Raw genomic sequence first — 58,545 nt, 5'->3', positions numbered from 1 at the left:
CTTGTTAATTTTGCACGTATGTGGGATTGCCCTTTGAGCGACATACGATGGCCTTTTTTTATTCCTACATGTGTGTAATGAGTTTTTGTGTGAGTGTAGCGGTAGATATTGGTAAACAGCACAATTCACCTTCTTGTTTCCTTGTAAATCTGGTGCATGTGTGGTGGTTGACATACGGTCATTCCATAAATTAAATTTGCCTAATGATCTAAACGTTAACATTCATAGCTTTACTTATGATTGTTGTCATGAAGATAATAATCATAAAATATGCAGAATTTCTATCACCCCAAACTTTGCATGTTGGGTGAGCTTGCCCCAGCTTTAAGAATAACTGGTCGAGTAGATTTCAGTAAAATAACATTAAAGTAGAGGTAATTTATATGTGTTAAATCTAATGAAAAATCCATAGGTAAAAAAGTGTTTGATAATCGTTGTGCGAAATTGAGGATATATCCAGTAGTCCAGTAGACTACAGTAGAATTACCTTAAGGCAGTTGTGTTTTTATGAACATGTTGTTTGTAGATTCGTCTACCATCGTGGGAATGCTCGTTATAGGCCACTTGCCTCTCACCATTATGGTGTAAAGAGCTTTACATCACTCATGCTAAACCTCGTCAGTCACTTGCCAAAGCTGGTTTATCTCCTGCTCTTCTACTTTTCTCTAGGCATGACACTGACTAACATTGTATAAGTGAAAAATTCTCGAGTAAAGGCCTCCCTGGCCGAAGTGTTGGCGTGCATGCTCGACACAATGACCCATGAGCCTCTTACCAATGCGACTGCTGTGAATTTAAGTCCGGCTCACGTTGGAAGATCTAGCAGTAACCTGCGGATGGCAGGTGTTGTCCCGTGCTCTGCCTGGTTTACTCTCACCACTTTGCTTGCTGCCGTCTCAAAGGTGAAAAATCCCTTACTATGGCGTAAAACTCAAATAAAATACATTAACCAAGTTCGTGCCTAAGGCGTTAAACAATAATAAATAAATAGATGAATAAGAGCAAGTGTCATCAGAAGGGCTCCTGAAAGTTATGCGCAAAAGTGTCGTCGTTTTGAGATTTTTAAAGAAAGCAAGGTTGGATTTACATTTTGCACTTGATGGGCAACATTGCTAGTGGTTGTGTACGCCCATGCTAGATAACTTATTTTCTTAATACGTCTGGTGGGTAGATGAGAGTAAGCAGAATTCTCGAGAAATATTCAGGAATAGACTGGTTTCCAGTACGTGCCCCGTGAAGGCGTATGGCAGTGTACAGTCTAAGTAGTTTGTTCATATTTGCTGTAATGTATAAGTATCCTGATATGCTGTATTACATCTAACAGAAAACTAAATTAGCCGAGAACTTTTGACAATATGTATATTTGGTCTTCAGTTCCACCTGGCCCAGTAGAGTTATTAGAAAGTTTGTCACTGGAGATCTGGCTATAAACCCGGAGTTGTATCGTTCCGGAAGCATTTCTCATTCAGCGAAAAAGACGACTGGCTAAGTCCACTGCACAACATTACCCACTTAACTGGTCTGAATGGTAAGTGACATGATTCAATCAGCTATTTGGCTAGTGTTTGTTTTCATTCAGTAACACTACATATTAACAGCACACAAGTCTGTTCTAAGAGAAAGCTCTCTTTAAATCAAATTAATTAGCAAAGTGGATTAACAATTGGTGAATACATTGACAATACCAGATGATTTCGTTCAAACAAGGCATTTATGATTAACGAGACATTTGTGCAGTGGTAGTAAATACATACACAGGAACACGGGTTTACCAGTTTTATACAAAAACTATAGAGAAATGTATACAGCAAATAAACAAATCCTTATATAATAAAGCACTGGAAAAAAACAAAATATGTAACATTTAAACGCGTGATAAACATATTTGTGCAGCAGATGATAATACCGCTTTATAATGTTGAACATTTACACTGAAAATTTTACATCACTCCGTTTTTTGATTCGCTCGATATTCCACAAGTTTTCTAAGAAAAAAAATTGAGACTTCGTCGGTTCTTTACAGAAAAACCTAAGCAGTACCGAATATCAATCAGAAAGCGATTGCACACGTATTAAAAACAAGTGCAGATCAAGACAGTGGAAATTCCGCCAGGCTCAGTCGGTTAGCGCGCCAGCTCAGCGTAATGACCCGGAAACCTCTCACCAATTCGGTCGCTGTGAGTTCAAGTCCAGCCCCTGCTGGCTTCCTCTCCGGCCCTAAGTGGGAACGTCTTACAGCAACCTAAGCATAGTCGTGGGTTTCTCCCGGGATCTACCCGGTTTCCTCCCACCATATTGCTGGCCGCCGTCGTATAAGTGAAATATTCTTGAATACGGCGTAAAACACCAATCAAATAAATAACACAAATCACCAAAGAACTAAGAAAGAATATAAAGTACGAACATAGGACGGAATCACACAAAAAGAAAGAATCAACAGTTTCCAGTAAACAGTATTTAAATCACGTAAATGTGCCATGCTAGAATATAAGTTGTCAATAATAAAATACGTACAATATCTCGGCTGCACTTTGATTGCAACCGTTCATATTTCCAACGCAGGGATCTATTTCAACCCGATGAATACACAGACCCCAGGGATTTTGACTCAATCGTGAAATACAGAGGCCGAGATTTGGACGTTGTGTCCATATTTCCGTAGAATTATACTCATTGTAAAAGAAAGTTTCAGTGAAGGCGGTTGATGGCATAACTTTGACACACAAGTTTTGGCAGTCATAACGTTTGACGTTGATTGAAATCGTCACATAACACACAGGATCTGACAAGTGCTACAAGGCGGGATATGTATACACCAGGACACTTCGGTATATTGCTGCCCAAGTAAGGACAATTTATAATGTCAAAATTGAAGCTATCCCTCTTCTCGTGAAGTATGCGAGAGAAATCCGTTTTAGTCTTTCTGCAAAAATAAGTCCAGATAAGATATACTATAGGGGCAGCCTATGGTTTCATTTAAATTCAGTGAAGGCGGACATATATCTTTCACAGCCTTTGCTACATACGGATTACTTAAATCTAGTAGATCAACAATATAGCGTTTAGTGAATGAGAAAGGTCTAACCTGGTGAGGATTACTCCTTAAAAGTTTGTGCATAGTCACAGACGGGCACAGTCTATATACTTATACACTGTTAATGTGTAGTTTCCTCGAATTTCACATAAATGTTACTAATGAGAACCAGCTCATGCTGGCTTCCTCTCCAGCCGTGCGTGGGAAGGTCTGCCAGCAATCTGTGGATGGTCGGGAGATAATTTCCGCCATAATGCTGGCCGCCCTCGTACAGGTGAAATATTCTTGAGTACGGCGTAAAACTTCAATCAAATAAATAAATCAATCAATATTAATGAGAAACCCCAGCAATTCGATAAACAGCGAAACATCCAATGAGTAGTAACACTTGTATGTAGTCGGACAGACATTAATATAGCACTGACCAGTTTTATTAAACAGAGTTACAATTAGTGATGAAATTCTATCAATTAAATCTGAGTGAGGAAACCCCAAGTAGAGATGTCCTTATGTACTATGTGTATTTGAGCGTCTACACACGTGTATTGGAGACTATAAGAAGGCAGAAAACACACCATAATAACTTATATATCACACACTAGGTGTAAACCTGCAGTCTCCTTCTATACTGGTAGCTTTTAAATTATTATGTGATATCCCTTCACTATATTCCCTTCCTGGGATGTTAATTGATGAGTAACGCGAAACCATTATGTTACAGTCAAAATAAGGTAAACACACACATTCTATGTAAAATAAAGTTTGTATATTATCTTATCATACATTTTAACAGAAACATAGCTATATACGCTGTTCAATTTTGACTGAAAAAAGGTGCAGGTGAGCGTCACCCGATTAAGTAAAGTTGCACTGTACGTTTACTAATGTAATGTAAACGTAAACAGTTATCTTGGTGAACAGGCCGTGAGTAAATTTCCTTTACTGTAAGATTTACTCATAAAAATATAGCCTGGATTTGTAGTCTTCATTGCTGCATACAGTAGTCGGCTTATAGGCCTATTTGCTTTAGGGAAGTAGTAATTTGATATACATGGTTTTAAAAACACAAGCCTCTTACATAACCAAAGGTAAACATTCAGCTGCTTTCAGCTGTTTGCATGGAGTTTTGATTATGAAAGATTATACGGTTTCCGATTTACGATTACTCTTTCCCTCCATGGTTTATCTGATCTTAAAATATAAAGCATTCACAAGCTGTATAAAGTTGTGACAAGGTTTATATCACAGGTATAAAGATTATATATAATATTCTATGTGTGATGAGTACATGCAGGTCTATATGCTTTAATTATAAATCGGATTTTCTATAGACAATTTACTTGTTACGCTATCCAGTTTTTGTGTACTCAAAACAAAAAAGAAAATAAAAGCCCTGCAACTAATAAATGGTCCGTGTGAGTATATATATACTATCCAAAAAAAGAAACGCATAACCCGGTTTTTTGCGGAGGTGTTGCAGTCTTTTCAATTATGCATAACTAAATAAGAATTGCTATTCTGCAAATGTTTTTTACACAGATTAAGGAAGGGTCCATATCTAGACAACAAGGCCATCAACTTGAGGTAAGACACTCACAATGAGTCTCCCACTTGAGTGGAATGTCAGTATCTGTTGTGACCACCACGGGCACGAATAACAGTTCTGACACGCCTTGTCATGGACTGGATGAGACGCTGGATAGAGGCCTGGGGAATGTTCTGCCACTCCTCCTGCAAACATGCAACTTGCTTTTGAAGCGTTTGGGGTTGAGGTTGACGTTGGCGTAGACGTCGATCAAGTTCATCCCACAGATGCTCAATTGGGTTTAGATCCGGGGAACGGGACGGCCAGGGTAGCACATTTACATTGTTTTCGGCGAGGAAGTCCCTTGTGACACGTGCCGTGTGCGGTCTGGAGTTGTCCTGCTGGAACAACTCCCGCTGAACGTCAATGACAGGTAAGAGGTGTGGCTGCAGGATGGTGTCTCGGTAGCGTGCGGCCGTAAGATTTCCCTGAACGTGGACAAGATTTATACGACCACTATACGATATTGCTGCCCACATCATCACACTCCCTCCACCAAATCTGTCCACTGGGCGTACGCAGTTAGGGGCATAACGTTCGTGAGCACGTCTGTAAACCCGGTTTCTACCATCACGTCTCTGCAATAGGAATCTGGACTCATCACTGAACCAAATGCGTCACCAGTTGCGTAGATTCCATGCAGTCACGTTGTTACACCATCGGAGGCGATTGGCGCGATGGTGAGGACGCAGCACGATCCCAACATAGGGTCTCCTGGCTCTCAGTCCATGTTCCCTCAGCCTGTTCCGCACTGTCTGACCTGATATCCTCCTCAGTCCCGGAATGCTGGCTGCTGTGCTTTCAGCTGTAGCACAACGGTCACGCAAATGGAGGACCCTTATGTAGCCATCTTGGGCTGCTGTAGTGACTCGTGGTCGACCTGAACACCGACGGTCATTTGTTGTCCCAGTATTGTTGTAGTGGGCAGCAAGCCGTGAAATCGTGCTCTGGCTGACGTGTAGACGCCTAGAAATGGACGAAGTCTTCCAATGGCAATATTTCTTGTGACAGTGTCCAGACGTGGTATGTTGAATCAGCTTGAAAACACCACTTGAAAGACGCCGATTTCCCCCCCGAAGTATAAAAATATAACCACTTTTAATCTTTAATTTACCTGTGTAAACCAGAATGCCTCACTTATACGACAGCGGCCAGCAATATTGAGCAAGGAAATCTCTATAACACAGGTTAGGACTTCGGGCACATTTTAGTCACTTTTGTAGTGTTTACTGAGGAAGGCCAGCGTTTGGTGGCTGGTGATTTTCCTTCTACCTGATAAATTGATGAAGTCAATGTTTACCTTTCTCAATCCAAGTTGACCTATTTCGTGTGTATGGTTCGTATGGTAAACGGTAGTGTAGGAACATGAGAGCTGGCTTCTGTGTCTTTGTTGCAGGCGAATTTCAAAATGGTTGTGCTGGAATTTTTTTCACTACTTCAGCATGACCTAAAGCAGTAACAGATGGCATTAACACGGCCGATTGTACAGTTTTTCAAACACATAAGCCCTATCTTATTCTGACACAAAAGCTGGCTTGAGGTAACGAAAGTGGGACGGATCCTCGCCTCACTCACCCAGGGGGGCTTTTAAAACTACGTCCTGGTGTACACACTGGTGTACATGTGACTGGGGTCCCCACCCTTACAGCAATACAGCTGGGGAAACACAACACGGCCCTGTACTTAACAACACCTTGTTTTTATATGTAACTACACAATCGGCTGTAAATGTGTACTGTCAGACCAGAGCTGTAACAGTTTATCTATAAAAAATGCACCGTAGGTAAAATAGGCAGCAAGTTTTACAACAAAACATACAGGACTTTTTTAACAGTTTGGCAGCACCTGGAAAACGTTTAGATCCAAGCTTCTAATCATCTAGTTTCTGGTAAGGATCGAAGAAAAAAGTTCAAAACAAACAGAAGATGAACCCACGATGTACAGGGAGAGAGAACCAGGTATCAGGTTAAAATAACGACATTCCGAGTCTGTGATTAGGAATAGATGTTTTGACTACGAGGAATTTAAGCATAAAAGTGTCCTTACCGGTGACTTGAAAGCCAATGCCCCATATACATATGCTGTGTTTATCATTTGGTGTCTCAACTATAGCCTATGTCCGGTATATTGGTTTCATAACTCTCCTTCTGTCCAAATTATCACAGGTGTTTGGAAAAACCATAAACATCGTGATTAATAAGCTAAAATGTTTTTTTTCTGAATAACTGTAGCTACATTTCCTGCTATCTTACATATGTTCTTTTGTTGTCGGCAGATCTGGCATTTGCACACCAATCAGTCCCAAACTAGTCCCCATCGCTGATAATCACAAAACCTGTTTCCACACCCGTTAACTCATGCCAAGACAAGCTAATACATGCACGAATTTCTAGCTTCATGTAAATATTAAACTATGAAGCCCTCAGAATGGACAACCATGCAGTGAGTTAGCAATGTAAGTATATCGGAACCGTGAAGTCTAGCAAAAGGACTGTCAAAGGGGACGATGTACCCTAAACAAACACCTCAGAGTATAAGCTGGACACATTTTAGAATATCATCCGTGCGTTTTATGAAGTAGATGTATAACTCTGTTACCTGCCCCTGTTTAAGCAGACAGCAGTGTATAAATAAAGTGGAATGAATAAATGTCATTCTAAAGTCTAAGGCGGAGACAACGGTTAATAACATTTATTTCCTTATCTGTCAGCAGAATGACTGTGCCAGTTACACTTTCTAATTAGTTTTCTAATTAAGAGGCAAGCATTACACAAGACTAGTGTCTGTTTTCCGCAATGAAAAATGTTGAACAAACACGTTTTCCATGAAGTAGAATAGTTAGCAAATGTTATTCCCATCACAAAGCGAAGAGCACCGCTTATCTGTTTCCCATGATCCTCCATGTCTAAAAGGCAATCCCTCTTCAGTTATAAGGTCAGTGTATATCCCATAAGGAACCTCCGTGGCTCAGTTGGTTAGCGCAGCGTGATGGCCATGAGTTCTGTGAGTTTATGGTCCACCCCTTGCTGGTTTCCTATCCAGCCATAAGTGGGAAGGCCTGGCTTCAAACTGCGGATGGTCGTGGGTTTCCCCCTGGATGTGCCCGGTTTGACTACGGCGTAATCACCAATAAAATAAAATAAATAAATAAGTCTAATTCTCACCTGATGCAATTTACCACACAGAGGGAATTCTCACAAGATATAAAGTTTTCATTAAGCTGAACCCGTGAAGATGTAAAGTTCCTCCCTGATCAGCTACACATGTTCCTTCAGGTATCTCAACGATAACAAAAAGTTCTTCTCATAACTACTTGCCACAGATAGACTGAGGACGTCAGACGAGACAGAGTTGTGTATCAGTGTCATTGGTTATACATGCTTTCGTTGTTGTAAAACTTCTGTTCAAAGTCGAACCCGAGTTACACACTTAGGAGAATGGCAAATACGTAAATTATGAAAAGCGCCCTGCAATCGTATGTCAACCACCATTTGCTGTATGCTTCTGTGTGCATCGTCTGTGTTAAGTCCCTTGTGTGTGATATTTACCTTATATAACATCTACAGATAACCATGGTCACAAAACTTTTTTACAGTAAAATTTATACGTTTTGCTTAGCAAAATTGCAATCTCCCTTCTGTTGATTTCGCTCATCTGAGACTACCTTATTGACAGATAGGGAATTGGTGTTGAGCCACATAGTGGAGAAGGTCTGCCAGCAACCTGCGGATGGTCGTGGGTTTCCACCGGGCTCTTCCCTGTTTTCTCCGGCCATAATGCTGGCCGCCGTCGTATAAGTGAAATTATCTTGAGTAAAAACTCCAATCAAATAAATAAATAAAATAAAATATAGTGAAATATCGAAGGTGTAGGCTTTAGTAGGTGTAACCCGGCCGAAGTTGCTAGGAATGCTGTACAAATTTGAGGTGTGCTGACATCACTAACTTTGTTACATGTAAAGACGGTCCCAGGGGAAAGTGTCCATGGATTTAAGCGAGCTTTTACTTGGGTGTTGGTTCTGTAACTAACGACGTATTAGTAAACGAGACAAATAATCTCCATGTTTTCTCTAAATTTGGTGCATGCATATCGTGATCAATTGGTTTTCATCGATATCTATAATTCCGACTTTTAGCCCACTGATAATTATTACTCCTTCCAGACATCTCGTAATATTTTAACCGGAATTTTAAAACGATTAACGGAAGCGAGTAAAACGAATGAAATTTGCCAAGTGTTTACATGTCAGTTAGTAAATATACTGCCGTGTTCCCATTCTGAACCCAACACGGCCTACTGCATTAAATCACCAACTAAGGTGAGACGGACATGACCCTGTGGTAGATTTGCAAATACAGATCTTTTGCCTTATCCTTAAAAAGGAACAGTGATTTCAATTGAAGCCAACGAGTAACACTATTTATGGATACAACTAATTCATCTATCAAAATCAATAAAAGATTTATCAATATGAATAACAGGCAGCGACTTATCGATATCGGTAACTCATTTATCGATATCGAGAAATCATTTACATGTATTCATATCTATAATAAATTATAAATGTTGATGAATGAATTATCGATATCGGTAAATGGATTAGCAATATCGGAAAATAAGTAAGCAATATCGATAATTTTCGATTAAATGTTAATTTGGGACAGGAGGAATGCGCATGGGGTGTGTAAGGGTGTGGGTGATTAACAGCGTCCCCTCCTCCAATATACAGTAATTAATGCGGGGGAAGGGGAGGCACAATATATTTGATAATAAAACAATTCACGTCCAAAAATCATAAACAGAACGGGCCAATAGGACAATAATGTCTTAAATGCTGTATTATTCTGGTTTTGTAACTCCTCCATCTCCATACGTGCTGAGAATTGTGAGCATCGGTATAACCTCTCAGTTTCCTCCACAAAATTATAGTTACGATATAAAATGATTATACAACGCCAGTTAAGCGACGACAGTAAGGTGATAGTTCGCCGCAAACGGTAAATTCCAGTCTCTTGTCAATTTATTTCCGTTGGGATTATTATTCTGACTTGCTTAAAATGCTTAAATAGAAGTGACTGACAGTTTATGGCACCATCTGTTAGGCCTCATAGGCCTTCTTTGACTTCACTCTCACGTTTCAAAGGTGGTTTTAGGCGTAAGCTGTGGTCAGATGGAACCTCAGACAATGACAAATGGCAAGTTCCTGAGTTAAAGCGGCTTAAATCAGTTGTAGACCTAAATCAAGACAGGTTTTAGTTTTGTAAGCTTATCTGAAAAGCCAGAATAAACGTTCTGACTTTTTTAAAATCCACTTGGAGGAAATTAAACCACTTAGGTCGTAATTTAATACAACAGATGTCTGTGCACTGTGGAGAAATAACCCCCACACTGCATGCTTTAAAAGGCGATTAAGTGAGTGGTCAAGAATTCTTCAAATTGCTGTCTTGTCGTCACATTTAAAAAACAATTACACGAAATCAATGGAAAGGGAGCATGTCCGAGAATGCCTTGTTTATCTGTAGAAATCTGTTTTACGCAGGAATGAAAGAAAGGCAATATAGAATATCTGGGGTACAAAATCTGCGGGGATGGAAGCCGCCTAAGACACGGTTTCAGTTGTATGAAGGCTACATGTAAATCAGGTTTAAGCACATATAGTGTGTTTTGGTGGCAGGACGAGTCCATGCCGCCCAAGTGCTGCCTCCACAGAAGTATCATACCGAAAATACCAGACATGACACCCCACTCGTTATAGATGCCATTTAAACATGTTTCCTTGCCTAAACCTCTCAGCACTGAGCGTCAAGCGAGGCAGGCACATGTACTATTTTTAAAGTTATTTTGGGTCTTACACGACCCGGCTTTGATCCCACGTCTCCCGACTTCGAATAGGACGCCCTAACTATCGGGCCACCCAATTCGTCCGCCAACGCATGAGACGATGTCTTTATAGACATATCAGAAGACAGGTTTTAGAGGACGTATGTATATCGGGCCAAAGGATTTGATTTGACTCTAAACTATTCAAATAAACACACAGTTCGTAATCAAAGATTAAAACGAAAAAGTTCATGCAAAATAAAAGCTCCGTTGTATTACACGAGGTGATGTAACGTGACAGCCTCGTAAAGAAATACAGAAGGGTATAATATTGACAAAACAGTTCACACAGTTTGTAATTAAAAGGAAAAAACGAGAAGTTCATGTAAAACAAAAGCCCATCTGTATTGTATGAGGTGATGTAACGTGACAGTGTCTTGAAAAAAACACACGAGCTTATAATATTCGGAAAACAGTTCACAATTGTGTCAAAATAGTAAAGAAAACATTTACACATTAATGACTTGACTTCATGTTAAATATTTAAAGTAAAACAGTTTCTCCTATGATAATAATTCAAAGTCATGTGAAGATAGCGTCATCAATAACCTACGCCTGTGAATTCAGTTTTATAAGTTTGCACAAAAACTTTAGGACAGAGCCTCCCTATACTTGTCCCCGCACCCTTTTATTTCTAGTATTTAACAGTTCTTCTTTGTAGAAACTTGCATAGACCTGCATAAAGAAGGTTTACCTTTGGTGTTCACATACGGATATATGATGATCTTCTACGTTAGATGGATGCAATCTCTGTTTATACTTTGCTGGACCTCGGATCTTACTGATTCTACATGTTGCTGTTTACTATAGGTACATGTGTTCCACAACTCAGAAACATAGTCACACACACAAATCATTAAAAGGAACACAAAAATCGTCTGTAATACGTAGTAAAGAAAATATTATTGAGGCCGTAATTGCCTGCAGAACATACATATTTAAAGCAGTATATCACGCTCGTTTTATATAACACATTTTTTTATATGATCCAATGCGCATTTAAGCATTCTACAACGAAACGGCTGATTTGGAGCTATTTGAGGCATTGCCATTGGTGAACTAATGTTACGACGCGTTCTGGTCATGTCTTAGAACATCAGGAAAAACGAGAAAAAGTTTTAGGCCGATACCCGTGGAATTTGTATACACAAGCCAATAAACAAATGCATCCTATCAAGTCAGCGGTACTAAAACCATCCCATGACTGAATGATTCGCGTGTGAAAAATGATTTCCTACATTTCCTTGGGGTATTTTAATTACGCGTATTCTTATTTATAAACGAACGCGTTACGATGCAGTTTGGTCATGTTTTAGAGGAGAATAAAAAAGCGAAAATTTTCAGGTGAAAATCCAATGCAATTTGTGAATGCAAGCCGCGAAAATCGGTTGAAGCTGGCAGACAAAAGAATACTAAAAAGATTAACAGTACATATACATGTGGGCATAACCCTCTCCATTTAAACGTACTTCTTGAATTACATGTACTTCTGAATCTACACGTACAGCTGATATTATCTGTGCTTCTGGGTTTACATGCTTACATGCAATTACAATAGTTATCACACACCTTCAAGACAACAAAATCAACTGTATGCGATTTGGAGAGACTATGCTTATAGTATAAAATCTAGCCAGTCCTTTCAAAATGAACAAAGAGTCGGGATCTTCATTCGTGATTTCCAGAACTGGATCCTTAGATTCCCAGCGGATGGATATATATAAGTCACAGGCTATGTTGTTTCCACACACCACGGTAAGAACGGGACAGATGATTTCTACACGAAGTTAGCATAGGTGTGGGCTGTCTCCAGATACTTCAGAGCAACTTGATGCAGGAACTGGAACTGATTCTGTAAATTTAGGAAAAAATATAGGGAATATATTATTTGCACTGAAGGGATACAGGGTTTGCACCGTAAAGTTATCTTACATAATGTGGTGTACCGGACAAACTCTGCATATCATGTAATCAACAACTCAACAGATGAACTGGGGTCAAGTATACAAATCTTAGCTTAACTAATCAATATCAAAGTCTTTTACGTTTGTAGATACTGGACTACATGTACGTTCTTTAAACTTCGTAATTATGTCCGTAAGCGAGGTGTGTTGTGAATTTCCAGCGTAAATAGTGGATATATCTCTGCTTACAAAATTAAATATATGGGCTATTCTTCTTCGAAAATATTAATATTGACTGTCTTTATTCAGCTAGCATTATGACAATTGTGTGAACTACAAACAGTTATGTACTGAGAGTAGCACTAGAACAGCCACGACACAGTGATAGATGACAAAAGTTAACACGTGACCGGTGAAATACATCCTCTCTTAGTAGTAAGATCTTTATATTAATCATGGACTTACTCTACCTTTTATACTTAAATAGTAGCAACTTAGACACCCTTTGGCCTGAGAGTGTAATTATTAATAGCAAAAACGTTTTACATGTACATACAAATGTAGCAAAGACATATATGTCTAGAATTACTCAAAATGCCGTGATGTCATTTTCCAAAAAACTAGAGATTTACACCGCCATATGCGTGAAAATTTAGAATACAACTTATTAGCAAACAAATATAAGGGAGAGAGGTCGCATGTAATTTCGTAAGAATTGGTCTAGCAAAGACGTTGCACATATACACACATATCGACAATTTGACTATAGCCAGATACTGTGTGTTATTTACCAGATCTGTGATGATTTGTGGCCTGTTGGCCCTCATCTGTTTCACCGTGTGGATGATGTTCACTTCCTCGTCCATCTTCAGTCTCTCTATCACTGACTTTGCCACACAGTACAGACCACTTTTCGTCACGCCGTCTCTGAATATATAAAAACAATTAGAGCACTACATGATGTGCGACCTTTCTTTGCACCACTCAGTGGCCACATTACTTGAATATACACGACATAACGCACTGTCATTCTGGTACCATGTATATATGAGGAATCACTGGATATATTGAACACATTAAGAAGGACGATTTGTCATCCATTTGCATTATGCCACACTGTCGCATATATACACAGAAGCTCTCAGCACACAGAGTAAAACTTCAAAGGAGTAACCACATACTAAGATTGCAACTGCACCTACAATGCTTACCTACAATGTACCAAAACTGGTGCGTTGCCTGTCTTTTGTTGCCACTGCGTCGCCTCTTCTATGACGGACAGCAGTGAGGCTATCGAGCTGGGGGCTGGATCCCCGGTCCAAAAGTTACACCGGAACTGCTTGATAGGGTGCATTACTTTCTGCAAGCACACATAAGAAGAATATTATGTTTTCAAAGACTTGAAACACAGCAAAACTATTCACTGTGTAAAACACACACACACAGTGTAGAATGCTAAAATCATTGTGTGAACGTATCCAGATGGCACAAATATGACAAACTTTTACAAACAAATGTCGAGATCAACGCATTGTTTGAGGATTTATGTTCCTGCATGAGCTGCCTTCTCCATGAATACTTCTAAACATAAAACATTGCCTCCACCTGATCGGATTTGGTTGACAACTTCCATTGTCCCATGTCGCCATGACAGTACCTAAGGGTAATATTGTCTTAATATTGCAGGTCCTAGGAATTCTTACCGTATCCTTGTGAGACAAATGGTACGTCCACACCGAAAAGCCCTCGCACTCTTGTTTGTCCTTGACTTTCACCACAAATGGGTCAAAATGTTTTCCTTCCAATGGCCAGTATATCCCAAGGTCCTAGATACAAGGTGAGATTTAACATTTCATCATTAACCGTGTAGTCATTTATAGCTACATTGGCGCTGTTGTTTTTCTTTGGGGTCCCTAATAGCAGGATGCCACCGCAGCCCAATGACCCAGGAGACTGTCACCAATGTGGTCGCTCTGAGTTCCAGTTCATTCTGGCTTCCTTTCCGGCCGTACGTTTCCACTCATAATTATTTTGATCGCCGTCGTATGAGTGAATTATTCTTGATTCAGGGGTAAAACACCAATCAAATAAATAAATAAATTTGTTTGCCCCTTTTTCACAAGCCCAACATCTGCATTCTACATTATCAAACGTATCAGTGTGCTTTTTAATTTGATTGTCTGCAAGCAACCTGTGGATGGTCGTGGATTTCCCTTGGGCTCTGCCCTGTTTCCTCCCACCATAATGCTGGCTGCCGTCGTATAAGTGAAATATTCTTCAGTACGGCGTAAAACACAAATCAAAAAAAAATAAATAAATAAATATAATTTGAAAAAATCAATTTCTGTATATTTGTGGGTGCCATTATTAAACCTGACACAGTCTGTAGACTTTTCTGTTTGAATGATTAAAAACATAAACCACCCGCATGACGTTCTGGGATTTGTGTAAGGACAATGGCGATAATCATTGTATAAAAGCAGTCACATGTGAACTGAGCACAACTTTAGTATTCACTTTTGAGTAACACAAAAACGGTGGATTGCATATTGCAATTCGGTCTTTTACAAGGCTTACCTTATCATCTCGCTCTACCAAGTCTATCGTGACGATGACAGTTATGCCGTGGTCGTACACCAGGCGCCAGAAATCCAGAACTGTGCCTGGCAGAGGAGTCTGAGTGATAATTAGACCCCTCTTCGATTTGAACGTCTGTAATGCAGATTCGAAGATGTATAGTTCGTAAAGTCAAATTATTTTTCCATGAAACATGAAGCCGTGAACATAGAAATGTGGACTGAACAATTTCACTCACAACAGTGTAAGTTAAGTGGCAAAGACGTATTTAAATCCTCTATACAACTGACAAAAAACTGGTATATCAAAAAAGTTATCAGGTATTTGGTGACTGGCAGCAGTACTGTACTTACTGGCAGGTATACAGCGTTGATGTAGTTATTTCCGTCAGGTACAGGAGTTGACAGGTACGGTCTGCATGTGTCCGCTGTAATCATATAAACACACTACACGTATATACTGTTTTGGAAAAGTATACATTTTAAAATTGCTGTCCACAAAATACATCTCATCTGGTGATCTGAATTATTATAATCTAATTATCAAATATGACATACCTGCCAGGATTCTGTCTGATCTGTTTTTGGAGACGTTGTCCGGATGACGTGCCCCGGTGAGAACGGCTTTATCCAGGGGAGCTGTCAGCCTCTGGAGAGACTGTGACAGAAGCAAACTGATCATGATAAATATGCTTAATGTAACTACTAACAAGAGGGAAGCCGACATAAACATGATCTAATGAAACTCAAGGAATTTAATTACTAACAAGAGAAGCCAACTCAAACAAACAGATCAGATGAGACGTAGGAAATGTAACTATCAACAACTCTAAGGAAAACCAACTAAAAGAAACAAATCATGAAACGTGACGAATATAACTACCGGTAAGAGGGAAGGCAACTCGATAAAATAGATCATGTGAAACGTTGAGGATATAGGTAAGAGCAAGAGGGAAGTAAACTCAAACAAGCAGCTCATGAGAAACGTCGGCAATGTTACTACCGGTATGAGGAGTATTTTACTGCATGTCATTAAAGTCACCTATTAAATTAATAATGAAAAATGTAAAAGTGGTCTACTCGATGAGTTTATTTAATTACTATCATTTCTGTAACAAAACGCAAAACACTTAAATCAGGAGTTAAATATTTATCACTGTGTTTAATTTATGGCACGATAAATATGAAAGGGTCGTGCGACATGCAGTCAATTAATGGCGAGGACATCTCATTACACTTTTTGGATGTTGAGAATTGCGCGTCGCTGTGTTAATTTGTGTGCCACTTTCTTTGTTTCGTATCTTGATGGGGCGTGAGATATTCGACTTCTACGATCAAAATGGGGTTTATCCACCTGGAACTGTTCCGCCATCTTGGTCATACCGGTCTCTGGGTCTGGGGTGCACAACTCAGCAAAGACACGAGGGAATTCCACACTACGAACACTTCCACATCCAGGTTTTAACGCTTCTGCCAGCGCTTCGTGAAGGAATTTGTACTGCTCCTAAAGAATTATGTACACAAACAGCCTGATTGGAATAGATTATAACAATTTCATCACACTTATTCTTAACAGAACGCAAGGTAAAAAGGAATATTATTGCCCTTCTCGCGAAAACAGTTTATCATAGAGAAATATGAAAATAAAATAAGATAAAATATGAAACAAGATTCATCTTGAAGACAAATAAAAAATATGAGTAAAAATACTTTCAATTATTTCTTCTGATTTTTGAGAGTGTTGAAAAGTATTCAAATATTTGAAAATTATGGTAGGCATTATGAGCTATACTAACGGTATCTAGGGAGTCTGACGTCACCTTTTTTCCTCATGTTCACCAGAGGGTAGGAATTGTTGAAAACCTTATTGCAGTGATCTTTCACTCATGCGTAAAAGTGAGTTGAATAAACTCCTTGTGACGTTAGAGTTCCTAACCTCTGATATTATGGTTCATAAAGCCCACCTTAGAAGTCAAATGATTGAGCGTCTTTAACTCTTTCCACAAAAATCTAAAGATAAAAAATAAATAAATGTATATTTAGGCATAGTTTTAAGTGGCCCACTTGGTGATGCCTACTTCGGTTTTTAAAAATCTTTTCCTTTAAGCAAAGATGAAACAGACATCAAGGAAAACATGTCTCTTCGATGTTTGCTTAAAGCAGTCAAATAAATCAGACAAGGAGGTGTCCCAATTGGCCAAAGGCTAATTGCGTTGCGATACGAGGCAGTTTAGACCTGTTGACGGACGATGGTTTCGGTATGTAATATCTGTAATATTTACCAGAGTCTGAACCATGTTAACTCGCTGTTCCCGGAGTTGCCTGACACAGGCAGGCACATCCACCACCCCCTCGTCATGAGCCTGGGCGATCAGGTAATCCAGAGCTATGTATGTTCCCGTGCGACCGACACCGGCACTGTATGGAGGCAAAACAGCCTATGACAATACCGTATCCGATGCAGTGCTTTCACTGGTTTTTAATTGTGTATCGGTGGATCGGTAAATACATATGGGCTTACATGTACGTCACCAAAATGCTTTGTTGGTGTTTAGTATATGTTTACCATCTTTGGACTTGATAGGTAATTTTACGGTTGGTGTTCTTAGATAAAACACCTTTAAATGTAGATTATGCGAGTTGAAGGCAAAAATGACAAAAGTTTTAACCTCGATATGTCCTTTTAACTGTAATTTAAAAACTGGTTCACATTATGTAAATAAACGATGCGAAAACGAGTAACCAGTAAAACCAATACTTTGAAGTAAGAAAGTCGACAGTTTGTTTTACCATGGGTAGGTAAAACACTTGGCAAATAGTTAAAGGTTAACTGTATTACCTGCAGTGCACGACAACTGGTCCACTGAATTGCGTCTGACAATTGTTAACTTTATCCCGGAAGTCCAGTAACGCAGTAGCGTGCGCAGGTGCACCGTGATCAGGCCAGGCGGTAAAGTGGAACTGTTTTACAGTTTGACATTCCTGCTTTCTCTGAAAGAAAAAAAGCTGACATTAAGTACAGTAGAATGTATCCGTCAAAACAGACAATCGTATTACAGCCATCAACCATAAAGGACGTTCCAAATCAATAATACAAAGGTCAATTCCCAAACTGACGTGTAACACAAACCACAAAAAAAGCTAAGAAAGGATATAAACTATGAAAATACAGTGCTGCCCGATCCATAGAATCTACTCTACTCTAGGCGTATCACCCACCCATCACATGCGCAATTTGATCGGATGTGACGCGGATCTTAAGCGGATCATACGGCCATAATGTGCGGCCCATGCTCTACTGCTGGGACCATCCTGATCGCATCTCACAATGTTCTTGATTGGCCGGTGCATCTTGTCTCTTATAGACCGTTCTACGTCACTTTTCCTTTGCATATACACCAGTTATAAACATGACACAATGTATCTTTAGTTTGTTTATCTTCGCAGGCATGATGACGAGAATAGGGTTCATTCAAGCCAGTTAAAAGGTAAGCTATTCCAGTGAGGTCAGTGAACCAATTTTACTGTGTTGAGGTATATTTGCAAAAGCTAATTAACATTTTTTCAACACTGTGTCCCAGGTGTGTAATAGGTTAAATTTGAGTAATCCATTGCGGTTGAGAGTGGGATTTTTTTACTTTTACGAATTACGTTGTCCCAGGTAAAACTGTGAGCTGAACTACATATATGTTGGAACACAGCAGAATCATAGCCACTAGATTCTTGTTTTGGTGTTGTTTTAGACGGTTACTTAACAAGAATATGAATTTATATATTGGTGAAACACAGCAGCCACTAAGTACCGTGTTAAACAGCACTGTACAACGGAGTCATATATATACAAAGATAAGCAGTCAGCATGCCATTTATCATGGCATGTTTATCATGCTAAAATATAAGTTGTCGATAATAAAATATGCATTTCAGTTGCGCTTTGATTGCATCTGTTGTATATACAGATGCAATGTATATATATATATATATATATATATATATATATATATATATATATATATATATATATATATATATATATATATATATATATATATATATATATATATATATATATATATATATGTTTGTCTTAGGCTTGCCAGTGGGATGGATCTGTATTTTATACTGTATGTACTTTATTTCGTTACATTTTCCCACAAATATCTTGGCTTTATCTGATGACATCATTACATATTGGTATTGATTCAAAAAGGCACAGGTACTGAGAGGTTAATAGCTGTGTTTATTATGTTAAAATATTGGTTTATACAATCTGTAAAAACATTTGAATATTTTGCCAATTTTTCGTTATACTTGACACCTTGCTGACATCGAAAGATTGACCATGCCGGTATGTCCGTTTGCTTGATCACATTTCTGTTAAACATAATTGTCTGCCATCAGTATGGTGTGCTTGTGTGTACATCACACGTGAGAATGTTTATAGGTAATTTTCCACAGGTCGGTCGTTTTATACTCTGGTCACCCCGGTTTCTTTCACCCCGTGGAAACATGGAAAATCTTAAGAACGTGGAATATCTTGAGTCTGGCGTTAAGCATCAAGGAAATCAAGAGATAAATTGGGACCAGTCCAGTATTAGTGGGAGTACACTGATCGTTTAGGTTTAAATATAATACACACTTTTATGGCTGCAAGGACTTTAAACTGTCAGTTAAAGAACTGTTATATCGACCTGACATGACTACATGAACGTTATAAAAAGGGCGGAAAATCTTTTACCAATTTTCCAGTTGGCGATTTACCAATTCCAGATGTCTCCTGACACTGCATGGGGTTTATTGTTTTTGAAGACATGCTTCATGTAACCGGAAATTCACGCAGGTAAAACTATTAGTGTTAGTCTATTACATTGCATGCCTCCATAAAGCAGGATTCTGCTGGTGGACCTTTTAAAGTACATCCCCAACCCTGAGCGTTCCAAACTGCAGACAGATAGTTTGGTGTCCCTTAAACCGATTCCAGTCATTTAAAATTTAGTCATCAAATATCAGAAAATCTACTCGTCTACAACTGAGCCACGGTTGACCCCGTGACGTCACAGCAGTACATTCAAGGAATGCATCCGAGGCTTCTCTATGTGTACAACACAGATCATAGGAGACAGTCACTTTACTTTTGCAGATGATATCGGGGTTATTCCATGCCCAAGTGTGGCTCGCTACTGCAGTAAAACAGCACAGGATACTATAAAGTCACATACATGGCCTAAAAATGGCACAGATTTACAACGCCAATCGGAAAAGTGGTTCGGATTTTAGAAGTCGTTCAGAAGTTGTTTAGCTACTTGATTGTTTGAAACAGAAGGGTTTGACACGAACTGTCGGGAGATGCTAGCCTTCAGCTGATAATACAACTCTGGTAGTCCGTCTTTCAATCTATTTGTTGTAAAATTATTTCACTAAACTGATTTTCAGTGTGCTAAGTATAGATTATAGATTAAGTCACACGATAGCTTCTGGAAAACCACACTCGTTAGGACTAATGCATGGATTCGTGCATAGTCCCGGCAGGTATTCACGACATGTCATTCACCTCACCAAGGCCCCGCTGTCGAGAAGATTGACAGAGGGCCCAATTTTAATGGTTCTTTTTTAAACTGAGCTAGTTAACATAATAGTTTTTAATGCAGTTCACAGACTAACAGAGCATAAATATTGTGGTTAGGGGACATTTAGTTTGAAAATAAGATTGTTGGGGATCTGTTTGCAGGATTTACGTGAACAACTGGAATAAAACCCTAAACTGTATAGATAGACTAGAGGCCCTCTTTAACCCGTTAAGTGTGACTGTGTGCATAAGTAGTCTTTTTATCTTACCTTAATGTGAATCAGTTGCAGAGTTCTCACGGTGAAATCCGCGTAATTGTCCTCATCCAGTAATGTAACTGTGATCAAACCAAAACTCTTTGATCCTTCATCAGGCCAGTACTGAGAGCACTTGGTCTAAACACAGAAACAGCATATACACCGGCATATTGTCGGTAACATATTTAATCTGTCGATGACCCTCGTGCTCCCATATTATAGATCGCCTTTTAATTGTTTGAGCAGAGTGAACAATGGTAAATTTTCAAAAATCTTCCATAAAGGTCCCAGATACGTACAATATCGAAATAAGTTCGTTTAAAACTGTTTCCGAAAACGTTTGTCACATAACAAAACTACCTTGAAAGGGTTTCATTAAAAGAAAAGACAAAAAGTAATATAACCTCAATTATTTAGGAAGACAGACAAAACAATTCTAACAGGTCATTTTTCGTGACATCCTGGTACAGTTTCTCTATATCAGTCAACTTTTAATTAGGGAGTCTTACGAGACAATGTGCCGTGCTGGAGCAATATGTCAGAATACAAACTGTCGCCCCATTTGTACCCCACGTACATATGGTTAAACGGCTTAACGACGTTGGGGTGATGTAAGCGGAAAGAGATGCGTCCTCAGGTTATAGAAAAATCTCGGGTCTCGTTGGTTAAAACTGACAACTGGGTGGCGCTTGCGATTGTCTTAGTATGCGCAATTTTCTTTACTTTGAACCGAGATATCTCTTTTTCGCAACGTTACAAAGATAACGTTATATTTATGAAGCTTCCTGTAGGATTCTTTATTGACGCAAAACACATTTTTTTTGGTGTTGTCTTTTCTTCTAATTCATTTTCCAGGCTTTTTTCGGTGATGTCAAGGTTCTGCTTCAGTGTTTTACTGACATTGTCTGTGTGCCTTGTAACACAAATGTATACCTTTGTTGTCTCTACTAGGTTCGTCAGCATGATGACCTTCCCAGATTTTTGCTCCCAGATCATGCGCAGAAAATCGTTCAGGATGACGTCATTGGGCCCTGTACAGGAGTCATTCATAAAACGTTTATAAAATACATGACAATGGCGATTTGAACACTTGGGATCTTTTCCGATGATATAAATAAGATTAGAGGGGAATCTAAACACACTGTTTTGGTATTCAATCTTCAGTGCTTTTTGTTTAAATTAGAGTGCGCGTATTGTTTTTTTTTTATTTTAATACAAGTATTTACCATTTGCAATTGAGTATTTATCCTGTGGCGTTGTTTGATGAATCTGGTGAAGACAATTTCCTAATTCTCCCAAAGAGAAATGCTGCACAGGTGGTCCATAGTAATTACACCGGGTCCAGTTGTCCACTTGTGACCTAATGCCATTGTAAATGAGCTTAAGTTGCTTATCCCATGTTATTCAACGATGCGTTTCTGTTCTAGCACCGTATATATTCTAAACAATGATTACAAGTTCAATCAGTTCAAATATATTACTTACCCTGTGAAGCAATGTATTTCTTTGGTTCGTTGTAACCCTGTAAATACGAAAATGAATTAACCATCAGTCTGATTAGCCATAAGAAAACCTTATGTGGAAACACATGTATCCCATATTAATATACATTTGCGTTTAGCTATGCATGCATCATGCTAAATACTTTTGAGACTTCTCCAGAACACTAAAATCAATTCCAGTTAGTCTACCAGATTCAGTTTAAATGCTATAACCCACATTGATATAACAAGCGTTGATGTAGTCCGTGTCCTGGTCATCTGTCACGGACAATAACACCCTGGAATGGTCATCTGGAACACATATAAAATGGAGTATAGATTTAGGACAATACCTGACATTTGCATCTTTAGTTGAAGCCAAGTGACCAAGTATATTACGATGTTGCTATATACCATTCAAATGACTTCATTTGAAACAAATTATACGTCGCTCATATTATCTCTGTTGCCTATCACATCGTAACAAGCAAACAACGAAACAAAAAAACAAAACTCATTTTGGATCCCAATCTCTTATGAAAAGTTTGTTTAAGATATACCACGGCCCTCCGGCACACACTTGGAGACGAATGTCTTCAGTCCGATGCCTGGATACACCCTGCGATAATGGGGTTTTGAGATTGAACTCCTTTGGTGCTAAAGGTAAAATATCCTAATGTATCATGTCAGTTGGCAAATGTGTTAGACGTTAAACCTCCCATGACCTGTCGCGCTGTGTTTTAAAGGCACATACTATAGGGCCTTACTCTTTTCTTCAGGTGCGTCCGATGCTCATGAATGTCCCATTCTTCAATTTTCTCTATCGTTTGTCTCCTCTGAATTTCTTTGTCAGGAACTTCTATGGACTATTTTTGTGTAGTAAATGTAATAAAAATACTTGCCCTAAATTTCTGACAATTCCCATGAGACAGAGCGCTATTTTACCTTTAGTGATGACAAGAGTTCGGACTCGAAACCACCCTATTCTGTGATTCCAGCTAGTTTAGTACACTTTTCCGTCTTCATTTTTTTTGCCCTTACTTGGTTATGATTTTGTGTTGTCATTACTTGTAGAAATGTACACCCTTTGTAACGAAAGTAAATCTCCCTCGCCATTCCTGCTCAACTAACGCCTCCAACCCACTGTTAGGTTAAAGAGGCTCTAACTCAAAGTTTCTACGAACTTGAGCATTTCACCAGTAGGTTGGTCGACAGTGTGATATGGTTTGTTTTGGCAGAATGATTGTTCAACAACATTTGTCTATTGTTTTCAAAGATATCATTTTTAAAGCTGCCGATTTTTTTTATCCTAAAGCAGTTTGGGGAATTGTAAGTCCATGTCTGGTCAGGTTACATACCACGACTAAGGTAAAACACTCACACGCCACAAGACTCCGATAACGGCTTTTCGCTTTGTTGTTGGGTCTGTCCGCTGCAGTGTGTTTTGCCTGCAAGCCCACCAGGAATGTCTGGAAGACATTATAGACATACATAAAAAAGTTGTATATTCCTACATTTATACCTCTTCCTTTTGCATGTTTTCGTTCCTAGCTTTCACTGGATAAAATTCGAAATTTGTTGGGTATAATTCAGAAATTGCTGTATTAAAATAAACAGCAACCGTTGTCACAATGGCGCAGACATCTGGAACGAAGCTTGAAGCAGAACACGGTTGAAGACTAACAGCCTCACAGGGGCGTGGGGAAGCTCTTTCACGTCACAGTAATCTCTTTCACTATCATGTAATCTTGGGGCTATGGTAGAAGAGTGCATAAATGATATTTAAAATCTGTAATTACCTCAAATTCTTTCTTGAATCCTTTTCCGGCATTCCTTCTCACAAAGTAGTCTGGGAACTCCTCGACCGGCACTGTGGAGGGGACGACGTCAGCGTTAACATAAGGATTGACGTCATCCTGTGATTCGTCATCCTGATCATTGCTGTCGTCCTCAAACACTACGGAACGTGAAACGTGTAAAAGTGCACTTGAAATTTGTTTATGGCTTTCTTAACAGTGGTTTTTGAAGTATTACAAATTGGGCGTTCTCATCACAAACACTCGAAGACCCAAAAGAACGTACTCTTTCAATTTTGACCAAGATTTCGTGAAACACCTCTAAATTATTAATTGATCGGTTAAACAATTGCTAAAATCCCATGCTCAAGAAGTGTTCAAATACACCGTGGTGGCCAATTATAGGTGGAGTTGTGTCCGGGTAAACTGACGAACTTATTACTAATTAATCATCATTTGCCGACGAATTTCCCCACTTGGGACTTAAATACTCTCACAATGAATATAGTGGATCATCAAGCATAATAGGCGGAGAAAACATAAAAATCAAATCAAACAGGCTGAAAACTTTATTGCAAATGTGATCTTTAATATATTTTTCGACTTTTTTCTTTCAGGAGAAAAGTCAACTAGAAATCATTTTTGCACGGTGAGTATTTGGGATCTTAGTATACATCGTCTTTGCATAATAATGCTTTAAATATGGATGTAATGCATGTCTAATAAATTTGTGTAAATGCAATTTTGTTGTGTAAACCCAAACATATCCATTTAATCTGAATTATGGTAATATTTATGAACATATTGAATGTATTGACATCATCAAAATTCTGGACGAATACTTGCTAGCTGAAAGTCAATTCTAATGTAAATATATTTATTAAGCATGAGTTACATTCACATTCATGACATTTTACGCAAGGACAATATGTGCCAAGAGGTCCAAAATACCCACAATACAAAAATGATTTTCAAGTGTCTTTTTCTCTTTAAGGAAAAATAGAAAACTAAAAAATTAAAAACCATCTTTGCAAATAGATTTCTACATTCTTTCATTAGATTTTGACATGATTTTGCATGTTTTCTTCTCCTTTAATATACGACTGCACAGACGGCTGTGCAAGAACCGTTGACAGCGTATTGCCACCAAGGGCAGCAGGGGAATCTACTTCCCTGTTCACGAGTGTCCTGACCCTGATCCAGCTACCTGACAACCAAACACCTACAGCTAGATTCCTACTGTTGATCTCACTGGTCAGGAGACTGGTAGTCGCACGCAGCCAGCGCTGTAAGCCACTGAGCCACAAAAATGTACAATGTCATGCCAGTGTTAAATGAGTTTATTGGAAGAATAGGTTTAAATGTTGATGTCCATACCTATGTTATCCTGCGGTTCCCTGTTATCTGGTTGGAATATTCTACATTCCGTCTGAAGGCCATGATTATCAGACTTGTGGGCTTGTCTACGTCGTCTCCTGTAATATTCGCATAATCGAAAATAGGCTTGCAGTGGAAAAGGTCATCCACTGGGACACAATTTAATTAGTAAGTCGTGCAAAAATAATCTGTCACGGTAAACGAATAACAGATTTAAGAATTCGTACAGTTTTATCTTCTTTCAAAATCAAGACGTGTGCAAAGTTTTGTGAGAGCCAAAACATCCCATATCGACATAAGCTGTCAGAATAATAACCAAATACCGGAACAGCATGAAAACTTAGATTTTGTGTCAAATTGGTCTAATCTCAAGTTTGACTTGTATCTTATCATAGTAAAGTAATGTGCCATTTTGATCAAACGCCCGTAAGTGCCTCCCAACACGTATCCTTGTTCCGGTATGGAGCTGGTAATCAATAGAATCCAGTGACATACAGTTTTCTTGAACCTACATTCACCTATTACATGTATTTCTATGTACCAATGGGGAGCCTACAGTAGGAACACATATCAATTATACATACCTAATTGTGACAATGACAACAACAACAACTATAGCGATCAACACGACAGCTGCAGCCACTCCACCGCCTATGTATGCAGGGTCAACCTCACTTCCAGGTGATATTTGTGTTTCTGAAGTGAAAACAGGAAATACCAGAAAACCCTTAATACTTATCATCTCAAGGAGTTCTGTCTACTGCTAGTGTATCCTTACTTTGGCACGACCTTGACAACAGGCATACTATAGTCGAGATACGTTGGTATAACCCCGCTTGACAAATAAACCAATTACTTGTTGGTCCGGTGTCAGTATAATACCACTGAGCGAGGCCTTGTGTTTGGTGATTGTGGATTGTAACCTTACCATAACCACATTGATGGTATAGGTCAAGATGATTTGCCAAACATGTGTTCACTATGGTTACTCCTTTAAACTAAGCATATAACTATTTCTCAACGACTGACCTTTTCACTTGTCCTTAAACAGTTATGTTCACAAGTTGGTGTGGTCAATTGAAGTCATAGATTAGTTGAAATAATGAACTGGGTACCATACAGTCACACAACTGAGAGCCGACCAAAACAAAGTTCTCTTACGTCATACCTCTGAGGGACCCCACGAGATTGCTGTATGCATGCGTGAACCAGTGCTAAGAACGTGTTTGTCGTGGGCAGTTGTGTCCTGTGATATCCTCCGTGTTAAGGACAAAGTACGTGTTAGAACCAGCTATGGTTGGTGAAAATCCGAAACTTAGAACTACTAGGTCCGGCGAGGATAGTTCTACAGAAGCAGTAGTTAACCAAAATGTGCCAGATTCTGTAAAAGAAGATCTGAAACAAGGTTTTATGCTGGATGTTGAGTCACGCGGTGGGCCAACGAGTCAACATGGCATGCAGCCATTGCAAGACAAGAAAGTAGGTCAACACTGTCCTGAACCACGCGGTGGTTCAGTTTTAGTGCAAAAACATTGTAAAGGGAAATCTAAACCTCCCAAAGAAAAGAAAAAAATAACCTATAAAACAAAAAGAGGAGGGAAACTAGTAAAATGATGACTGAGACTTTGACTAGTCAGACTGAAATCGGCCGTAAAGTTGCCATCATGTGGTCTGACTATGATTATGAATATGCCGAGACTCAGAAACTCAGTGGATTATTTCAAAATGAAAAGGTGGATTAGCATTATAAAGACTTAACTAAATCCATCTTGAGACCAGAAAATTGTGTCCGTTTAAACCAACTAATATGGGACATTCTCAAAGCGCTACTCAAATAATGGATAGCAAGCTTTAAGTAACATAGACTTCTGCTAAAGCAGGGAATTGCCTTATTCAGAAATATGATAAGGTCGTAAAATTGAAATGAGAGTCTGCAAGCATCTTGCTGGACATGGGGACAAATGCAATTGCTTACTGGGACACGGATTTCATAATTTATGTCTTCCACGACGTGAGTTTATGAAGCTTGAACTGAGTCCAGTCTACCAGCGTTTATGTTCAGCCTCAGTTGCTAATTCCGAATTTTTTATTTGGGAGTGAATTGGAGAAAAGGGTAGAACGCATACAACATGTCAATCTGGTGGCTGTTAGCCTACGAAATCGTGGACGGGTTCGTGGAAGAGGAGGCATGGTGTTTAGAGGATGGTCTTCCATGGCCTGGTCAGAGGACAGTCTCGTTAACCACGTTGAACGAAGGTGTTGATCAATTTGTTGGAAATAAGCAATCTATTAAGGCAGGTCGTGTAACACATTATATCAGTAATTGGAGACAAATAATTTCAGATGAAAGTATCATGGAAACTGTCTGTCGTTTGACTACTGAATTTTGCTCTCCACCTTGTCAGTTACATATGCCTTCTGAAAAACTAGTAAATGCTGCTGAACAAAAGCAGGTGAGCATAGAAACTTGTGCAGAATGAAGTCCTAGAAAAAGCTGATGAGTGCACAGGCGAGTTTACTTCACCCATATTCTCCAAACCCAAGAAGAGTGGGCCTTTTTCAGCTAATACTTAATCTGATAAACTTAAATCACCATGTCGAATATCACCATTTTAAAATGGAAACGTTTGAAGTAATGGTTAAACGTTTAACACCAGTGTTATATGCCATCCATATATAAAAAAGAAGCTTAATGTAGTGTGCCAGTAAGAAATGGCTTTTAAAAATATTTGAGGTTTTCCTGGGAAAATCAGTTTCAGTGGTTTACCAATTGGCTTGCCCCAAGGAAGTATACTAAGCTCATGAACGCAAATTTTTTGCATATCTGGTTATATTGATGACAGCATGCTATGGGCAGTTTCGCTGGATAAGTTACGGCAAAATTTGAAAAGAAACCTGTTGATTTCCTTGAATTTCAATAATTTACTACCAATGTTGAAAAATCATGCTTAAAGCCGAGCTTACAAATTAACCATTTAGATTTCCATACTGATACAGTAAAATGGAAGCTACAATGACAAAAGGAAAGGCAGACATTTTGATGGATAGATGCCCTTCATTGCTCATCCATAAAAGAACAAAAATTCGAGATATAGCAAATCTCATCAGTACAATTGTGTCTTGTTGTTCTGGGGTTCAGTATGGTCCGTTACAGAAAAGATGTTTAGAAAGAAGCAAAATAAATACCCTCAATGTCATTTAGGATGATTATGACGTTTTGGTGGAAATTACAGGAGAGATGAAAAAGGAGCTCCTCTGGAGGGTTAAGGGACTGTATTTTAGGAAGCCAGAGATCAATTTGTTTCCATCTGGTCTCAATGCTAAAGTAGACAAGTATGTCTCTTGGCGAAGGGATTCTCATGCTGCCACCTTTCAGCCTCATTCCAGTGTGTCTTCAAAAGAGCAGGGAAGATGGAGCGATCGGTATCTTCATAACGCCGGCCTGGCGGACCCAAACCTGCTTTTCTCTCTTACTACGCATGCGGACAGCAGTGCCATTGCTACGTCATCAAAGGTCGGATCTACTGACTTTCCCTCACAGCTCAGCCCCGCAGCCTTTTTGGGGGAAACTGAAACTCTTAGCGTGCAGACTGTCAGGATATCTATTCAAAACTAGAACGTTGCGACACGCGCTGCCGATACCATCCTCCCCCTCCCTGGAAGCCAGGGACTCAGCTACGTGTACAACAGCTACGCGTACAGATGGGCTGGTAATTGCGATAGGCAACAAACAAGTTCGGTATCAGCAGATATCTCTGTAGTTTGGGATATTCTGACTGGTTTGTTTGATAAACGTTTGGGGTATAATACCGTAAATACTGCAAGGTGTTCATTATTGTATGTGACGCCGATTTGTAAAGTTCACACAGCCGGAGTACACCCTTCAGTAATAAAATCTATGAAGGCCATTTTCAATCTGCAGCCTCCTAGCCCAAGATATTCTGAAATATGGGATGTCAGTGAAGTGTTATTGCTCATTAAAACTTTATCGCCAGTTAAATTTATTTCACTAGAAGTTCTCACCATTAAGACGGCAATGTTAATTGTTCTGGTGACTGCGACTAGAGGTCAAACTCTTCATTTATTAGACATTAAAAATATGCACGTTTACTTTTAGTTTCACTGTTTCGGAAGCAGAGCAGACCTGGATATTATCCTCCAAATATAGGAGTTAAGGCCTATTCAGCAGATAGGCGACTTTGTGTACGTACGGTGTTGGCGGAATATACTGAGCTAACCAACAGTCCTAGAAAGAGTGAAACCAAACTATTCATCGGTTATGTTAAACCTCATTTGAATAAAGACGTTTTAAAGGCCAACTCTTGTGCAGCACCTATTAAAAGAATTATGGAAACAGCGGGCTGGTCGTCATTTCTATTATAACAAATCATTAAGAAGGACACCACAGAATAAGCAAATGCTATGTTAACGTAATTGTAAACCTGTACGTAAGAGAACAAACCTTGCTAGATTTAATACTCTGTCTAAATAAATACAAATGAAGGATGAAATTCTGAATCAGTTCTGATGTTTTTTCTTGGGTTTCAGTCGCAGAGGCCTTGAAGTTTAAGGGATCCCTCAATGGTATTACGTAATAGAATCTAAACATCATGCAAGCCTTATTGATAAGGTGAAGTTTGTCTTGTATTTTGTGTAGTCATACACCACTGAGGGATAACATACCCACCAATATACTTACCTTTTTGATACAGGGGGTTGACAAATGTATGCTATTAATATCTAGGAGGGCATAGGGCTTAGGTCGCCCGTTCAACAAATGGACTGTAAACAACTGCCTCACGCAAACGCATAGCAGTCTCGTTTTACCCTTCAGGGTTATATGACTAAATAGAATCAAAGTCAACGTACACCTTATAACCAAGGCTCGCTTAACTTTTGGTTTAACCTGCATGTTATAGTATCTGGCATGAGACAAATACTCTGCTTTTCATTGGACAGTAACGGCCACGCGGGGTACAGATATATTCTCGAATCCAGCAGACGAAGTCAAATGTCTTGTGAGTAGGCTATCTCCCTTTCTTGGGTTATCTTATGGTCACGCTGCTCAAGCCATTCAACTATACATCGGTCTTCTGCATTGAATTAATGGGTCTTTGCAGGATAAATTCGTTACCCTTGGCGTCTCCCCCCAATATGAGGATTATTGACACCATATATCTGCGTATCCTATCACTGAGTAACCACGTAACTAATAATATACAGTGCTCTAACACTGCAACCATTATTGAGCCCCGTGTCATTTAAAATGTACGTAGCATTCGTTTAAGAGGCACAGGCACGCTTTTAGTGTGAACGTAAATTGCAAGGCTGTAAGTCCTACAGGAAAAGTAACATGCAATCCACAAATCTTGTACCGTAGTTTTTCACGACACCGATTGATTCAATAATTCTTTCGTGGACACCTTCAAAACAAATACCAGGTAAGGTATCCCATGCCAGTCAGATGTAAGGGTTCCATATTGATAAGCCGAACTAAGGGAGGGCTAAAATCTATGTGTTTATTTCTGATGGATGTTTTCAACAACTTATCTAAAGGAAACAGGGAAATGTGTGGAACGCTACAAAACAACATACTCACCTTTTACACAATCACTTCCGGTATATCCAGGCTCACATCGGGGAATCCCGGTCGATACAGGGCATTCACCAGTGACAGCGTTACAGTAAGTTTTATTGTAACATTTTCCACATGTCTCTTGGCAATCTTTCCCCCACGTGTTGTTTTTACATTCTGCAAAACACGTCATTTCATATGTCGCACTAATATTTTGTGATAATATCAACTGATATTTTCCTATTTTTTTCCATGCACTTGTGGAGTTCATAGAAGGCTTCCATACAAGTTGTTTAAAGTTATGTAGTTTCGTCTTTCTGATATACAAAATAACACATACATTTGTTGTAAACCCAATTTCACCCAAGGCTAGGTGAAGCTGTATTAGTGTAAATTATTTTATATTGATTGCGTCTTTCAGGCATCACTAAAATGTTAAGTGTAACCATTTTGTCAGGTACCACATTGTGGTTGCTACCCTAGTTTTACTCTGTGGGTCTTTTGTGTTGTAATTATTTGCACGGAACGTCCATTTCGTTTGACACCTAATATACGTCTATTTCAACGCATGGATGCCTTGTATTTTGTCAATTTCTGTTCGCCGCGAGGTAAATTCACAAAGTTGAAATATATAAGTACTACAAGGAGAGAGAAAAAAAAATTGCTAAGGAAAGAGTATACAGGTAGTCTGAGAAATTTAAGTTAAAGTGAGTGTTGTATCAAGACGAAATCAAGCTGAACGTAATGCCTGATGCGCCATCAAACACATTTTATTGGACTATCTGTACTTTGCTGATATCCTTCGACATATAGTTCTACACCCTGATTCTTTAGTCCATTCAACTGGATGCATGTTGGTGATCCAAGCGATCCTGTCATTTCGTATTTGAAGAGTATTAGCCTTTACCATAACGTATATCTCCAGTAGATATAAAGGTATAGACTATTTAAAAGTATTTCATTGTATTTTTGTAACCAATAGGCTTTACAAATGACTGTAAACTTGTTGGTCTTTTTTCTTTAATTTTGAATGTTATTATTCTCACCTCGATGAGAACACAGTTTCCTGGTTCTAAAGTGTTCTTACCACGTTGTGACTTTCACATTCCGGTTCGCATGTTCTAAACTGTTATCGTTTAATTTATCATTTTAATTATTCATTAAATGTATAGTATAGTAGGGCTTAAAGATGTCACAATGGTAAAATCGACCTGTGTCACATGTCACACCATAGTATCCCGGCATGCATCTTGGTTTCAGACCAGGGCAATGGCCGGATGTAATTTCACAAACAGACTCCCTTTCAAAGCAATGTCCACATTTCATCTCACAATTTGATCCGTATGTCCCAGGGTTACAACCTGAAGGAAATATGAAACATCCCAGTCTGAAGTAAAGGTCATATTTTAATATATAAAGAAGGTTTATATGAATTGTTCACTATTTGACTGCCACTTTAACAGATAAAGACCTGTGATTTTATAAAATAAGATTATCATATGACACAACTGACAAATGACTTCGAGAAGATTTAATACGTCTGCGAAATGAAGAACACCAACATTATATACAACACGTTAAAGTGTTTAAGAAAGTAACACATAGTGAAAAATTTTGAAATTAATCTGTTTCACATGTCGGATTGGCGGTGGTAGTTTGTTTAATGGCGTCTCCATTCTAAGGAATGATGGACGGCACGATCAGTGCTCAAACCAAGCAGTGATCACATTAATGCATTATAACTTAGAGATGAGAATGAACTATACTCCGAATTTTCTCCTATAACATTGAAGCAGGGACCTTAGCGTAGCTTCGAAGGCTCTACCAGACTTCTTGCTACGCCTTACAACTTTGTCTGGGCGGGGGTCTGAAATGCCAGCACAGAGTAGTTCCGCGTAATAGCGATGTCTCTCGAAAGTATATTGTGGGCATCGGAACAACATATGCTCAATTGTTTCCTAAACCTGGCAATGATCACAAACACCCGTATCATTTAAATGAAATCTGTTTAAATAAGAATTCGTTTGAATGTGCCCGGTTCTCAATCGTTTGCATAGGATGTGTGCTCGCCTGGAAGACAGACTGACAAGGTGAGAATTAGACACTGTTATTAAAATAATAAAAATATCTCCCTTTGGTGGAGGTGTCCCAGTCTTCCTGCCAAATTGAAATAAATTTCCGCTTAAATATATACATTGCTTCTGAAACAGACACAGCCACATGTTGAGCAATATGTAAATGAGGCAGCGCCTGTTTCGCTTGCTTGTCCTTGGCGTAGAATCCGTGAAGATAATGGCTCTTTCTGGCTTAAAATCTGCTAAAAAATGCAACGCACACAGAATCCCAATCAGTTCAGCAGTAAATAGCAATACTACATCCGTAAGGTTAACCGCCTTACTGTGGTGAATTTCTGGGACACAAAATGCACAGTTTTGCCTGTATCCGGGCACTTTGAGGCATGTGTAAAAACCTGTAGATAGTGGCTCCGCGTTCTGATAATATAATCCCTAGAGAAAAGGGAGACATACTCTGAGTTATCTGACTTTTTTCCATTTCAGTGTGTAACCCTTGTGAAATATTCGGTAGACGTAACTTCCTTGGAGAAAAAGTAGGAATAAAATTGTACCAGATTTGAACGCCTGCGATCTGCATAGTGTCGTACATATAGTTCGCTCATAAAGAGATCTCTTTTTCTGCTAGTACCTTCAAACAGAATGTGATAATAGGATGGGCAATAGGATAATAGGATATGGTCCATATATCCCACTGGTACACACTTTTACACAGTCAAAAAGAAATTATGTTAAGATATCAGAGGGATAATCTTTAAAAATTATAATGTATCGGGTGGGAATAAAAAATGGGCCGCGCTTTGGCACTCAGTATCTCCGACGTCAGCTTCCCAATTTTATGCACACTAAAAAGCCATTATGTTCTAGGTATACAAACCAAATTTCAATTTCTTCCTTTAAGATTTATGATCATGGGACCACACTCAAAACACAGTCAAAAACGCATGTTCCGGCCATTTCAAACGGATGTCCTACCTTGTTTTACTTGTAAAGGTGATAAATTAGTCCTCCATCTTCTCGGTAGACTGCGCGTAAATGTTTCTTCCTTGAACTGATTGTGTCCCCAATCTCCTTAATAGTATTTTTCCCCAGCAGTCCTTAATACGTGCGTTTAGTTCACCCTCAGTGAATTTTTCCGTGCGACCGTCATGAAACCTGACAATGCATTGTGGGTCACCGGAATGTGCCTTTTTGAGGCTATGTTTTTATTTTATCCCTGTGTATAGATTACTCAAGCTTTGACTTTGTCAGTATATTAACAAAATCATGCCATTTGAATGTCTAAAGTTTGAAAGGTTTTGAACAAAGGATTATGGAGCCCACCCGATATATTTGTTAACAGCACTTCCACATAATAGTGGTTACCGTACTACCAGTACAGAACTTGTGTAATTTTCACTGTTACATAAATTATGTACCTCTGACACACATGCTATTTTGCAATATGTTTACACCGTGGTTTTAGAGAGTACTTCCTTCTGTTGTACGACAACAAAGTGTGACAGTAAAACACGAGTGCACAATTATTGTTCGATAGGCAAATTCCACCTGTCGCAGGGTTTCCAAATAGTAAAGTTACAACTCTAAAGCAAAAAGCCATATCCAAATTCCAGGCAGGTCCTTGGATGGGGCTTAAATGTACTTTCTAAAGGAATCTATAGACAATGTTTTGTATAGGTATTTATATATACATGAACAGTTTTGATTCCATATTAGCAAAGGTCTGTAATAAAATAAGCCAAAACATCCGCGCCTTGTTCCACCTGTAGTTTTGAGATTGTACTCGACTGTACTTTTTATATAAAACTTTTTTTATAGATGTGCTTACTTTTCTCACATCTCGGACCAGAATATCCCGCCATGCACCTGGGTGTTCTCTGAGGACAGTGCCCGGATGTTGTGTTACATACAGACGGTCCCTCAACACATTTCCCACATCTCTTCTCACAGTCTGGTCCATACGTCCCGGGCATACATACTGATACATACACAATCAACAACTTTCACAATAGGCCTACACATAGACATTTGTGTTATGACGGCGACACATATCTAAGGCTATAAAGAAAATAATTAGCAATTACAGTGAAAAAGAAACGATTCTCAGGAAAGTAATTCACCGAAGCATCACAGCGATGATAATATGATAATAAGAAAACGTTACCTTTTAAATATGAGTAATGTATGAGAGTAACGTTAGGAGTGAGTGAGTGAGTGCTTGGGGTTTAACGTCTTACTTAACAAATTTTCAGTCATTTGGCGACAAAGGAATCCTTAGCGTGCATGTAATATGCCTCCTTCTTGCAGGAAGGATTACAACAGCTCTTTTATCTAGTGCTGCTTCACTGAGATGCCGAGCCATTGTACTGATTATATTCAACCAGTAGTTGCTGTATCCCCTTAATCCTGAAGCCGAAACGAGGAAGGTAGAACTTCCTTTTTTAAGGCCTTAGGTATGACTCCACGCAGGATTGACCCTGGATCTACTGCTCCAGTGTCCCGTTATGTGTGATACACGTAAAACTCTGATTTGGACATGACACCGCTTAGACCTGCAGCAATGACACCATGGTTATATTTGTCCCACAAAAACTGGCAACAGACAGGAACATAATGAAACAGTAACAAACTGAACGGTATTCCAATGACTTATTGCGCATAGCAGATTCCCGCCATTTGCAATAGAAGCTGTTTGTTTATTTACGCTATAGTTATGTCACGTGCGATCCAGATTATTTTATGTGTGTTTCTTTGTTTCCTTTGCTATTCATCACATGTCACATATATAGAAAAGTTCCCAATACAATGGGAGGTGGCATCTTTTAATCCCATGAGGTGGCGCTAACACCCCAGTCTGAAGTAAATTTCATATTTTAAAATACAGAGAAGATTCATATAAATTATTCACTATTTTACTGTCTCTTAAACAGATAAAGACCTGTGATTTCATGAAATAAGATTACCGTATGAAACAACTGACAAATGAGAAGATTTAATATGTCTGCGAGATGAAGAACACCAACATTATATACAACACGTTAAAGTGTTTTAGAAAGTAACACATAGTGGGAAAAAATACACCAGCTATAGATTTTTGAAATTAACCTGTTTCACATGTCGGAGGTGAGAATCCTGGTAAACAAATGGGTGATGTCTGCGGACAGTGCCCGGTTGTTGTATTACAGACAAGCGATCCCGCAGTACAGTTCCCACATTTCTTCTCGCAGTCTGGTCCATATGCCCCATTGGTACATACTTTCACACAGTCAAAGAAGAAATTATGTTTAGCTATCAGAGGGATAATCTTTAAAAACTGGGGTTCAATTAACTGTGCTAAACGCACTTCCACATAAGTTTGTGTACTGTACTACCAATTCAGAACTAAGGTAATTTTCAGTGTTACATAAATTCTGTACCACTGATATACATGTCATTATGCAATATGTTTACACCGTCGTTTTATAGAGTTCTGCCTTGTGCTGAACAAGATTATTATTTATTTAATTGATGTTTTACGCCATACTCAAGAATATTTCACTTATACGACGGCGGCCAGCATTAAGGTGGGAGGTAACCGGGCACAAATCTTGGGAACCCCAAAACCATCCGCAAAACGACCGAGCCACGGAGGCCCCGTGCTGTACTAAAAGCAAGTATGACAGTAAAACAGGATTGCCCGGCTATTGTTCAATAGGCAAATTCCACGTGTCGCCGGGTTTTCAAATAGTAAAGTTACAACAATAAACCGAATAGCCATATCCAACTTCCAGGTAGGTCCTTGGATGGGGTGTAAATGTACTTTGTATAGGAATCTATAGACAATGTTTTGTACAGGTATTTACATATATATATATATATATACATGAACAGTTTTGTTTCGATATTAGCAAAGGACTGTAACAAAATAAGCCAAAAACATCTCCGCCTTGGTTCACCTGTAGTTTTAACGTTGTACTCGACTTTTAGCCTAAAACTTACTTTTATCACATCTCAGACCAGAGTATCCCGCCATGCACCTGGGTGCTCTCTGTGGACAGTGCCCGGATGTTGTATTACAGACAGACGGTCCCTCAGCACAGTTCCCACACCTCTTCCCACAGTCTGCTTCATACGTCCCGGGGGTACATACTGATACATACACAATCAACAACTTGTAAGATAGGCCTACACATCGACAGTTTTGATACATGAAAAATGCGACACATATCTGGGAAAAGTGATTCGCCGAAGCACATTTGTGTATGTAGCAATTAGAACCCAATACCTTTTATATTAATATAATGTATCTAATACGTATGTACGTCTGTTTTTTAATCATTTTTTAGTCATCCCAGCTCATTTCATGTTCTGAAATATATAACACAGCCCACTAATAAAGATGGTCTTACTCACCGAAAATCTGTACCTCACACAGGGTAAGGGACCGGGAATTAGTTATCATAATCTTCACGGTGTCCCCAAATACGGGACCACCGACGTTACACACTTTGTTAATGATGGCCCCGGGGCCTTTTAGGTGTGTAGTGTTGTCTTTGTAACAAACTGTGTAATTCTGGGAGGAGTTACCCACAGACAGAGTGAATCCGTTAAGTCGGGCGCCACCTGAAACACAGATTTTGATGAACTAGGACTAGCTAACTAAATATAAAAAGTGAAGTATTCGAATTACAATTCAAGCCGTCAACAATTAAATCAAAATCTACTAAATTTCCCAAAATCCAGATTGATTACTCAGACTAGTATCATAGTCTTTTGAACTGAATTACACACACATATATAATTGTAACAGGAGAGAGTTACATGGATGTAGATGTAGTCAGTGGATTTATATAATGTCGGAAAGATATGCGTGTTTATATCTACTACACTGTGGAAATGCCATGCGTCTACTTGATACTATGCTTATTGTACAGGAAAGAAAATCACTGATGTGAAGATAAAACGTCAGCATCCTACGTCAACATTTTTAATATGCTTAATCAATAGGCAATACTTCGAGTACACAACATTTTTTTTCTTATGGGATTTCAGCACCAAAATGTGCAAGTGTGAAGAAGATCTAATGAAAAATATGAAGGATAACCAAGAACATATATGCATACAGTATGTTTGTACATACAAACAAACATACATACATACATACATACATACATACATAAATACATACATACATACATACATAAATACATAAATACACACAAACATAAATACACATACATACATACATACTCACATGTATACATCAATACATACATACATGCCTTCCTTTATATATATATATATATATATATATATATATATATATATATATATATATATATATATATATATATATATATATATAGGGAACATTTTAAAACTCACAAATGCGAAATTTAAAAAACAGCTTGTTGTGTTCCACGTGTTGTAAGGCACTTTGTTAAATAAGTTGGTGGTTACCTCGGCAATAATCTCATTGTGAAAACTGGTAACTTTACTTAGTAACATTATATGCAGTGTAGGTATCGCATATTCGTATATATATGTGTAAACCTCTAGTATTTGTTGTATATTAGGAAGTTAATATACTCTTATAGCCATGCAGACTATAGAATCTACACTGAAGTAATATTTGCGGTGCTTTAACGCCCTCTAGTCATACATTCTATTAGAACAGCGATACATGTGAGTATTTCGCAATCTTGGGAAATACGTAACTGCTGTAGGAATCAGCAGGGGAGTTTCTCTCGAGCAGTGTATAAAGTAGGACATTTTCTGGATAAAATATTTGGTGCCACATTTTTTGCTTTATTTACTCTTTTTGTTTTTGTTTGTTTGTTTGTTTTTGTTTTGTTTTTTTTGCTTATTTATTTTCCGTTTGATGTCATTTTCAATAATATATTTAAGGGTTTAATAGGGCTGTAGCGGTTTGTTGTGTAACCCTAACGCTGAACTTTGTTTGAGTGAAATCCCGTGAATGCGCATTTGAATCGGTACGAAAGATTCAGTAGAATCAAAACAAACACCACGACGAAGGTGTTAATGTCTATTCTAGCCTAAAGTTGAAGAAAATTGAAAAAACTACATATTTCATGTTGCTATTCTGTTTACTCCCTCTACAAAGGTCATAAATTTTAGACCAATCAATAGAAAGCTTAGGCAATGGCAGTTGACCTGGAGATGTCAAAGCTGCGTATGTATGACGTCGTGTCTTATTGTTGCGTGACGTAGAAATGTGAAAGTTTACTCTACATGCATCATGACGTCATACCCCTGAGATCAGATTGGAACATCTTGAAACAAATATTTCTTTTTCAACGACGTCAGGGAGTAAAATCTAAAAAATGTGAAAACAAAAGCGATATCTATTAACTGTGTGAAATAACACTTTTATCACAGAAGGAAATTCCGTTAGTTCACATTTATATATATCAGGAGGGTATTACCTACCACGTGTTGCGTGACACACTTGTTGTTTGAAAGGTCATCTCTACTTGATACGGATATTTACACACGGCCTGCAACTAACAGCGGGCTAGGACTGATATTACATAACGACGTTCTGTTATAGATCAAAGACAATTGACAAAAACCTAGGACAACCAACGGATCTTGTCAAGTACCTGACAAACGACCTGATTTATTGTTGTAATTGAATGGGCAAGCGATAGATTCGAGGCTGCAACATCACAGGCCATTGGTTAACGGTCTCCTGGATGAATGGCCGTGGCACAGACCCATCAGGTCTGGTTTTTTAAGGAGAATATAAAGCTAACTTACACGACCTGGTACAGGAAGAAGAATTCCTGTTATATATCCTGAACCTGTAGATGTTGTACTGTGCAGCCAGCGTCACCGTCCAGACCGCCGGTGGATCATTGATCGTGTGAGTACATGTGTACGGTTTGTTCAGTAAGTGATGTCCAGTCCTACCATCAACGGCGAGTCCGGAGGTGAAGCTGAACCCTTTCTCGCTATAATTCGAAGACTGCGTCGTGCTTTGGTTAAATGCCACATTTCCTGCCATCGGAAGCACAACAGTAGTATCAACATAATGTTGAATCTTATATTTAGCCGAATGTACGTGTTTTAGAAAAAATGCTGTTTTTAATTGTTAAAACGGCTGAAAATGCTGAATTTTTAATGCTGAAAAGAATGCCTCTGAAGGCGCATCTGATGGTTAAATACAAGTGTGAAAAAGCACACTAGATTTCATTTCGGATTAAACACACACCCACGCATATTTTACGAAGACGAGACTCATGTTTGACGGAAAAAAAAAGAAACTGTCGAATCTTGCGAGGCAATTCATAAACCTACAGACATAAAACCGTAGACAAACTGGCCGGAGCTGGAAGGGTCATATCAAATACTTTCAGACGGAACGACGGTTTCCACCACCACACGAGAGAAAGGTCAGAAATAGGAAAATTGTCCGTTGGCAAATCATTTATATTTGGTAAGTTTTTGTATTGTCGATATCTTTGAGCAAGTCGCCTTTGTTCTGCTCTCTGTAAAATCAATCATACTCTCCACCAAAACCGTAACAACACTAGCTGTACACAGGGATATGTTGGACGCCTATACTGTTGCGAGGAAAATGAAGTTTTTTCTATTGAACACTTTTCTAATTCATAATAAGTCCAAAGCCCGGTTTCGACGCCAAGAACCGATTGCCTCGGGTGACGTCATAATTACTAAAAAGTAGAGATTACCCTCTAAAAGAAATGTATTATAGTACAAGTAATACTATCAATAAGTTTCTTTTGTATTTTTTAAGAATAAAACTCCAACACAGTTGTGATTACTTCTAATATATTTAAATTTATAATTTCGCCTTTTTATCTTTACTAATGTAATAATATCTACGCATATCGGCGAGGAAACTTTTCCGAATGAAATGATATTTGTTATTGGGGCCTTTTCATGACGATTGTTTAATAACTACTGTTTAACATTTAGTGGTAAGGAGATCATTCAATGAACATTTTAAGCATTTCAATTATCATTAACGTGTTACTTACGTCTGGAGCAGGTAGGACCATCCCAGCCAAGAGTACAGTTTCCGGAACATACTCCGGTTTCGTTATTACACTGACCTGAACAGTTCTTGCATGGCTGTCCAAAAACTGAAATTCAGAGGGAACCAGAATCAAAGTTTAGCGTACCGGTGCATATTTTTGAGGCGAGAGTCTTGGAGAAATTTATAAATGGAAAAACTACCAAGGTTTTTAATTCAAGAAATATAAAAACACACTGAAAAAAGCTTGACTTAGCTCAGACCTTATGCTCAGGCGTATGCAAAAAATTTCCATTTGTGTACAAATATAAACACCTAAAGCTGCAGTCATTTTCGCTTCTGGCACTATGTGTTGTGAAATAAATAGTCAAAAATGCATCGTTTATTATCACTTTAACTCTTTTATTTTCCTGTGTGGATGTAGTAGAGTTTAATGACTGATTTATTGATTTGTTTATCTCTTTGGTCTTTTATGCCGTACTATTATACGACGGAGGCCAGCATTGTGGTAGGAAGAAACGGGGTAGACCTTGAGAGAATCCCACGACCATTTGCAGCTTGATGGCAGACCTTCCCACGGCGGGAGAGGAAACCAGCAAGAGCTGCATTTCTGGGAGGCTGCTGTGTCATTATGCCCTGCTGGCACGGTAAGCACCTCGGCCACGGATGCCCCAGGTGAAGCATTCCGGCGGATATGTAATGAAACCGTACTGAATCGTATATCTGTATCCTGTATCGTATCGAATCTTAGATTTTATAATTAACTATTGTCAACCGTTCCACATTGCACTCACGAGATTGGAGTTCACAGAGGCTTTTCTCTTATTTATTTATTGATCGGAAACGTATTCAAAGAACCGTATATAAGAATATTTCACAAATACGACAGCGGCCAGCATTATGGTGACAGGAAACCGGGAAAACCCACAGCCAATCAGCAGGACGTGAACTCACCGCACAGATAAGTGACGCTACAACCAACAGGCCAGAAAGGACTCACAATGGCTTTAAAATTACATCAAGCCGACTAAGTTACAGCAGTTCAAAATATATCTAAAGCATAACACGGCTATGAGTCTAACAAACTTTTACAGACAGCTCAGAAGTGTATAATGTTGAAGGCTGTTGATTGATCACTGCTGATTTCCCATCCACATGATGACATATACAATGTATTTTATGTCATTTCTACATATTTTCGTGTTGATGGTGATTAAGGAAACAGTCATGTATACGCATGGAAATTACCTTCTGTTTCCCCGTTGCAGACTGGTATTTTAACATGGGGATAAATGTGGTGGAAAATTTGACTACTTTAGCATGACCTGAGGCAGTAACTGTTGACGGTAACATAGCCGACTGCACAGTTCGTTAAACACATAGGTTGCCCGAGATATGACACAATATCGGTTGTAGCACGGATTCTCGCATTAGACACTCATTTACTGAGACTGTGTATAATACGTTTAAATGTATATGTATGCTCAACATTTTTCTGTAGTCTACAGCAGTACTGCAAACACTGTAGGGGAACAAATGCAGTAGAAGTATAAAACGTCCATGGCGCCGAAATACTGCCGCTACTAAAGGGAACACGCCAAAGACACCAGACATGACACCTCATCCAGCCACATTATACTGACAGCGGACTAACCAGTCCTGTTTCCATGCTCTAGCCTGGAAATTTCTTACCTTTGGCTGTGTTGGTTTTAAATTTTAATCATCAAACTTTCCTAATTCGTCCAGACGCCGTCACGGATTAGCGGGTAAACCAGTGTTGTCTGTGTTCACCCCTGTGGCAGTATGCATAACGAAATGATTGCAGAGCACCTGCAGTCGTTCTCTTAGCGCAAGCTGCATATCTGTAGTTACGGGGAAGGCAAACTCGTGAGCATATAACTTCCAAATTTGTTTTCGGTATCATACATGCCTTTGTAGCCATAAAACCGTTGTTGAAAGAGCGAACCTGAGTTGCCCACCGAGGAAAATAGCGTATACACAAATGATATGAAAATAACCTGCATATGTCTGTCACTTGCATTTATTGAGTGCCATTTTCCCTCTACCACACGAAAGTTCCGTGAAATGTTTACCTTTGGTCTGCATGATAATAATGCAACCCCCCTTCTGTTAATTTCGCACGCCATTTAGACTAAGATATCGATAGACCAACGATACCTTTTTCATTCCTATGTAACGATATAGTGAAATATCGCGTACGTCTCAGTGGATGTAATATGTACATAGGTTACTCATAAGTTTATCTGAGTTAGAGCTAGTGAAGATTAGGACGTTATGTTGTAAGGACAGGCCTACCCGGAAGAAATTACACAATGTTGTACGAATGACACAGATTTTCCTCCTCTCATTGGTTGTGTATAAACAGTCGTTTACCATCGCGTGGTCTTGTTGACTACAAACAGTTTTGTACCATCGTATGATCTCGGTACTAAAAACCGTCATCTACCATCGTGTGACCTTTGTGACTATAAGCCATCGTCTACCATCGTGTGATCCTTATATTAAAGACCGTCTTTCACCATGTGGTCTTCTACCATTGTGTGATCTCGTGACTATAAACCGTCATCTACAATCGTGTGGCCTTGGTGACTATAGACCTTCGTCTACCATCGTGTTGTCTTCGTGACTATAAATGGTCGTTTAAGAGCGTGTGGTCGTGGTGTCAATAAATCGTCGTCTACCACCGTATGCTGTTTGTGACTATAAACCGTCATCTACCATCGTGTCCTGTTGGTGACTACAAATCGTTGTCTACCATCGTTGATCTTCGTGACTTCAGATCATCGTCTTCTATTGTTTGGTCTTCGTGACTACAAATCGTCGTCCAGCATCATGTGGTCTTCCTGACTACAAACCGTCGTCTACCATCCTGTGGCCTTAGTGGCTACAAACAGAACGTTCCTTACAAACCACTTGTCTAAAGTGGTCGTGTGGTTAGCGTTACACCGCTGCACAGTGGTTCAGTGAACTCTCACCACTCTCATGCTGGCTAATGCTGTGAAATATTCGCGAGCAAGGCGTAAAACATCAATGATAAATAAGGAAGCGATCAAAAACCAAAGAAACGAAGAGCGGTTCATCAGAAAATCATCTCAAAGTTATGCACAAAAGTATCGTCATGAGAGTAAGCAGAGTTCTGGGGAGATGAGATGAAATATTATCCAATCTAAATTCATCAAGCACAATGACAGCACTGCATGCGACGTCTGCCATGGAAGTCACGGATTCAGCAATACGATGCAAGTAGTTTTATTTTAATCTGAGCTATCAAAGAATTAGGCCTTTTGATTAGGTCGATACCCTTCAAATACTGTAAGTGATATAACAATAGCATATTGAGTTAAACCAGAGCATCGACGCCAGTGTGATAATCGGCAAATGGCTCCTTGTTAATTTACATCAGTTAGGGTTTATTCCGAGTTTTCTTCACATTTAACGTACAATCACATTAAAACAGCACAAAGTGAGCAGGTGTCAGGGAGGTTCAGTCCACCGGGATAATCCCAGTTTATGCAAAACTACAATATAACAGTCTAAACATTGTTTTCAAGATCTGTGTGTTTTACTATAGATTGACGTATTGACGAATGGCTTCATAGGGGTGATCTTCACCAGCATTTCCATCACATATATTATTATTATACAGGCTTGACGGCTCAGACATTTCACTGCTATCCATGGCTTCTACGAGAACGGAGCTCTCCTCTGCTGGAGTGCTGTTTGGTCCAGAGCCTTTAGCACCACCTGCCTGTACACGTGGCGGTTTCCTCCAGCGAATGAACGACATTGGATGATCATGCGGCAATAAAGAAAACCACATTGAATACGTGTGTATTACAAATGTTATACATCTATTACCTACCATACTGTATACAGCAAATTTGAGACCTCATGCGTTCTATTCCTTTTCTGAAAACTCTGATAGTAGTAGCAGCACAGATATTACTCGTAAAGCGATTGTACACGGGTTTAAAACCAGTGCAGACTTACCACATAACTATAATAATGACTCCGGTAACCATGACAACAAGAGATATTCCCACAGCACTTCCAGCAATCATTCCCGTGTAATCCTTAGGTATCCGATAAGTCTGAAACTTTGTTATCAAAGTAAATTGGTGGATAATTATCCTGGATGGGATTAGGGCGGTGTGTTGTTAGCGCCTGGCAAAGAAGATACATTTATAGGGTCGTATGTTGTTACCTCTAGGTGTAGAGGATGTAGAGTAGTGTGTTGTGACCTCCAGGCGTAGAGTGTATAGGATCGTGTTAGCTATTGGCGTAGAGGATATAGGGTCGTGAGTCGTTAGCTCCTGGCATAGAAGATATAGGGCCGTATGTTGTTAGCTCCTGGCGTAGAAGATATACATGTAGACGGAGAAGATGTGGGGTCGTATGTTGTTAGCTCCTGGCGTGGAAGATATAGTGTCGTATGTTGTCAGCTCCTGGCGTGGAAGATATAGTGTCGTATGTTGTTAGCTCCTGACGTAGAAGATATAGAAGATATACATGTAGAGCCGTATGTTGTTAGCTCATGGTGTAGTAGATATGGGGTCGTATGTTGATAGCTTCTGGCGTAGAAGATACAAGATCGTATTTTTGTTAGCTCCTGGCGTAGAAGATATACATGTGGGGTTGTATGTTGTTACCTCCTGGCGAAAAGGATATTCGTGTAGAGTCGTATGTTGTTAGCTCCTGGCGTAGAAGATATACATGTAGAGTCGTATGTTGTTAGCTCATGGTGTAGAAGATATGGGGTCGTATGTTGATAGCTTCTGGGGTAGAAGATACAGGATCGTATTTTGTTAGCTCCTGGCGTAGAAGATATACATGTAAAGTCGTATGTTGTTACCTTCTGGCGAAGAGGATGTAGGGTCGTGAGTTGTTTGCTCCTGGCGTAGAAGATATGCATGTAGGGTCGTATGTTGCTAGCTCCTTGAGTAGAAGATAGAGGTTCGTATGTTGTTAGCTCTTGGCGTAGAGGACATAGAGTCGTATGCTCTTAGCTTCTGGGGTAGAGGATACAGTGTCGCATGTTTTTAGCCCGTGGAGTGGAGGATACCGGGCTGTATGTTGTTAGTTCCAGGTGTACAGGATATAGAGCTGTATCATGTTAGCTCCTATAAGGATATGGGGTCGTGTGTTGTTAGCTCTAGGAGCCATATGCTGTAATGCCCTATGTAAGATATAGGGTCGTATGTTGATAACTCCGGAAGTAGAGGATATGTGCTATGTTGATAGTTCGAAGAGTAGAGCTTATAGGGTCCTATGATGTTAGCTCTTTTTGTAGAGGATATAGGTTCTAAAGTACAGGATGCAGGGTCATATGCTGTTGCTGTTAGCTGCTGGAAAAGATTTTTTTTTTGATTGGTGTTTTACGCCGTACTCAAGAATATTTCACTCAAGAATATATGACGGCGGCCAACATTATGGTGGGTGGAAACCGGGCACAGCCTGGGTGAAACCCAAGACCATCCCACTCACGGCCGGAGAGGAAGCCAGTATGAGCTGGACTTGAACTCGCAGCGAACGCATTGGTCAGAGGCTCCTGGGTCATTACGCTGCGCTAGGGCGCTAACCGACTGAGCCACGGAGGCCCCTGCTGGAATAGAGGACATAGCGTCGTGTGTTGTTAGCGGCTGTTCTTTTTGATGTTCCGACATTGGTTGCAGACTTATTGCTCGCAAATATGAAGAGAAAAGAAGGTTTCTGGGCAATTACAGTTTATAATACAAGTCAAAATCATTTCTTTAAAATATGTTGTAAAAGATATGGACAGATGTATACGGTGATAACCAATTTCAAAAAAGCATATTTTTACGCATGTATCTTTCCAGCACATAAGATGAAGACACCTAAAACTACGTGTATAATGTTATAATGTTGTTGTTGTATCTTGGAATAAGCTGAATCGTCATAGTTTTGTTTTAGTACGTAAGCAGGGTTACATTTATTTGGACATTGAAGCTAAAGGTAATGTATATTGTATTGCTCATATTAGGTACAAGGCCTATTCCAGGCGCACGAATTACCTTCACCGATTTGTCTATAGCTTCGAAAAATAGTGTAATATAATACTGCATAATAATATATGCATAATACTGCATAATTAATATGAAATTATATATTCATTTTGGAAGGAAAAGCGAATGCCTTGGGTGACGTCCGAGCTATTCAAACCCCCCAGTGGCATGCTGGGGAATGGGCAAAGTCCGGTATGTCTTGAGCGAAAGTGACACCAGTTACCTAATCTCCTATCGACTCCACTCTAAAGCCTGTTTTTGACTGCCGTATTTGAAATTATTTACAGGTTTCAGTGTAATATAAAAATAGATGAAGCATATGTTATATTTTGTATTATTGGATAATAGAGGAATTTTATAGTTGTATGTCAGGAAATTCTGAAATGAAAAACAATGTAGTCGATTCACGGAGACAGCATTGAAGACTTGATGTGTTACTGGATGCAGTTTGTCCTTACCTCATTGTGGTGCACTTATTGTAAGACAAATTATCCTGAATCGGATTTTTTGTCATCTACTTTCTTGTGATATAAAGACAACGTTACAAAATAAACAGTAGCTGAATCTACCATGTACACGGACCAAAGCAAAATGGTAAAAGACTAAAATGATGGCATTCCTTATCCGTGACTTGGAGTGTTGATCACTAACTTCAAAGCTATTGCGTCATTTTGATGCTACATATACTGTGCGTATCTTTTGTTGTCTCAGCTAAAGCCTTTGTCCAGTTTATTGCCTTCATAACTTTCTCTCTGTCCAAGACACAGGTGTTTGAGGAAATGTTAAACGTCATTATTAGGAATTTAAGATGGCTCACTGCTGAAAAACTATAACTTCTTTTTTCATTTATCTTACAGGTGTTATTTAAATGGAGGGAAACCTGGCATGTGTACACAACTCCCAAACTGGTCTCCATAATTGATAATCAAAAGACCTGTTTCCAGACCTGTTTTCTATGTCTTGGACAAATTCATGAATAAATTAAGTAGTAAATTTTTCCAGTATGGTTACCATATGTCTGGTGTCTTCAGCATGGAGATTCAGGTAGGGAGTTGTGGAAACATATCGCATATTATTTATTTGATTGGTGTTTTACGCCTTACTCAGGAATATTTCACTTATGCGACGGCGGCCAGCATTATGTTGGGAGGTAACTGAGTGTAGCCGCATGGGGAACTCACGACCAACCGCAGGTTGCTGGAAGATTTTCCCACTTACAGCTTAGATAGAAAAAAAAATGTCATTCATAAGCCTGAAGCCGCGGCAACGAGATAAGAGATAGTCACATTTATTTCCTCATCTGTCAGCACAATGGCTGTACCGGTTTTAAATCTTAACGATAATTTCACTACGTAAGAGACGACCCTTACGTGTGAGACTGGTCTAATGTGCATTTTCCACAGTGACGCATGCTGAACATACGTTTTAACTCAATAAGTAATATACTTACCAAATGTTATACCCATCACAAGAAGAAGAGCTCTGCTAATACGTTTTTTGTGATCGCCCATGTTTAAGAGCAATCCCTGTTCAGTCCTAGGGGTAGTTTATATCACTGAACTCGAAGTCTGCCCTGAAGTAATTTGCCACACAGTAGGAATTCTCACAGTATATCACTTTCTGGAAGCTAAATCTGTTCAGTTGTAAAGTTCTTCCCACATCTACTGAACAAGTGAGGTGTGTGGACGATCACCAGAGCTTATTCTGATAACTACAAGCCATATATGGACTAAGGCAGACAACATACGAGACGCCCTCACAGTTGTGTATAAATCTACATGCAGCTGGTAAACCAGTGTCGCCAGTGTTCATCTCTGTGCCAGTATACGTAAGGAAACGCTTGGTGAGCTTATTCAGTACCACTGACCCTCTGATCCTCCCAGAGCAAACTCTGTCGTCTGTGTACGTGTGGTTACTCACTTTACGAGTATTTATACCAATGTTAAACTCCCCTGTGTGTGTTCACTATTACATATGCCTATGTAAAACCGTTTTCAAAAAAGCACCCACTTAAACGAAGACTAAATACATAAATGATATGAAAAGAACCGTGCACGTGACAATTAAATCACTGTCGTTCTATATATATGTGTATGTATGGGCTGTGACCCGACAATGGAAGATGTCCCTTATGTATGACAGTTTTCTTCTAATATATGTAACCATGGTAACACAATTTTGGGACAATGAAACGTATACATTTGGTTCGTAATAACGCAATCCCCCTTCGGTAAATTAAGGTGATTTTTTATATTACTGACATGCAGGCACTCCACACAAATTAGATTAAATTTACCTGATGATTTAAACGTTAATATATATTGTTTACATTAAACTCATATTTACGAAGATCAATAAGCATAAAATATGCAGAATTCCTGTATTCCCTCACTATGTATGTTAGATGAACTTGTACCAGCTTTAAGAATAACTGGGCGAGTACATTTGAGTGAAATAACGTCGAAGGGATTGGAATTGCTCCATAGGGTTAAAGAATATGTGTTAAATCTGGTGAAATATGCCCAACTCCTGAAATGTTTGATAAGGGTTATGCAACGGGCTTTGGACAGGGACATTGTAGCTTTCCAATCCCCCTCCCCTCCCCCCCACCCCACCCCACCCCCCTCTGCCTGTTAATTTTGCGCGTATGTAAGACTGCCTTTGTGAGCGACATACAATGGCTTTTTCCATTCCTACATGTGTGTAACGAGTTTTTGTGTGGGTGTAGCGGTAGATATTCATCTACGCCGGTAGATCTAAAGCATGTGTCGAGAAAAGTATTGGAATGATTTATAATAGCACGCAGACCCTCACTCATTTAGACCAGTAAAAAGGTGAGCTAGCCGGACGCATGGCTTTTGAGTTTCGCTTTCCTTTTTCTGAACATAGTTTATTATCGTAACCGGATTCCGGGAAACCGATGACGTAAGTTCTCGCCAAAAGCTGTAATATAACAAATTAGCCATTTCGTAGTGCCTAAATTATTATGTATAATCTCTGTTATAACTATACACTATATTTAGCATTTAATGGCAAGTAATTGTGAAAACTGTTAAAACTCGATCTGCATATATTATTACAACTATGTGCAAATTAGTTACCACGCCGGAACTAGACTGTTAGTGAATGTTCTATAACAATCTTGTTGTTGTGTAACGTGGGATTTGTTGTAAGATCGATGAGTTTATGTGTGAGTGTTAGTGCATGTCGTAACCGTACCCGGATGGTGGTCGAATCCTATACCCATCATATGCGGATCCTACGCCTATCTATTTGGTCGGCGTATGATGTAAACAACTTCTTGAGATTTTACGCCCTTTCTACGCGTGACAGATATATAGTTAGAATCAAGGGGTACTGTATATTTATTTGACATTGAAGGTAAAGTAAAGATGCTACAGAAATAGAGTAGCAATCGCATTTGCATCAGACCTTCAGGTCCACGGGTTACCTTTAGTGATTCATCAATGAATCGATCCTAAACAAATAGCCTGGGTTATTTAAAGGAAAACGATTTTTTATTATCAAATAATAAGCTAAAATAGTTTAACCTAATGTATTTGTTTCGGAAGTACGACGACTGGACAACATAGAAAGTGGCCCAAGTATAATATGCTCATGTACACCTATACAAAGCCGTGCGCAATTGTCAGATCTGAGATTTTTCCCAGCCTAGCTTTCGGAATTGTACACTTATTTCGAGATTGTACACTCCTGTACTCACTCACATAGGAAGTGCTGCCCTCATATTCAAAACACACAAAAAAAATTCCCATTACTTCTGTGGCAATAGTAACCTATCGTGCTTTTTTAGCCAACTACTAAACTCTGTGAAACAAAATTTTCAGTGAGGCATATCTTTCAGTAGGTGTGTTGTCAAACGGCTAAGAGAAAGCTATACGCACAACTACACTATGCATTTTGTTAACTGAGCTACACTTAGAGCATGCGAAGTATTTGACCAGGTTTTATTTGTGGCGTCTGAGAATATTGGCGATACTACGGTTGGAACTCTTTACCGGAAAGAGAAGGGAGGGCATAACCTGATGTTGGTGTATTCCATCATTTCTACAGTGGTGATGCTGTCAGTGAGGCTTTGAAAGCCATTGCCCGATATGATAAGAAAGAGTTTTCTAAAAATTTCTTAATTTACCGATACCCAAAAATGTGATGACAACACAGCATTTTGAGTAATTCTAGACCATTCACGTCTAATAAGTTGTGCTTGGGCCATAGTGTTGTGGGGCGTGTGAGTTCCTGCTATTTACGCATTTACATGATCAGAGTTGGAATAAAACCTTGACGGATGAAAACTGAAAAGAGGCGTATTTCGCCGTTTGCGCGTATCGGTTGGCCGGCCGACACACTGTCGTCATTGCTCTGGTTTTACTCTCCATGCTGTGCGTTTCTAATTACATTGTATTCCGGCATATTTCAGGATTCTGTTTGTGGGCTAAACATGCCCTAATTCTACTTAAGCCATGATGCTAGAATAAATAATTAATGGTAATTTGGCAAAGTTATGTTTTCTATGAGTGTGTTGCAGTGCTTTTATCGTGATAGTTTTCTGTGGCATTTTTGTTTGGCTTTAAGTTGATAGTGTACGTGGTGTACCAGAAAATGCCATGCATTGCAGTACACAGTGGTTCTTGCTTTCTGTATGCTGAACAGGCACGTGTTTCCAGATAATTCGGCTAGAATTCTTATTCTAAATAGTAGATAGTTTATCTCCGTGTTTTTTTTTAATGCCAGGTACCTTCTGAATCATGATCAAGATGATGTTAGGGAAACAAGATGTTGGCTGTTTTACATCGGGTACATGGGGTACATGCGGTACATCTGGTACGTGGATATAATTTGTACAGGTGTAAGCATAATACTTATTGTTCCTCGGCTGGATTAAAGATAGGCTGTCGTGTTTGTTCTCCAGCAATACGTTGTGCCATTCCTTATACATAAAAGAAAAGCAAAATGTTAGCCTGTTGTACCTTGATACACCAGCAGGTCCATTCTAACAACAACGACAACTTATATAAATCAGCATTGTACACGATTAGAATACTTATTTAATTCATTCACCTTAAAAATTTCACCGAAAACTGTTGACTACTTTTCTTTGCATCAATCTGCCCTATTTCCTGATATTTTGTTAGATTTTTACAGTACATTGCAGTTTGTATTGAACGTCGATTTGGGAAGTAATCTTGTGATTATTGATCCTGTACTAATATTTTGGTTAAGAGGTAGAATGCATGTATTGACGTCTAGATTCTCAGACTCCTACACATGCTGACAAATGAACAGGGGGCAGAATGTTCCTCAAAGCAGATATGAGAAGTCATTAATATTACAATACGGCACTTGTACCTTTCTCTTTGTAACTTTGAAAATGGCGCGTGCATACCAGGGAATGCAAAATGTAACATTTTGTTTGTAAACAGCAGTTAAAAACGTATCTTATCACATTTCTCACCAACATATCCCGGCATGCACCTGGGTGTTCTCTCCCAGAAGTACACACGGATACTTACATCATCAAAAAGTGCAAACACATTCTAACACCTTTTGTCTTCTTTTGTTTTTTGTTTTTTTTCTTCCGTTTTTTTTTTCCTATTTTTATTCCTAGATTTCGAAAAATCTGATCTGGTACATCGACTTGAAGAAAAACATGGTATGGATCGCACGACAAATGAACACCAAAACACCCGTCTTTCTTCTTTTAGGTGAATTTGCTTTGCATTTAACATCAAATTGAACGCGCTTATTTCGCTCGTATTGCTTATTATGTTATCTGAGTGGCTTTGTGCTGTCTAACGTTTGTTGAAGACCTGCGTCTACTAATATGGCTTCAAAGTTCACACGTCACGCGTGAAGAAGTTCATCAGTAATTTGCCAAATGTTATTGGTTTACCCCGGGCACTGTGGTTTCCTCATAAATAAAGCTGACCGCCATCATATAAGTGATAAATTCCTGAGGCAGCCATCAAATAACAACGTAATAAGATAAATAAATAATTTTTTTACTGAAAATCTGTACTTCACACAGAGTAAGGGGTTGGGAAGTGCTAATTATAACCTTCACAGTGCCTCCTAACACACGGTCACTGCGGTTACAAACAAACTCCGTGGATGGTGTCCCCGGGACCTGTTCGGGCTGTGGTGGTGCCCTAGTAACATGTTTTGTAATTTTTGGGAGAGTTCCCCACGGACAGAGTGAAGTTGTTAAGTCGGGCACAACCTGAAACACAAAACACAGAATTTTCTGAATATAATCAAATAATTGCAAATTGAAGTTGTGGACACTAGATTTTCTTAGTTATTTTATTTTGTATGATATATATGAGCAGTGCTGAAAACAAAAAGCTACATGTTTCTTCTAGCTTTATGAAAAAGTGAAGATATGAATATGTCGTTCATTAGATAAACGAACCGTGCGAAAAAAGAACCTGAAGATTGCTGCTACGGTTACATGTATGTTGGCCAAAAGGAGCAGATCAGGTGGGCCAAACATGTGCAGAATTACTGTAGAACTGACCAATGGAGCATTCAGTTCAGTTCAGGTCATTTTTACTTTATGGTTTGTTTTTAATCAAAGTATGTTAAAAACTCACGAGCGAAACAGAAAGGATGAAATTGGACTAATCAACAATAATCAAGTCAGAAACCACACTACAGACTTCAATAGCTACAAAAGCAACAGCCATGCTATAAGCGAAAAGTTCTGATGCACGGTGTTAAACAACGATCAAGTAAATAAAAAATATATTCTACAAATTTGCCTCGACGAAAAACACTAAGCGCTTAAGGTGATGAATAATTCGTCTAATTCGTGGATTAAAATGACTGTTTATTCAATTCCTTCATATATTAAAGGCAAGGAAAAACCCCTAAAATGAAGTGTATAGCACTCTTCATGAAAATATTTTCATTTTTTTTTAATTTTTCCAAAAGAGTAGAATGGTTTTAAAACGGTAGAATCTACTGTCGTCTGTTGTAATCCAGAGTGTGTCAGGGACGTCACATCCATATTTTTTCCTTGAAATAGTACTTTTCAAGATATGGCGAGTGCATCCATAGATCTACGTGTATGTGCAATTATAACGATGACAATAAGCAATGTATAAGTGCTAAGTGGGAGAAACCTGGCGTGACGTCGCTGGCCCAGCAGATATCGTCAGATGAGGTATCCACAGAATCCAAAGTTACAAATGCATTGTTCTGGGTTGAAACAATTCTAAAAATATAAATCCCGCTATCTCTTGGGGCAGCATTTAATGGACTTTTGTCTGTCATATACTTCATGTTAGGGTTTTCCTTGCCTGTAATCATTACTCTGATATATTTATTATAAATAAATTTGCTACATTGGCGGGTAAAGGTGCAACAATCATTTGCATTAAATGACTATTTTACCAGCCTTAACTTTTTGCATTTTGTCATCTGATGAATAAGCGATATTTTATCAAAAAAGTGTGATAAATTTACACAAAAACAACGCCGCACGCATAGTTTCTGCGTCTACTGTAACAACAGTAACAAATAATATATTTTTTTATTATTATAACTATTATTAATTTATTCTGCTAGAGAGATTAGGGACATCAATTACATAAATGTAACAAACAACAACGTATTCTCTGGAGGAAGTTTTCTGTATTTAAACATTATGGCCTGTGTACAGAATTCATCAAGCATAGGTATGTAGTAGATTTTAGAGCTGTGGTAGCAACATTTTCTCAGTGCATGTAGATCCGCATTAAGTTAAGAGGCTTACAGAAGACAAAGGAAATGTGCCATTAAGACAAAGTGCGCCATAATACCATCACTCAACACCATATATCCTCATCAGTGGTTTCCGTGTTGTCTAGAACTCGGCACATGCAAGCATGTAAATGCCAGATGTTAAAATCCCTCTCCAGATCAAATAAATGTACATAGTATATGTTCTGAGTGTTGCTTTTTTTTCCAACTTAGTCTGCATTTTGAGAAAATTGCAAATAGTTTGAAGTGGCCTAGAAATTTCTGGACTATGTTATTACAGAGTGTTCCTAGGGAAATTTATACTAAGTTAAGTAATGAACGATAATAAATTGGTGCCTAAAGCTTACTGCCAGAAATTTCGTAACTATGAAAAAGGTAGGGACCAGACTTACGTTGAGTTTGGTCGAGCTAAGGAGCAATTGTTTGATCGCTGGTGTACAGCCAAGAAAATCGGCAAAGATTTTGAAAGTTTGCGTCAGCTTGGTAGAAGAGTTTAAGCGTTGTATTCATAGTGATGTTAGGTGTTTATTGGTAAGCTTAGTTTTCGTACTAAGCTTAATAGAGTGTGTGAGTTAGTCAGGGAGAATCTTACAGCTTCTCAGAAAAGTATGATAACTAAGAATGATATAATGTAGGCTTATTGATTTCTTAACCTATAGTTCTTTTGAAATGATACTGTATAACTTAATTGTACCCTTCATTGGGCTACTTGTATTTTATACGGGTATATATGTGTAATATTGTATAACGTATAAATAATATTGGATTATTTCTAAATTGATACATTTATATATGTTTGTATGACATATCTCAACTATATCTCACCGGTTTTGGTGCGAAGGGGGACGATCCTAGTATCCCTTTGAAAACCGGTGTTGTCGAGTTCGCTGGGGCTAGGAAGCGGTCTCGTTCCCTTCACGCCGCTTGACTCCGCCAACCAGCCAGCCAGCCAGCACGGTCAGCACGGCCGCCAGAACGGCGGACACCACCGCACTCAGCAGGCTGGCTGCACCTTCATATACCGTAGGTGCGTTGGCTATGTACTATGTTATACTGCGCCACACCATAAAACGCCACATGCTATACTACACTACACTACATTATACTTACACGTATACATACACGATGTCATGCTATGCCTTGCTACCAGCCACGGGATTTCTGAAAGAAAAGATCTTAGGACGTTCGAGCAGGAGGATAAAAAGTTTACACGGTCCGTCACACGTCCCATTATTTCTGTTATATACCCTGAGCTCGGGTATGTTGTATTGTGCATCCAGTGTAACCGTCCAGAACGCAGGTTGTGGATTCACAGTGATGTCAGTACCTGTATATCGTGTCCTGAAAAGCTGATGTTCAGTCCTACCATCAAAGGTGAGTCTGGAGGCGAAGGGGAACCCTTTCTCGGTATAATCCGAAGACTGCGTCGTGCTTTGGTTAAATGTCACATTTCATGTCATCCGAAGCACAATAATAATATCAACATTTGGTTAAGTCTTATAGTTATCCGTGTATAGTTTGACATGATTTAGAATTAATATCATGTGACTGTTTTTTACTTTAACTGTGAAACGGCTTAAACTTGATAATATATATGGTTAAAAACAAGAAAAAAAGTTAACTAGATTTCAATTTGGATTTAATCCTCACTCCTGCATATTTTACTAAATCAACTGTCGAATTTTAGGACAGAGGAAACAATTGTGTCTTGTCAAGCTACTCCCACATCATAAAGCCGTAGGCATATTAGCCAGAACTGGGCAGGTCAAAGTTATGTGTGTTCAGACAGAACGACGGTTTCCAACATACCACCAGGAAAAGGTTAGAGAATGCACTCGAAGGTTGTCCTTTTATAAGAGATTTATAAGGGTGTTTTTATAGTACAATAGCACTACAAATACGTTTTTCCAGTTAACCCCAAGATTAGTGATGTCAGCAGTGATTCAAACAGTTAATGACGTCGTGTTAAGGAGGTAGGTTGTAGAGGTAAAGAAATTAAACACGTACTTCCACACCAACACACGCTAAGCACAGGTACGCATATCTCCACTATTTGTATTTATTTCTGGATTATAAGCTTAAAGGATGGCGTTTTGTAATACATAGTTTCAGAATTACGTGTCTACACCACCTGATATACATCAATGTAGACTAATCATACAAATTTGTAACTACATTAGTAATACCCGGTTTTCTCTCACCATAATGCTAGCCGCCGTCGCGTAAGTGAAATATTCTTGAGTACAGCGTAAAACACCAGCAATAAATAACATTTGGTAGAGGTAAGATCTATAAATCCACTGTATTGTAACCATTATCCTCAACACTTAGTAATATCACCTCATCACTATTTTTACTGTTTTTATTAGGAATGCATTATATTCTACTTTAGTTTGTATAATATATAAATGAAAAACATGTGGGCAGGAAGTTACGTAAATACGTAACTATACAAGTGACCACACATCATCTACAAATTCATTTATTTGGAAACGGGTTACTTACATCTGGAGAAAGTAGGACCATACCAGCCAAGAGCACAGTTTCCGTAACACATCCCTGTTTGTTCATCATACTGACCCAAAGAGTTCTCACACATCTGTCCAAAAGCAGAAACTGAGATGGAAAAACATTATACATCGATAAAGAGCAATCAAAGAGCATTAACAATATAAAGGAAAATTTGATCCGTTTTAGCAACGATATGGATTCAATCTTCTTGAGGTAATACGCCTGGATTAAAATAAACGATCGTGTTGCAGAAAATATTTTAAAATGCTCAGAAATTAGTCACACATATCCAAATATTCTCATTTTTACTATTATTACAACCCCATTATTTTAAACATGAAAAGGACATCATTTTTTGTTCCATTTATTGTATTGTTTTAAATAATAATGCAATGTGAAAAATGGCTTCGTTAACTTTAAATTTTTATTTCTCGTCAGTGTGTTCAGTGCTCTTAATGTCTACCGGATGTGTGATGATCGTGGATCAAATGCAACTTTTTGTTCCTCAAGTGAAGGAGATTTATCAGTCAACACACTAAACTCACAATTTTGGAATTGACAATTGCTCTAAAAATGTTTTCACTGACAAACTAACGGATCGAGTTCCGCATCCAAGTCTATGTAACTGGTGTTTATGATGGATAAGACAAACAGGAACTGGTTACTATTGCTTCTGGTGTCATGGTTGTATATACCTCTTTTCTTCAGAAGTGCTGGAAAGTTTGACTATTAGCATATGGCCGTAGACTTCAACCCCTGATGCTATGCGTGTAAGTATATGAGTGCACAGTTCGTCAAGCACACAAGCCGTCCCAGATATGTCACAATAGCCGGCTTGAGCTAGCGGTTGTTTTATAGATACTCTCCTCACTCGCTCGCTTTTCAAACAGTATGTAATCTCTGTTTATGCATCATATATACGCACTATTTTTCTGTATTTTTCAACAGAACACCAAAAACTTTACAAAGACAAACGCGGTAGATCTACAAATAAATTCTGTTTCAAATACAAGTAGCTGCTGTAGGTTTGGTACAGCACTGGCTTACCATCGAATCGTGTGCACACCATTTTAAACTCTAACTTTATATCAAATTGGTGTGTATGTGAATCGTGTTTCTGTCTTGGC

At 38.9% G+C, this 58,545-nt stretch overlaps 1 protein-coding gene across 2 annotated transcripts; it reads right to left on the bottom strand.

The window, feature by feature from the left end:
* Window positions 1-10,691: 10,691 nt before the first annotated feature.
* On the bottom strand, window positions 10,692-48,860 carry LOC135469683 (receptor-type tyrosine-protein phosphatase alpha-like). 2 transcript variants are annotated; one of them, XM_064748239.1, is made up of 27 exons: window positions 48,597-48,860; window positions 41,107-41,211; window positions 39,863-40,102; window positions 37,496-37,705; window positions 37,082-37,231; window positions 36,209-36,358; window positions 34,932-35,081; window positions 32,243-32,392; window positions 31,056-31,208; window positions 26,041-26,152; window positions 25,457-25,554; window positions 24,083-24,240; window positions 23,665-23,752; window positions 22,522-22,595; window positions 22,288-22,324; window positions 21,736-21,833; window positions 20,815-20,940; window positions 17,819-17,970; window positions 17,262-17,397; window positions 16,334-16,483; window positions 15,538-15,637; window positions 15,334-15,407; window positions 14,981-15,115; window positions 14,107-14,229; window positions 13,615-13,763; window positions 13,195-13,330; window positions 10,692-12,351 (listed from the first exon to the last, which is right to left on the bottom strand). In XM_064748239.1, the coding sequence occupies exons 1-27, from the start codon at window positions 48,655-48,657 to the stop codon at window positions 12,277-12,279; spliced, it is 3,390 nt and encodes a 1,129-aa protein (XP_064604309.1). In that variant the 5' UTR covers window positions 48,658-48,860; the 3' UTR covers window positions 10,692-12,276. The 2 variants fall into 2 exon arrangements, 1 of the variants encoding a protein (XP_064604309.1); XR_010444347.1 differs by lacking the exons at window positions 10,692-12,351; window positions 13,195-13,330; window positions 13,615-13,763; window positions 14,107-14,229; window positions 14,981-15,115 and having other exon boundaries at window positions 16,215-16,483.
* Window positions 48,861-58,545: the final 9,685 nt, after the last annotated feature.

Source organism: Liolophura sinensis, chromosome 7 (genome assembly GCF_032854445.1).
Source record: "Liolophura sinensis isolate JHLJ2023 chromosome 7, CUHK_Ljap_v2, whole genome shotgun sequence".
Lineage (NCBI taxonomy): Eukaryota > Metazoa > Mollusca > Polyplacophora > Chitonida > Chitonidae > Liolophura > Liolophura sinensis.
This window is presented reverse-complemented; position numbering and strand designations above follow the sequence as displayed.

Bases quoted from the DNA above. Each gene is read 5' to 3' on its own strand.
- LOC135469683 (XM_064748239.1), bottom strand. From the start codon at position 48,657: ATGGGCGATCACAAAAAACGTATTAGCAGAGCTCTTCTTCTTGTGATG. The intron at 36,359-37,081 runs GTAAGTTTTAGG...ACTGTGTGAAAG, and splicing joins TGGTCTGAGATGTGATAAAA to TATGTACCAATGGGGCATAT. The intron at 21,834-22,287 runs GTAAGTAATATA...ACTCCTGTACAG, and splicing joins GAAATACATTGCTTCACAGG to GGCCCAATGACGTCATCCTG.